General features: G+C 28.0%; 4 protein-coding genes across 5 annotated transcripts in view; 2 read left to right on the forward strand and 2 right to left on the reverse strand.

Annotated features, from left to right (window-relative positions):
• The window catches only part of LOC107438425 (peptidyl-prolyl cis-trans isomerase FKBP2), a 16977-nt gene extending 7874 nt beyond the window's left edge, over positions 1–9103 (forward strand). Inside the window, exon 5 of the mRNA XM_016050723.4 lies at positions 6929–9103. Within this exon, the coding sequence (XP_015906209.1) occupies positions 6929–6990 (62 nt within the window). The 3' untranslated portion in view covers positions 6991–9103. The remainder of the gene's footprint in view (positions 1–6928) is intronic.
• A 6659-nt stretch (positions 9104–15762) lies between these two features.
• Positions 15763–21394, reverse strand: LOC107438427 (uncharacterized). The gene has a single exon (XM_016050726.3). The coding sequence runs from the start codon at positions 21245–21247 to the stop codon at positions 20024–20026; it is 1224 nt and encodes a 407-aa protein (XP_015906212.1). The 5' UTR covers positions 21248–21394; the 3' UTR covers positions 15763–20023.
• A 96-nt stretch (positions 21395–21490) lies between these two features.
• On the forward strand, positions 21491–57375 carry LOC107438426 (double-strand-break repair protein rad21 homolog). Of its 2 annotated transcripts, XM_016050724.4 has the most exons (13): positions 21491–21800; positions 23712–23871; positions 26267–26490; positions 29069–29163; positions 31869–31970; positions 36303–36362; positions 38568–38729; positions 41110–41342; positions 43977–44055; positions 47235–47311; positions 49246–49380; positions 52142–52294; positions 56213–57375. In XM_016050724.4, the coding sequence occupies exons 2-13, from the start codon at positions 23722–23724 to the stop codon at positions 56351–56353; spliced, it is 1611 nt and encodes a 536-aa protein (XP_015906210.1). In that variant the 5' UTR covers positions 21491–21800; positions 23712–23721; the 3' UTR covers positions 56354–57375. The 2 variants fall into 2 exon arrangements, with proteins under 2 accessions (XP_015906210.1, XP_071040441.1); XM_071184340.1 differs by lacking the exon at positions 31869–31970.
• A 4153-nt stretch (positions 57376–61528) lies between these two features.
• The window catches only part of LOC107438430 (protein dhs-3), a 17915-nt gene continuing 7354 nt past the window's right edge, over positions 61529–72089 (reverse strand). Inside the window, exons 2-6 of the mRNA XM_016050728.3 lie at positions 69218–69457; positions 68550–68656; positions 64940–65080; positions 63585–63710; positions 61529–61661 (exon numbers count right to left, since the gene is read on the reverse strand). Coding sequence (XP_015906214.1) covers positions 61589–61661; positions 63585–63710; positions 64940–65080; positions 68550–68656; positions 69218–69457 — 687 coding nt within the window. The 3' untranslated portion in view covers positions 61529–61588. The remainder of the gene's footprint in view (positions 61662–63584; positions 63711–64939; positions 65081–68549; positions 68657–69217; positions 69458–72089) is intronic.

Raw genomic sequence — 72089 nt, forward strand, 5'->3', positions numbered from 1 at the left:
GCATTTAAGTTTCATGTAAATTTTACAAATGCTTAATAAGATTTGAAGAAGAGATATTGTGACTTAAAATTGATGGTTCTCTGCTACCTGCGATAGTCATTGTATCTTTGTATGTATTTTTAGAATCCTTGGCTAAAAGTAACACGAAGTAACACGATGAGTGGCAAATTAGCAGTGATAAAGAATGTAAAAATATGGATGGAAAAAAAAACATTAAATCCAGTTTGATCACTGGATAAAGGGTTTCTAATACTTGTTTCTCTGAATTTGAAACAGTTTTTAATGTCTTGTTCACTTAATTACCTAAGCAAAGATTTTTTAAGTCTAGAGAGCATTTAAAAAAATTTTCCTGGTTCAAATTTTAAATTATGCCCCCTTAATGTGTTTTTAACTTTATTCTTGACAAGGGATTTAAGAAGAAAAACTGAGACTACTGAGCACTCTGCATAGACTTAATCAGTGTTCTCCCTAAGCGTTTTTTAAAGGGCGGCCTGTTCTGCTTGCCCTTTGATCCTGATAAATGTGCCCATTTTGTAAAAATAAGCCGCCGACCCTTGAAAACACTGCCTTTTTATAAGTTTTTTTTTTCAGAGGAGTGTTATTAATAAATTTTTTAAGTGATTTTAAAACTATTTGTTAAATAAGTACTTTTTTTTAAAAAAAAAAAAATTGCTCCTTTAAATATTTATTTTCTTATAATTTTCAATTCCAATTATATTTAATAACTGTTGTTGAACAAGCAACCCAATTTTGAGTTAACAACTACTAATGTTCAATTACGTAATCTTGAACCCAATCCAGAAGACAGGGGAATTCCTGAATCAAGTATTGGGAGAAATATGTCTTCGTGGAGGACTGCTTGATGGAACTAACCCGCATTTGTGCTACATGAAGAGCAAGACAGCAAGAGGACTCTAACCCATGATTCTTCGACCACAGAGAATATGTTACGTCAGCACTGTGGGTGGTTGCAAGCCTGATGTGGAATTCGTATTGACTTGCAATCGCTGGGAATCTAATCCAGTCCACCTCATTGGAAGGCGAACGCTCTATCCCCTGAGCAAATGCAGCTCAGTTCAAATTATAGAAAAAAGCTTTCAAGCAGTTTTTCAATTAATCATTTTTTGTTAGTTTACTTCTTCTGAAAAGAAATATGCACGGAGATTGCCTTTTAGCGTATACCTTTAATTATTTTTATAAACAACACATTTTTCTCATATTTTGATAATGAGATACCTGCTCCTGAGTCACCTGCCCTTTTTTTTATTCCTATGGAGTTAAGCTTTAGTTTAAATGAAGCTATCAAATTGAATACTGCTATGTGGCTTTAATTAGAACTAATCTATTTTGGGCCCCTTAAAATTTTAAAAAAAAAAAAAAACAGATCCTAATCCTGAATTAACAATTTTTTGAGGAAGCTTGAAATTTTTAACAGCTACCAACATTAAAAAAAATAAATGTTAATTTTTCTATGCATTCGTCACCACATAAAATCACTTGAATATATTTTATGTCAAAAATTTGGGGGGGAGGGGGTTATAGCCCATTCTTTAACAATTTTGTATCATAAATTTGAATAACAATCCATTTTTGCACAGCTTTTTTTTTCATCTGTCATATTATATAGAAATTTTTAATGGTTTCTGTGTTTTCAAATTAGGAAATATATGCAGAAATTTTTTTAAATGTTTGTTTTTGTGTAAATTGAATGTAATAGTGCTTATGATATTATGAATGTGGTCATTTCTCCAAGTGCACCAACTTTTTTAGAGGCGCTTAAGGAAATGTATGAAATATCTTGTTAAATATAATTATTAGAGCCCGGATTTTGATGACCTAAAAAATCTCTACTAATGCCCTTAAGAAGTGCAAAAAATGCCCTTAAAAAGGGCAAAAAATGCCCTTAAGAATCCAAAAATTGAGCAAAAAATGCCTTAAAGAAAGTAAAAATATTGAATTAAAAAAATGTTTTGCTCTTTAAAATTATTATGAGTCCAATACTTGTTCTACGTTCATTAAAGTTTGAAAAATTCGTTTTATATCCTAAAATAGCAAAAAAAGGAAAATATATTGATACCAAAATATTTTTATTTTGTATAGAAACTTTAATGGATATAAAAACTTCCATCTCATAATATTACTAAATATCAGAATTACATTGGATTATTAAATCTTTCTTGATAATTTGAAATGTAAACGAGTGTCTCTTGTCTGAAAGTAAATTTTCATTCCTGCAGAAGCTTCTTTCAACGTCTACTGATGTTATAGGTGCGTACTTGAAAAAGACGGTCTCACTTACTGACAATTCTTCTTCAATTTGAAAAGATTTTGCTTCACCTGTTAATATTCTATAGATTTTCTTCATTGTTTGGAAGCCAGTGTAATAATGAAAATTGATAAAAAATAATAAAAATTAGAAAAAATTAATCAAAAAACTTTAAAAAATGCATTAAAATGCAAAATACGCCCCAAAATTTAAAGAAAATTGCCCTATAAATCTTAAAAAAATGCTCTAAAAGACAAAAAATGTCCAAAAATGCAAATGTCATCAAAATCTGGGCCTTAATAATTATGAAGGTCAGTTATATATCGATATAACGCTATATGGCATCAATGCTAGAAGTATTGATGAAGATAAATATTTTAAATGATAGCATTGTTATTGACTGCTCCAAAACAACCAATGATTTGCTTAAACAGCATTAAAAGAGTGAAATATTCAGTAAATATCTCTGATTTAAATGTTAATAAAAATAATTTAAAAATTTAATTGTTAGTGTGCCAATTTTGTAGATTTTTTGTCTCTGTAATAGTGAGGTATAGTTAAATTTACATGAAATCTATTTTAAAGTTTCTGTATTTATGAAAGTAATATATATGAACTATCTAAGAACAATAAAATTAGCTTTCATTATTATACTTTTTATTAAGTATCAAAACGAAGCTATATTTTAAGAAATATATGCACATAGCAACTCTAAGCTTGATTTTCTTTTAAATAAGTTAATATATAGTCATTTCTTTCATAACCTTCTCCTTATTTATTATGGGCTTTTATTTGTTGCTGTTATATCAGAATTTGTCTCCGTGTATTTAAGATGAAATTGATCTTCATTTTCTTTTAAAGTATAATTGTTATTAAATACTTGGTGTTTATAATTCTGAAATAGTAAACTTCTTCAATGAAATTTTTCTAAGTAAAGAATGAGGTGTCTGAATGTATATGAATGAATTTGAATGTATATTAGAATTTTAGTTTGTTGTTTGCTTTTTTTAAAAAAAGAAATTTGTTGTGTCTATACCAGGGTTGGAGTTTTTGCCGGCAAAAAGGGTTTTTTGCCAGGACAGTGGCAAAAACCTGGTAAAAACCGGCAAAAACTGGTAAAAACCGGCAAAAACCAAATTATCTAAATTGCTGATTAAATAATTACAAAATACTTGAAACAAATTTAAATCAATCATAAGGAATAATAATTTTGATACATTACATGAAAAAATTATTTTTAACATATTAATAATTAATATAAGGGTAATAATTTTTAAAAGATTGAAAGTTTTTGATCTCTTTTCATTTTAGAATCCTAAAATAAATGTTTTTTTTACAAATAAATAAATATTATTATTTTTATAATATTATTATTTATTATAAAAAATTTTATTTATTATTTGTACAATAATTAACTACACATGTTGATAGATATTTTATGCTTTAAATTATAGTTATATTAATTTAAAATAAGTTCATTTCACTTGAAAAAAGGGAATAATCACAAATTTTCCAATCAATAATGTTTTAAACTACTAAAATGATATATTATTACATTATCATTCAATTATGGAATAATAATTTTGTTAATTTTTTTGTAATTATTTATATTCATAGTATATATATCAATTTTGTATCAAAAATGTGTTTTTGTCCTCTCATCATGGAAAATATAGGTTTTTGCCAATTTGCTTGGCAAAAACCTGTTTTTGCCAGGACGGTTTTTACCGGTATTTACCATGGTTTTTTCCACCTGCGGCAAAATCTTGCCAACCCTGGTCTATACATTTCCAAAGCTCTCCTGATTTTTATTTTTAAAAAAAATTTACCCACAAGTTTTCTTTGGTTCACTATGAGGAGGGCTGCGGTATTTCAACCAAACCAAAAGAATGTTTTTTTTTTTTAAACTTTGCATAAACTTATACCATTTATTACTAAAAAAAGTCAGATTTTATTAGAACTAATATTCAAAAGTAATGGAAAAGACGTATAAAATTGTTAATTAAGTACTACATTGACATGATAGTATGTTTGAAGCAACGACTTTAACCTTACAATAATTAAAAAAATATTTTTCACTACTTGAAAATCAGCTTATTTTAATGCAGCATAAGTAGATAAAGAATATAAATAGAAAACAATTGTTTAATTGTAATTGTTAACAATTGTTTAACTTTTTAAACAAAAATATTAATTGTTTTGAACAAATCGTCTTCAGTCTTGCAGAAAATGCTAATTTTATGAAAAATTAACTCAATTTTAAAAAGTTATTAATTTGTATCAAATTAAAGAGCAATTAGAATGAATTAGAACAGGATTGAAATGGATTTGGAACAGTTTCAGACAAAAATGTCCAACTTTGAAGCAAATATCGAGTGACAATTACAACATTAAAGTCAAATAATATTTTATTAATTTTTAGAAAAAGTTCTCTTAAGAGGAAATAAAATTAATGAAATAACATATTTTTCTTATATTATTTTACTTAATAGTCATCAATAAAAATCTATTTTAATACATATATGTTAATTTTGAGTTATAAAATATTATAAACTCCAGGTTTTCATAAATAAAAGCTGTTTTTTTTTTTTTTTTTAACAGAAACCAGGTATAATAAGTTCTATCAGAATTTGTCTTTTGTATTTTAATTTTTTTGTTTTGGATTTTTTTAAAAAAATAAGCATCCTTAAGCTTCTTGTTTTATTTATTTTTATGAATGAATTAAAATGTAGTGCATTCATGTAATATACAAATGTGTTAAATTTTGTTTACAATGTGTACTTATATAAATTCATTATTTAGATGCTAATTATTGAAATACAGAAAAGGAAGTTCAGTTGGAAGGCATTGTGCATTAAAAGTTATATTTTGTACTACAAATTGTTTTTACTGTATAAATATGAGATGACGTTTTTCTCTTCTTATTATTTCACAACTAAATTGAAATAAAATTACATGCAGAAAAAAGAGACACGTTTAATATTATTATTACATTTTATATTTTTTTAAAAAATCTTTCTGCAAGCACTAATCAAAGTTTTAAAATAGTTATTTTTCTGTTTTACGTTTGATTAAAATCAGGGTTTAAGCTGGGTTTAACAGTTCTTTAGCAAAAGAAGAAGAAAAAAAAAAACTAATATCAGAAAATATTTGTAGAAAAAAGATAAAATGTCCTTATGCTTAAAAAATGAGACTTTGTGCACCATTTTAATTTTAGATGCTTTTTCATTTGTAAACTTAAAATTTAATTTCAAAAGCATCAGGAAAGTTGAAAAGCGTTCAGTGAGCAAAAATGTAGCCAATAAAATGAAAGTAAAAAAAGGAATGAATTATCTTTGATTATCTTTTAGTAATAAAGGAAAAGAACATTGGGAACAAGAGGAACAATGCACAAATTAAATGCATATATTGGGGTGATAATCTAATATATATAATACTCTTACGTGGCTCCCAAATTTTGGCTGTATTTCTTTTCCTTCGGTGGCAATGTTTGCTTTGTTTTGTTTACGTTTTGAAAACACCAAAGCATTCTGCCTATTAATGATGTGTTTCTGGTCTAATATATATAATTCTCTTACGTGGCTCCCAAATTTTGGCTGAAGTACTTTGTACAACTAAATAAGATTCTTTTCACAACACTTAAATATTTACTTTATTTTCTTCATTTATAGAGAAAACAGTCAGCAAAGAATTCTGTTAGGTTAAAAAGCATTTCGCTGAAAAAACAACGAATTCTAAAAGAAATAAAAATAAACAACTTAAAAAATAAAAATGCTGTTGCCAGCCATAGAATTTTTTGACAGTTAACTTAGCAACATAAATCAAAATGACATAGAAGTGCAACTAGATCAAAATTATGATACCTGAGCGCTTGACGTAACAGATCCTTCAATTCTATAAGTGATGTATCGCCAAATGCCCAAATTAACAATTGTGTTTTTAAAGAAATTCTATAAAGTTTTAAATAAACAACCTACTTCTACAACTGCTTCTTGAAGAACTTGGCTCCATTGATTAAAAATATTGTTTTAATTTTACAGTACTAACTTTACTTCTACTTTCATTATTGCTATGACCCTCTTTCATTACATTTTACAACTTCATGCTAAATTTGAGGACTTGTTTTGTGGTTGAATACTGACATTTAGAAATGTGTACATAAAAAATAATAATATTTAGAGGTTAAGATTTGCCTCAGAAAAATTTGAATTGTTGACATTGAATTTAACAATGGAAACAATCGTTTTTGTGAAAAATTGTTGACATCAAAACTAAAAATATTGTGTTTCAACCTAACAATACTACCTTAATTTATACTTTAGAATTGCCTCGCAGTTGGCGAGCGCCAGCGAGCAGGTGGCGAAGCCTCCTAGTTATATATATATAGTTGTGGAAATAAAATATTTGTACTAGACAGGGAAATTATTTGAAAGGGTGTTGGTTTTGTCTTCCTTTCTATTTTTCTGAATCTTCATTCTGAAAATAATTTTACTTTAAAGAAAATTTATATTTGCTTGATGCAAATTAAAGCTGAATTACATCTATTCATATATAAATGCATTTGTGTAGCATATTTCTATTTGTAAATGTTATTATTAAATTGTTATACAATATACTTTGCACCTATTTAAATGTTTATTTATTGATTTGTTTGTTTTTCAGGAGATGCTATATTAGTTTTTGAAGTGGAATTAGTGAGAATCGAACGAAAATCAGAACTATGATTTTTATATTGTGATTAATTATTCCTATTTTTTTACTGTGATTACTGAAATCTTAATTTTGAATACGTAGATATACTTATTTTGATAATGCCAGGCACTTACGCAAACTGAAACAATATTTAGTATTTGCCATAATGTTTCTGTAACTAGCTATAGCTCAAAATTCACTTTCAACTACTTGCAAGTTGGTGAAATTAAACCAATTTTCATTAAAGTTACAACAGATTAAAGTTGTAACTTATTGTAATACATTTAGTAGTTATGAAGTCATTTGAATCAAATTTAAATTTCATTTTACTTGGTAGTAAAATAAGTAATATTTAAAGAAAGCTAAGCTTTAACATTAAATGGTCTGTAATTATTGTGTTCACAAGGGTATTTATTCTCTAAGTGAAAATTGTATATCAAAAGCAGTATCAAAAATCACTGTATCAGGGGTGATTGTGAGCCCAAGTCTAAATTCCGGAAAATTTCTTGAGTAAAAAAAAAAAAAAAAAGTTGAAATCGAAAAATTAGAAAAAAATTTAAACAAGGTTTTTTTCCTTTTTCTCAATATTTCTTAGTTTACTTAAAATATATTTAAAATTTTACAGATACCTATGATGACTTGGAGAAGTAATTCAAATTTACAAATATGTCTTTCTTTCTTGAGTTTATGATTATAATAACTATTTACTGATAAAAAATGAATATTAATCTTGAATAAAAGCTTATAACGTAGCTCTCCTTACAAACAAATAAAATAAACTGCGTTTTTAAGTTCCACCTTCGAAAATTTGATTTCCGAAAACTTTTGTGATCAATGATTTTTTGAAACATCTGAACCTTCGCTCTCCGGAAACTTCCGGATCACGGTTAGCGAAATATCCGGAAATCCGGATTTTTTCCGGAGCACAATCAGCCCTGCTGTATGGAGTTATTTTGAAGAGGTGAAATCATTGTTACCCAAAGCCCTTCAAATATCCATCTTTTGTAAAATGAAACTAATTCTGTTTTTTTTTTTAAATTTCAGTGTAATTACTACTTCCCCAGTAATTGAAACATTAAAAGCTATTTAAGAGTGGCATAAAAGTTGAATTAAAACAATTATTAATAGCAGAAAAGATTGTGTGAAAAATACATGATAGTATCTTATTTTATGCATTACAAAGCGATGTGTGCAGTAAAAAGAAAACAACATTAGTATTAAAATAATATTTACAGCATGCAGTCCTAAAATTGGCTCACTTTCGCAGTCGGTAAACATAATAACTTATAAGATAAAACAATAAACTGAAATGCAGAATTTCATACTTTAAACGTATTCTGTTTATTCATAGTATATTTTTTACTATTTTCGTGCAATTACTCTATTTCTGATATAAATGTTTACCAGCAAGTAATATTTCCTCCATTCTTCAATATTTTAGCTTAATAGAAGATCATGTGATGTGAATCATTCCAAAACTTATTAATTTTTCAATTTAATTTTATTTTTCCATTTTATTGTTTAATGAATTTATCTGTCAAATTGTAGTCCTCACACTTTATTGTTGTTTCCACTTTGAAATGCATATCTAAAAAAGTGTCTCCCATTTCATTCCAATCTGTAAAAATTATCTTTTACTATCAAATTACTTAATATGCATTTTCCAACTTCTTGTATTGTTGTATAGCTTTTCAAATAATTATGAACTATTGTTTGTCAATTTCTTTTATTTTATAAAGCTAATTCAATTTAATCCGAAATTTATTGAATGAGAACAATATTTAATATTAGCCTCAAATTACATTTCTTTTTTATTATTTATTTGTGATCATATTTAATTGCATGCAACTTGAATAACATTAATATATTTATTTCTTTAGATTTGTCTTTCCTTTTTTTGTTACTTATTTAGAAATATTTTTATTCAATAAGTAAATTAATTACTACATAAATTTCATTTATGTTTGCATCGTTAAACGACGAAAGATACGTAAAAATATCATTTTAAGCACTGAATTTTGTAAAACTTAAATACAGCCATTTGCTCTTTAGAAATGTAAGATCAAAATGTTATTTATTGAAATCTACTTATTATTTCTTTTAATGGAAGTCAATAAAACATTTTATATGTGTGTTGTCACACTATTTCTGAATTTCTTTTTTAGTGTTGATGCGTCATATCCATTTATATAATGTCATCTTATTTTTAGTAATATTTTGAATACAGCTTATAAATTTTAATTTTGTTAGACTTAATAATTATGTTTCATTTTTTAAAACATAAAAGAATTAAATAAGATTAAGGCAAAATGTGCAGAGAAGCTAGTTGAGATCATGAAGCAATCTTAACTTATTTAAATTTATTACTATCTGTACTTTTTCGTATTGTAATACGAAAAAGTTCATATGTTAATAAAGCAAAAAATGGCACATTCTCTGTTGCAAGGGTGACATTAAGAAATAAAAATATATTTCTTTTAGTTGTTTGTGATGTTTTAAAAACCTTTTCTGAGCTTTTCTTTTTATCAAATAACCTCTCGGATTTTTTTTTTTGCGGCCGGCCCTGATTGCATTACTAACTGGTTGTAATATTTTCTGAATTTGTTGAAATTGTATCAACTGTTAACTACATTAATTGTTCAGCATAAAAAGTATTTAGCTAATTCAAACTTATGTAAAACAAACTCCATGATGTCATGCTTGAGAATTTGTATTTGCCCATGTAAATGGAGGGAAAAACAACGGAAAAAGCAACAAGTAAAAAAACACTGGAATGAAAAGAAAAGAAAAAAGTATGGGGGAAAAAAGTCATTTTCGCTACACAAAACTGAGCCCAAAAATTTAAACATTCAGTAAAATATTATTTTAAAAATTAATTCATATGTAAAAATTAGTTTTAAAGTTTATGGAAAAGAACTTAAATTAAATAATTAGAAATCTTAAGGAGTTCAAAAATGCTCAAAATTCCAATAATATCAACTTTTATTATAATTGTGTGTGAATAAAATTTTAAAAATTGTCTCAGTGAAACGCTTTATCAGCTTTATTAATAACTTAAACTTCAAACACTCTGAGAAACTGCAATAAATTGTTATGATAATACCATCAAAGATGTTACAAAAGGAAAAAAATATACATAAACTTTCAAACCAGTTGTGAAATTCAAACAATTATTAAAACAAACACATTAATACTTTGCAGGTCAGTTCTACAAAACAAAATCTTAGAGACTTTTATTCGGACTATATTTTCCCAGCATTTTTTTTTCCTTTATGATTCTTTTTTATGATAATTTTATCTTCTGAAATTTAGGCTATGCAAAATATTACTCTCAGTTAATAGTGAAGTAAATAAGGGATTTGCATTGTGTTCATATGTTAGAATGTAAAATTTAAAAAAAAATTGAGTGATTAAATAAAATTTTGTATTGATATTTGTGTTTGCTGGATTATGGATGTCCCCATATGCTTTGGGATGTGAACCCCAGTTTACCATTACAATTTTTAAATACAGAAAATTAAATAATTGTTATAATTTAAAAACGGACTAAAGCTAAAATTTAAAAAAATCCTACCCAACTATATAATCTATATTTGATATTATAATAATTTCTTGTCTCCACTTTCACCATTAAGACTTGCCAGACGAAAATTACATAATTATAAGTCTTAGGATAAGAGATTCTAATGATAATGGGCAAAACCTTTTCAATTAGATTATGAAGCTCGAGAGATATAGTATCATAAAATGCGCAAAAGAGTGAGATAAATTTTAAAGTATTCTATCTTTTGCCTGCTACTCTTCTACTTTAACTATTTGGATTAGAGCAAAACGAATCATCTAGTGATTCGAATCAATAGAGTCAGTTTACTTTGATGATTCGAATCTCTTGTTTTTATCGAAATAGATTAAAAATTATAATGAATAATTATTTCTTAAATTACAGTTAGTTTTGTTTCATAGTGATTCTATGTCATATAATGTTAAAAATTTCTTGTAAAACCTAAGAGATTCTTATGCATTCATTATTAAGAACTTAAAATTTTCCAATTAAGGAATTCGATGAATTCAGATAAAAAATGAATCTAAAAAATTTTTTCTTTTGTAGTTTCTTAATTTTTGCCACAGTTAAAAATCTTTATAGCAATTAGCAACATATACAATAGAATTATACGAAAGATTTAATAAGTATATTTAGTTACACTCGTGGACAAAAAATTAGCGCACCAAGAAGGAGTCGTCAAAATGAAGCGAAATTTTACATACGTAATGACTATACTTTGATATAAGTAAATGATTAGAAAATCAAAGATAATCGATTTTCTAATCATTTACTTGTATCAAAGTAGTCATTACGTATGTAAAATTTCGTTCATTTCGACGACTCCTTGGTGCTCTTAATAAGAAAGAATAATATTTTTCTTTTCTATCGACATTGGTTAAAAGAAAAAAAGTGATAGGTAGGTAAACATTTTTCGAATATTTTTCAATTTCGAATTTTGTTGAAACATTTGATTTGAATCATGTAATTCGCAATTAAGTCATTACTCGAATCAGTGATTCAAATTACTAGATCTGAATCACTTGATTTGAATCATTGTTCAGAATCACATGATTCATGTATTGATCCGAATCAGTGATGTGAATCACTTCATAAGTATCAGTTATTCGAATCATTTGATTTGAATCACTTAATTCGAATCATAGATCAAAATAGCATGATTCAAATTACTGATCTGATTCGAATCACTTAATTTGTATCATTGATCCAAATTACATTATTTGAATCACCCGATTTAAATTATTGATCTGAATCACTTGATTTGATATCATTGATATGAATCACTTCTTTCGTATAATAATCAATATCACATTATTCGAATCACTTTGTGAGTCACTTGATTTGAATATTGATCCAAATCATTGATGTGAATCGTATGAATTGAATATTGATCCAAATTACGTAATTCAAATTAGCAATCCACGTCACGGTAATCTGAATCACATGATTTGAATCACTGATCTGAATAACTTGATTCGAATATTGATCCAAATCATATAATTCTAATAGTGATTTGAATCATGGTTTGGATCAAGGATTCCAATCAATTGATTCAGATAACTGATTCAAATCAAGTAATTTGGATCTCTTTTCGAATCAAGTAATTAAGATCAAGTGTTTCGAATCATGCCATTTGGATCAATGATTCAAATAACTGTTTTTTATGAAGTGATTTAGATCATTGCTTTGAATCATTTTCTTCGGATCACTATTTGAATAAAGTGCTTCTGATTTATGATTCAGGTAATGCCATTTGGGTCAATGATTCGAATTAAGTAACTCAAATCAAATGATTCAAATAACCGATTCTTATGAAATAATTTAGAAATACAATGACGGATGGTAAATGGAAACACACTTAACGAGTCTCTGGTAAACACTATGAATATTCATTGTAGTCAGCCACCAGGGGCGGATCCAGAAAATTTTCCTGCTCCCCCAGAAAAAATTTCTGGATCCGCCCCTGGCGGTCATAGGCTCAGATTCCCCCTTAAATAATTTTTAAAATATTTTATTTCTTTTGTAAATTATTAAAAAAATTATTTTTTTTTCTTTCAATTTTGACAGGTCATGCCCCNCCCCCCCCCCCCCCCCCGCTGGATCAGCCACACATCTCCATGATAAACCAGCTTCGTTTATGCGTTCAATAGCCTATTTACAGTAGTGAATGTTAGTAATGCGTTCCTGCATTGTTGTAGGTGTTAAGAGTGTAAAAACTTGTGAAGGAGAAATTTATGTATTCCCCATGCTTGAAGGAAAATTTTTGAGTATTCCCCAATAGAGTTGGGCAAAACGAATCATCAAAGAGATTCGGATCATTAGAATCAGTCCAATTTGATGATTTGAATCAGTGATCACTTATTCGAATAATATGACTTAAACGACTTATTTATTATTTGCAAATCAAATGCTTCTAAAAAAATTCGAAAAAGTTTTCGAAAGTTAAGTTAGTTAAAAAAAAGTTGTAATAGGTAATATCACAACTTTTCTTTTAACTAATGTAGATAGAAAAAAATGTATTATTCTTTCGCATTATAATGAAATTCTTTCAAATAAATAAATATACTCATTGTATAATAAGTATAATTATATGAAACATATATATATCTTATCTTTCGTATACGTTGTTAATATGTTTTACGAGAAATTTTTAATTGTATATGAAAAAGCATCACTGTGAAACAAAACTAACTGCAATTTAAGAAACAATTATAATTTAAATCTATTTCGATAAAAACAGCTGATTCGAATCAGTTGCAAGTTGGTGATTCAAATCTCCGAATCATTTTAGCGGATTCGAATAATCGAATCAGTAACTCAACTCTAATTTGGATATTTTTGAATTGCGGTAATTCAAAAATACTTTTGAAAATAAGAATCAAAATCTATTAGAAAATTGTATGTTTATTTAGAGATAGCACATTTTTGTTTCTGATTTTTTAACTTAAATTATCGCTTGCACAAACTAAGAAGCATTTAGGCTCTCGAACCATTGAATCGTAGTATGAGAAAAAATTATCATTAGGTTCAAAAGTTATTAAGATTGTTCACTTTTTTGCTCTCTGTAAACATCAGAAATTTTTCGAAATTAATTCAATAATTTAATTCAAACTATACAATTTTTTGACACCCGCTATCTGGGAAAAATGACCAGGATAATTTGGTCAGGAGAACCCTTTAATGCTAATTTTACTTTCTGAGCATTTCGTCGTGTCTCGAGCAGGGTTCGTGATTTTTTAAAAATAAATCAGATTTTTTTGATTTTTACTCAAATACATTGCAAGAACTTTATTATTTATGATTAAAAAAACTTTATAAATGTTTAATCAAAATTAAATTAATATTAAAACTATATTATAACAATATTTTAGAAGCTCTCTAACTTACTAAAATAATTTTTTATTATAATACGCTTGAATGCATAGCAACCATACATAACTTTGAATACATAGCAACCATTTTGAAACAAATGCATGATTGAAATTTAAAGACTAGGATCAGGAAAAAAATATCTGAATTCATCAGCCTTTTTCTTTTTTTCGTTCCATTTTTGGCATATTGGGGTAATTTCTTTTTAATATAACCTCAAGATTTAGAGATATACATTTTCCACCAATAAAATTTAATATAGATTTTAATTCCATGCTTTTTCAATCAAAAAGTAGAATTTTAACTAACATTTTATTTACATTTTTTTTTGCAATTTCAAAGTTGTTGGAATTTTACACACACCAAGAAAGAAATTTCGTTAACTAAAATTAATTAATACTGCACTTTATTTAAAATAAATTTTGAAAATAAGAAAAGAAAATAATAAAAGTATGAATAATTTAAAACACTGTTTTTAACTTTTAAAATCAATATATATACAAAAAAAAAATCAGTTGAATTAAATCAATGACTTTTTAAAAAAAATCATTTGATTTAAATCAACAAACCCTGGTCTCGAGCACATTTTAAGTGAATTTGAAAAAATTTTGGTCACAATTATACAGTGCTATAAATCTGAATCCACCATAAAAAAGGTATGTTTATTCAGAGCAAGTACATTTTTGTGTTAATTTTGTAACTTAAAATATCATTTGCCCTAATTAATAAGCATATTTTAACTCATCCCCTTGAAACATTGAGATTGAGTTTTGGAACGTGCAGATCCCATCATTAGATCAAAAGTTATTCAGAGTGGTCCTTTTTTTTTGCGCAAAGTATATCACAAAAACTTCAAAAGTTTGTCTTTATAAGAACTTGGGGAGTGATAAATTAGAAGTTTTATATTAATTCTTGTTATTTTATTCACAAACCAGAGTTCATTGTAGTTTAAAATATCTGAAAACACAAATTATGAAGACACTATATCATGAGAAAAACGCTTCATGGTAAAGTCTGTTTGACCTACAGTATTATCATTTAAAGCATAGAAAGTGTGAGTTAAAGAAAACCCAGAGTAAACCATAAAACTAAAAATGCTTTTTCCCCCTTCAAAATAATGCAAACAAATTATGGCAGGATTACACAGTAGAGAAATAATCCTGGCATAGTTTGTTTGCAAGTGAATTCCAGCATTTAAAACTTCATGGTTTACTCTTTCTCAACTCAGTGCGAACAAGTTATTGCAGGATTACAAAGTAGAGAAACAATCCTGCCATAATTTGTTTGCATTTGGATATTTTAAAAAGTGAATGCCAGCATTTAAAACTTCATAGTTGACTCTTCCTCAACTCAATGCAAATAAATTATGGCAGGATTACATAGTAGATAAATATTCCCGACATAATTTGTTTGCATTTGATATTTTGAAAAGAGAATTTTAGCATTTAAAACTTCATAGTTCAGTGAATTTCAGCATTTAAAACTGAATTTTAGCATTTAAAACTTCAACTCAATGGAAAAAAATTAAGGTAGGATAACAAAGTAGGGAAATAATCCTGCTATAATTTTTTTTGTATAACGATATTTTGAAAAGTGAATTCCAGCATTTAAAAATTCATATTTCATTCTTCCTCAACTTATCAACAATGCAAACAAATTATGGCAGGATCAATCCTGGCATAATTTGTATGCATTTCGATATTTTGAAAAGTAAATTCCAGCATTGAAAAAATCATGATTCACTCTAGGGTTTCCTCAATTCATTTTTTTTTTTCTTCGATACTTTAAATTACCAATAGAGGGGAAACAGAATTGATCATGAAAAATTTCTTTCATAATATGGCATACTCTTTTGATATCAATTAGAATATGAGACATGTAAAATGTTTCTTTTATTGGTACAAGGAATGAAGGTAAGTCACAAAATATCACACAAAAAATAATTAAATAAATAAAGTATTTTAATGAAAATTTGAAGTGTAACTCAACTTAATTCAATTTGAACTGAAAATAATGAAGCAAAATATGATAATTCAAAATAGATTGCATTTCATTTGGATTTTTGAGATCTTATATTATTGCAAGCTAAAACAGTAATTGTAAACGAAAAACAACTATAATAATAATCATTAAAAATAACTTTACAATAACATCTATTAAAATTTATGGTAAGATAATTAACATTTTGAGTCAGTGTTCTACAATTAACCACAATTCATTAAATATTAATATATGCCCAACAGAAATATTAGTTTCTTTCAAAACATAACATCTTTTACTGAAGAAAATACAAAATTGGCTAAATATGATATATACAGGGATAAGATTGGCCAAAAGGCAAAAAAGATGAGTAAACGTGAGTAAATGTTACGTGAGTAAATGTTACATGATTTATAGCAAAAATATCAGTAACATTATATTCATTCAGTTTTGCTAATGTTGTAATGCCTACATATAGCAATAATCGTTGATAGAAAAACTGCCACGTTATTGTAACTAATTCAAGAAAAAAACTTTTCACAAGAATTGCGATAAAGGATTTTAAAATCGCGTGCATACAAATAGCGATTTTGGATTTTAAAATCGAGTGAATATAAATCACGATATTAAGATCACATGACTGAAACTCTATATTGGATTTCAAAAATGTGAAAATACAAATCATGATGTATAATTTTCAGATCGCATAAACGCGAATTACAATGCATAATTTCTAATTGGCGTGAATACGAATCCAAAGCCTAATTTTTAAATCAAGCGTAAATACGAAAGTAAATGTTGGATATTACAACTGCAAAAACAAATCACCATATTGGATAAACTCACGTTAATACGAATCATTACACAGAATTTTAAAAACGCCTCAATACAAATCGCGATATTGGATTTTTAAATCTCGTAAATAAGAATTGCAATGGACAATATTGAAATCGTGTGAATGAGAATTGCAATGTGCAACTTTTAAATCAGGCAAATACGAAAATCGATGTTTAATATTAAAATGCAGCGGCGTCTGGATTATGAAAATACAAGCTATCTAGTAGACGGGTAAAAATGAGGGAAAATCTCATTTTCTGCACAATTAGTAAAAGCTAAAATAAGTAGAAATGTTGAAGAGTTGGCTGCTACGTAGTTTGAATTCTCTATATATCTTTAGATATATTATATCTATATAACAAATCGGAAATAAATATAATTATTTTATTTCAACGGCTGAATTTTCAGAAAAAGCGGAGTATTTAAAATAAAAACTGAAACTTTTAGAGATGTTGTTGTTAATTTGCGTCACACTAAAGCTGCACAATGGGCTATTGGCGGCGGTGTGGGAAAAATCCCGGAGGATGATCCGAAGACGAAAAACTTTTAGAGAATCGGAGTATTTGATAAAAAGGCTGGAATTCAAGAGACAAAAGCGAAAAAGGCGGAAATCTAGAAAAATCTTATCCCTGTATATGCAAATAAGCAAAAGAAATTTTTGCATAGTAACAATTTAAAATTTATTCTTTTCATACAACTTTCAATCAAATATATAATGATATCGTCCAATTTTTAATGATTAGCAGATTTATAATAATAAAGAAGCTTAAAAGAAGACATAAATAAAATTTACAGTTAAATAAAGTCACATAATAAATTACATAATCCATTTTATCATAAAGAACATATCTCAAGGAATGATTTAACACTTAGCCTTGCAGTCATTCCATGTAATTTGCCAAGCGGCTTAATTTCTCAACAGAGCTGATCTGAATTTTTTACAACACTTGTACAAGGAAAGAGAAATTTTCTTTTCTGCTAGTTGGTATAAATGGATGATTTTCTGTTGTTTAACCAAAATGAATGACAATGGACAGAAATGATTTCATTGTTTTATGTTAAAGAATAAATTCATTCAACAATTAAATACTGCATAGCTTGTCTTAACTTGTGCAATGAAACTTTTTCCTAGGAAGCTGAATCATCTTGCTGCGTAATTTCTTTAATGAAAAAGAGCTCATTTTTTTAATGATAGAATTAGATCATACAAAAATACTGTTGGAAAATTTAAATTAAAGGATAGTCTTATAAAAGCAAAGTTTTGAAAATTAATTTTGGTTAAATTATGATTTATTTTATAAAATACAAAGATAAAACATATATACTAATAAAAACTATGCAAAATACTTAGAAAGAAAAAAAAATTTTTTTTTTTTAAAGATACGTTTAGTATGATGAACATCAATATAAGGCTCCAGAAATTCTCATCAGTTTTGCTATAACTATTTTCATTTATTTTATTTTCAAATAAAATAAAACTATGTTCAGGCACAACACTATTCTAATAATCAGAAACAGCTAAGTCATTGACAATTTAAAACTCTTAATAACAACTACAGTCACTGAAATCAAGAGAGAGAACAAACATCCTTATAATGCAATCTGAATTAGAGAGTTGAAAAAGGTTGGAAGTTCTACTTGAAACAGTTAGAATTGCTATCAGTGTAAGAAATATTGTCAGAAATATAGGTTATATCACTCATAAAATGCTTCCAGCCAGACGTCGTTAAGCTCTGAATAGAACATGCAAAATGCTGCAAAACATGCTTGCACATTACGCAGAAATATGGACACCTAATGCCATTGGTAAACTTAGATGTGAATAAACAATTAAACATCACAGAAATGCCAAAATAAAACCATGAATGAAAAAAAAAATGCATCACTACAGAAATCGCTGGTTGTACAAATTTTGCTACTTATACGTGGGCGTGAAATAGAGGGATATACAGAGAGTATGAAAGTATTGGAGTTTCTTTTTAGTCATTACACAAATTAATTATTAGCTAAAGAGCCATTTCACCACTTATGAATGTAAAATTTTCAAACTTTAAAAGCACATAACACAATTAAAAAAAAAAAATCAAGCAGATCTAATAATTTTTGCTAAAATTACTCTTGAAGTCATTTATATTTACCAATATTTTTATTAGTTTAAAAGATTTTTGAAACTTAAAAACTAGGCACTATATACATACAACAGTGTAAAATATCTGTAATAAAGCCAATTTTTAATTTATATAAAAAATAATTTAAATTTCTAAAAGTCAATAACAATTCTAATAAGTATAAATGATACCAAGAGTTACTAGCAAAATTTTTTTAAAACTGCAATTCAAGTCTGCAAGTATCATCATAACTGTAAATGATAAATTGTCTTTAGAAATAATAACTTGGTAATTAAAATTTACGAGATAAATTATAATCAAATAATTAAATGAACACAAAATAATTTATTTTTAAGAATATTTATGAAGAAAAAAAAATTTACACTTTTTGTGCTTAATCTCAATTTGAAACTTTTTTCTAACAAGCTTAAATTATTCTGGACCACTTTTTTCTTGAGATAGACATAATCTTATCATTGAATCTATAATTTATTTTATACAGAAAGAATAATACAACATGTAGAAGATTGAATAGAATAATACAATGGAAATGAATGGAAAGTATAATACAATGTTATATTGCACAAAGTCTAATTTGCAATGAGATTTTTCTTTAGGAAACTTAAAACTATTACACAGTTTTTTTATTATTTAATAATAAGATATTTTATTATATAATAATAAGATATTTTATTATGTAATAATAAGACAAAATATAATAATAATAAGTTGGCTTAAATACATAAATTTTTTTTGTTGAAATAAGTATTGCATTGCAATTAAATCAATATAAAATAATTTAGAACGAAGAATAATTCAAAATCCATAGCCGACATTAACTTTTGATAAAACTTTTATTCAGGAAGAACTTAAAATAAGCAAAATATCCTTGTAATAATTTTAACTGCATATCTTTTCTTTGCACAAAATGTCTTAGATAAAAAAATTAAAAAATATAGAGAGATCAAAATAATCAACATAATTTAATCTCTTATCATAATCAGCATTATTAATTCACTTTTTATTGAGAAGAAAAAACATAACATTTTAACTGGTTCCTTAATAAAATCCAGGTAGGATTTTTGTAATTTTATAAAGCAAAAAAAGTAACTTTTTTTGTTAGCAAGATAACTCATTTCCATGAACTTTTGCAGTTTAATATTGCTAATTTAATAATTCGACATCATAAAATAAATAATCATCTTTTCATCAAGAATACTCCAACATTTTATCTCTTACGGCCCATCTTAGTTTCTGATGAGACTTTTCTCCGGGAGGTTTAAAATTATCCCAGAATTTTTTGTAATAATTGTACATAGCAACTGGATCACTTTTCTTTTTACGTGGTGGCTTAAGTGCATGCGTTTTTGATGTATTTGACAATGTAGAACGGGGAGTGGATTCAGGACTAACAGCGACTATACTGCCTGAAGAACTATTTGATTTAAATGACAAATCACTGTATGAATTTGTGGTGCTCAAGGAACTAGGATAACAGCTGCTAAAAATACTGGGAATGTCAACAAGCTCTTCTGTAACAACTGGTTTTCCATCTTTGTATCTAAGGATTTTTCGTTTCAATTTACCATCAACAACAGTAGAATTTAGAGATGTCTCGTTCTTGGATAAAGCATCATGATCAGAATCACTTTCTGCAGTTTTGATAATTTTTTGTCTCAATCGATTTCCTAATTTGTAATTGATCAATCGTTTTCTATAGTCACCTAAAATAGATTCCATCTTTGGCGAATCATCAATCTGTAAACTATCCATCTCACTCGATATTTCTAAAGATTTTTGAACTTCGGGAAGCCTTTCATTCTTAGGTTTAGAAATAGGTGACCTTGTATGCAAACTTTTATTAGTTTGAGAAATGCCACCTAATTGAGGCAGGGACTTACAGCTGATTTCCTCTCCACTTGGCAAAAACTTATAGCCCATTCTAACTCTATCTTCCTCACTAGAAAACTGCTCCCTACTCTTATTTTCAGAGACTGTATGATAAGTCTCATAATTTTCGTATATATTAGGCAAATTACGAGTCCTTAATGGTAAGTCATTAGTAGATATACTAACATCGGTAGAACTACTATATATCTTTGAAGATTTTAAAGTATGCCTAATATTTTTATTAGCAATTGCTTTGCTCTGCAAATCTGCAACATAACTACTATTTGAAAATGAATTCTCATTTGGTGAAGGATCGTGAAATAAACTTCGTTTCAACGAGTTTAAAGATATACTGTCTGTTTCGGGAGTTGTATAATTTTTTATTTCCTCGTGTGAGCCAGATATTTCGCTAGACACCACCATATCTATCAGGTCTTGTTTCATCTTTTCAAATGTCTCTTTTGAGACATCATGGATGCCAAGTTCATGGAGTTCTTTATATATCTCTTCATCGGTAAAAAGCGTTGAATCGTTGTCAGACATTGCAATTGAATTGCTGTTTCAATAAAAATAACTATTTCAACACATGGACGGTTTTCCAAGAATTCATTCCGTTGTATTGAAAATTTTCTAACAAAGATTGTTTGTTACTCATTTGTTATTATTTATTTGAATCCGTTAATTTAGTACGTTTCCGTGCGTTTATTTCTGTCCATTTTCAGAACTATTTTTAAACTTTCTCTTTAATTACGAACGTTGAACTCAGTGACGGGTTTAAACATTTGGAAAAGCACGTCTTTTTTTATTTTGTTTATTTTGATGACCCTGGTTTTGATCCGCGAAAATTTAAAATTAAAATCTAGTTTGTGAGAGAAACAAATGAATTGTTTTTAAAAAATTATACTGTATTTAAAATACTGTATTTTCTCTGTACATAGTTTAATATTTCAAATCTTTTGTTCGTTTTCACTTATATCTGATTCAACATATTGGATAGTTTCAAACGATTTTAAATTATCTCTTAATTGCAAAAGATTAAAAATGCATATATCAAACGATATTTGTAGAATATATCTTGTTCTTAGAGCTAATATTGGTAAAAGTTTAATTTTTCTATTATGTGTTAAATTTTATTACTTAATATAATTCACTTCATAATTTTACCATATCACTTTTGCTTAATGAATAAGTGGAGTTCATATGCTTAGGATTTAATTTACAGTTGATTGACTTCTTTTAATTTCCTACCTTTTTTAATAGAATTTATTTATGTCTTGTACTTATAGATTTATTATTTTGTTGATTTTTATGTGTGCATTATGACAGTTTAGTGTAAACAATCAGTGAAGTTTGTTGCAAAAAATTAATAATTTATCAATGAATAAGTTATATAAAGTTTTTATACGTTAATGACTAAATTTAAAAATTTTAGAATAAAATAGCGATCTATTATGTTTCATGATCTCTTGCTTCACTGAATGGTTACTTTGGGTTTAATTGCTTTAAATTAATTTGAACTCATTGATTAATATTTAATATTCGTAAAAATCAATTAATTTTACTGTTATATCCTAATTTCTTTTTAATTTGAGAGTCTAAATAAGGCAAATAATAACATTTTATTTAAAAAGCTTTTTCTCAATTTAAAAGAAAGAGAAGTCTTTAAAATGCTTTTAGCTGCACATTTAATTCCTTTGTTGAGTTATGGTTTAAAAGATTTGCTTGATTAAATAATTAATTGGTTCATTTTCAATTTATTCTTATCTAAACAATTTGAGGGATATATTTGAAGGTAAAGTGAAAATTTTAATGTTATCATTTATTTATTTAAATTTATTTTTTTGTTTTGGAAGTATAAGCAGCTAAATGATTCAGAAATTAGAAATCCTTCTATATTTGTAAATTTCAAGATTTTTAAATTTCACCTCAAGCTTCTACTCCAAATTTAACAAATCGGAGTTTAAAGAAAATATTGCTTAATAAAGTACATTTACAGGAACATTTTTAAAATAGATATGTAGATGTCCCTTCAAATTTTGATTAACAGTGATTCTGCTAGACTTTGAAAAATACCAGTCTTAAGTTTAATATTATCAAAACTAAGTATTTGAGTCTATTTTTATTTTTTAAACAAAAGCAGGCCCATATTAAAAATAAATTATGCTCTAAATTCAAAGACAAACATAACATAAAATACAAATTAAGCATATGTCTCAATTTCGAAGAATATTTTGTGCTTTTGTTGGGAGGGAATGGTGATACTGTATCAATTAATAATTCATAAAATTTATTATTTTCTTGCTTTTTTTTTTCCCTAATGCGAAATTTTGCTATTTTCATTCGTTTGTGTAATATTAGTTTTTAGAGAATATATCATTTTATTTTTCTAAGGCAAAAAAAAAGTATTTTTATGCAATACATTTTTGAAGCAGTATCATGAAAAAGAATTATTATAATGAAAATACATACATATTAAGATTAAAATTAAAAGAAAATTCTTTAAAAATTAGCAGTATTTATAGAGTTTGTATGGATAGTAGCAGTAAAAATGTATGAAGGTTCTCTCCTATTGTATTCTATGGAAAAAGGATTTATGTTATGTTTCTTGATAAAGAACTTACTTTATTGGTGATGAAAACTAACATAGAATAAAATATCTAGTTTATAATTAATTTAATTATTTTTCTAAATTTCGTTGACATAAAAATTTAAATAATTTTCTTTTTATTAGTTAACATATATCTGTTTATGTAGTGCTCATTTTTAATATTTTTTATTTATTTAACACTAGACTAATTAGGCATTATTCCATAAGATACTCATTAGAGAAAATATGAATAGTTTGGACATTTTATACTTTGCTCAAAAACCTCATGAATTGTATGCATTTCTTGGGTTAGACTTATAATAAATTGTTTTTATCTTTTACTGTGTTCTGCTGTATATAAAAACTTTTTTTGTATTGGTTTTATATTTTAACTTTTTTTTACTTAATTTTTTTTCTCAGAGCATTGGAAATGGTGTTTTTTCTTACTAAAAAGCTTCTGGATGAAAAGAATCTGCTGTCAAAAATATGGTTAGCTGCTCACTGGGATAAAAAACTTAATAAATACCAGATATACAGCATAAACATTGAAAATACAGTGAAACAGATAATGTCAGAGGAGGTACTTATATCTTCATTTTTTCTACCTGAAAGAAACTACTAAATGATGAATTTTGTCAAGTTCAGCTCTCTGATTTTTTTAAAAATATTAAATTATGGGGTTGGATTTGAACTAAACTTTCCTTGAGTACTGTGGACAGAGGTATGTTTGAAAGACAAGAATATATAGTTAGCTGTTAAAGATAAGATGTAACTTTACTTTTTCACATAATTAAAAAACGTGTTCGAACATATTTAATACTGTTTTATTAATTTTGAAAAGTCATTCAAGAAACAAATTAGGGTTACCGAAGAACTGTTGAACGGCTTGTGTTTAGCATTAATTCCGATGACATTTTTCTTCAGAACCAGAAATGATAAGGCACTGGATGTAACATCTGGACTGTATGGTCAAGGTGCCCCCACCCAACAGTTCCAAAAGGGTTTTGGGCTGCTTTCACCAAGTGAGCTCTCGAATTGCCACCTAACAGTAAAATGCCATGTTTGAAAAGGCCAGGCCACTTTTACCAAGTATTTACCAAAAAAAAAAAAAACATTTACTCATTGTTATTCTTTTCTTTTTAAAAATAATTTCAGATCTAGAATATTTATTTCAATTGTCACTATCATGTTAATATATGGTACTTATTTTTTGCACAAGCTCATTAAGAACTGAATTTGTAGATAATTTCCCATTTTGATTTAGAAAACGCAATAATTTTCTTTTATGTTTGTTTATTTTATTTATTATTTTTAAAAAAAAATGAAGTTATCAAAAATTTACAAAAATGAATTTTAAAATATTAAAAAATTTAAATTTATATATTTTTTAAGTAGATATATTTCAATCATCTGTATTATTAATTATTGTTGTTTAAATGAAGAAAAAAATTACTGAATTCTTAACTTTTAATTTCGAAAAATATATCTGAATATTCACACTTTTATGGGTCAAAGGTCTCAAAAACTGGATTATATCGTCTCTGGTGGACCCAATTTTTGTGATTTTTGCAAAATAACATACTATTGACATTTTATAAATTATTTAAATTTTCATATTTTAATGCATTTCTTTCATTATCATTGCGAACTTGTAAAAACAAAGGAAAGTTTTTTCTGGCATTATGTTTATTCTTTTGTTGTATATACTATATATGCTTTACATGAAATACATGTTGGGTCCCATAAGTCAAATATCAATTATTGTTGCATTTTACATGTTTAACATGAAATTTTCAAGCTGATTATAACTTAACATGAAAGGAAACTGGACACAGCACGGATAATGCAATCCCACTCATCCATTTTGAGGAATGCTATTTCTATTTTCTTTTGTTATAGGTAACAAATGAGAAAATAAACAAAATAGTAGTAAAAATAAAGTAGTTAAAGCTTTTAAGCTTATTTTAATTTGTTTGTTTCATGATATTGTTTGCATACATTAATGTAGTACATATTGTCGTAGGCCATTGAGGCAAAGGGGTGCAATTGTTCTTGTTTTCCAGTGGTGCCTTCTATGGCCAAGAATTCGACTTCTGCTGCACCCAAACGTCGCACCCATATTTGTATTGTGTGTAATAATTGAATTCCGAATAGTTTCATTATTTAAGTTTTGTTTTTCTTTGACTACTAAGTTGGATGAATGTTTTAATGTTTTTACTTCATTTCTTTTCATGTTTTTTAATAAAAGCGTAATTTAATACTAGAGTAAATTTCTTCCGTTTTGAAACTGTTATTCCAAAAAACTTTATTTTTAATCGAAGAAATGATAAAAGTTCCTCTAGAAGTTCCCCTCTTCTTACTTGATATTTTTTAAAATAAACAAGTTCACTAAAAATAAGTTACTGATTGGAATGACTTCCAAAAACTTTTTCAATTATTCTAAATGTGAATTAAATTTTGTAATGTCATAAATGTTCTATTACATTGATTACATGTTCAAGGGCAAACTATGAAGTTATGTGTTTATGCATCAAAGATTAATTTTAAACCTACGATTAATGTGAATAAAATGTATATTTTTTAACTTTTAACTGAAATAAAGAATAAAAAACTTAATTTTTTTTTCTTTTTAAATTGTGTTTTTAATTTCCCTTTGCTTTCATTATGTAAAGGAAAGTTTATTTCTTTTTACAATAACACACAAATCTCTACAATCCTAATGAACATAAAAACTCCCTGATATCTTATTTATAGGTCCAGTTTATGCAATTTACTGTGAAATAATGATTTTAAACCTTTCGATAATTACATTTTGTTTCATCTGAATTGAATTTTAGGTAATTTTTTTTAAAAGTATAACTGAAACTGTGATTTTGGACATTTAAAGCATGCTGAAAGAGTTATAACTTATGCTCTAAATGTTATGTCTATCAATAATAAGTATTTTCTAAACATAATTTTGTTCATCATTTTAGATTGTTCTTGATTTAAGAATCTCTGGACACTTGCTTTTTGGAATTGTGAGAATCTTTTCTCGAAAAACAATGTATTTGTTAAATGAGTGTAGCAGCATCTTTTCCAGAGTAAAGATTTACCAAACTGGCCTTATTGACCTTCCAGAACCAAAGAGAAAATTACCTCTTCTCTCAGCCACTCTTCCTGATAAATTTGAACATTTCAATGATTTTAATGGGGAAAGGTAAATTGGCTCAAAAAAATTACTGAAAAAATAAGAGTTTTTTTAACTATAATTTATAATTGTAATGTTAGCTTCAGAAATGTTTATAGGTATAAGTATAAACTACATTTTTTCCCCTTGATTTGCTGATACTATCAAAAGCTATTTACTTATAACTGAAAATGTGTGGCTTGAAAAACCATAAAACAAAAAGTAATGCTTATTTCTGCATGCTTAGGTGTAGAGTTAACAAAAATGTAGAATATCCTCGGGAAACACCCCTGGTTTTAAATGTTAATTTACCTATAACTTTCAGGAATTTGTAATATCATGAAAAGCTATTGTGTAGTTTTTTTTTCTTTATTCTCAATCTTAATTGATATTTAATTTACTTGATTATTTTGCTTTTAAAGTGTTGAATAATTAGAAGTAGAAATGTACTGGGTACCTGGCCTAACCCGGACCTGGTAAAAGAGTTATGATGCGGAGGCACACAAACACGGTTTTTTAGTCACGCGGCCCGACCAATTTTGCTGGGTATCTGGTGACGGGTAACAAGCATTTACATGCGACACAACCATATTTAGATTTATAGTAGCCTTAAAACTATTCATAAAAATAATTTTAGCTTTGGATGGGTATTCATATCTTCCATCTTCTTAATAATTTAGCTGAAATACTGATAAAGGCATTACATATTTTACTCTTGTGCAGAATTTTAATTCTATAAAGTGGACATACTTGGGTCAGAAAAATATGATTAGTAAAGAGACGTGTCTGCTTAGGTGAATGACATGCAAATTCAAAAATCAAACGCCGCAAACTATTCTGATTAAATTTATATGATACCTAGTTGATAAATACAAAGTTCAAATTAGGGAATTACATTGATATTTACTTTAAGTTATAAAATAATAATGAATAAATTTAAAAAATAACTTTGGAAAATATGATATATATATATATTACTCTCATATTAAATCTGCTTGCATCGAGTGAGTAAATGCAATAATATGTTTTTATTATTTGGGTTTGCAGGCTTTGTATTTTATAGAAGTATAATGGACCCCAGTTGCAAACAAAACACAAATATTTTCATATAATGATGCATTAATTATTCTAATTCAATTACTAATTTAATTCTTTAACAAAAATTGTCAACAAAATCAACAAAAAACTCAGTTTAAAACATTTTATTACATTTTCAGTAATAAAATGATTAATGTTTATTTTGGAAAGAAGCATATCTGAATAAAATTAGCCACTGGTAACTTTAATCTATAAGAAAATGTATTTCTTACTCATGAGTTGAATAAATGCAATTTCCAACCAGACTTTTTAAAGTTCCCTTCCCTTTTGACTAACCACAGATGTCCAACAATGGAAGTGTTTTCAAGATTTTTTTGTGTAACACAAACATCAAAGTTAATTCGTCCCTAGATCTAAGATTTACTGTATTTTTTTAGAGTTCAACATTAGTAGGATATGCGATAGAATCACAACTTAAAATAAAGCAAAATCGCTATATGAATCTTTTGTTCAACAATGGTAGAGTTGGTTGTTATCCTGATATTCTCGAATTTTGTGTGTGTTCAAAACATCTCATTTTCTGAAAATACAAATGTGAATTTTTTGTTGTTGTTATCGTTGGCCATTAAATCAGAGGGGTGCGACTGTTCTTGTTTTCCAGTGACGCCATCTATGGGCAAGAATTCAACTTCTGCCACACCCATACGTCACACCCGTTTATAGTGCTGACCTATTCATACAAACATTTATTCATCCACAGATCGCAATTTTGACCCAATCTCCAATTCAGTACCCTTGAGGCATAATTTGTTATGGGAACCTGACGGACTTTGTGATCCTACAGATTTAACATGCACCAGTCACCATTCACTACAAGGGGAGTCTTCGGCCGGCTGGATTCGAACTCCCGTTCTCATGAACTCCCTGTCTCCCAGGATGTGGATTTTTTTTTAAAACTAGATTTAACGAGTCAAAAATTTATCTTTTTTAATCTAACATTTTCTTTTTAAATTTTAATTAATAATTCTGATAGAAATCACAACATTTAATATTTTTAATTTAGAAATTGTCTACTAAATATATATATGGCTGAGGGATATATTTTTAGCCATAGGACTTTTTGTTTGAATCATTTTGGGAATATGAAATATGAATTGATAATTCTATGGAAAGGAAACTCGACTAATAATTTAAAATTAAATTTTACATCATCACATTTTTATGATGATGAATTCAGAGGTCATATATGCTTTTTTACTGATTACTCTGGAATAGTCAACTATTTAAGCTATGCTCAAAAACTTTACATTTTTATCAAAAACTTTATATTTATATGTTATAAAAAATTATTTTGAATGTTTTGTCTCTACTCATCATTAATAAAGAAATATTAAAGCTCTATTTTGTAAAAAAAAAAAAATTAAATTTATTTATTATTTTTATTTATTTATTTATTTTGGATAATTCTGTAGTTAAATTAATGTTTAAAATTCATTTTGTGTTTTAATTAATTTCTTATTTTTACATTCTACTCTTATGGTTTTAATTTTAATTTTTTCTTGGTTTTTAGATTGGATGAATTGCTTTCTAGTCATCAAAGCCGCACAGAGGATATCACCTTGAAAGAAACATATCACAATATTCATCTCATTGATGAGGAATTTGGTATTTTTTTTCGATGAAATTACTATCTCTGATATGATTAAATTATTTGTAAATATACAATCAGGAGTGATTTAGGAGTTGGTCAAATTTTTCTCCTGACATAAATATCAATCTGTTTATAGAAATAAGTACAGACAAGATGTTATTTAAGTTAAATAAATATAAATAATATGCTTAAAATGACAATTCATATTTTATATTATTTTAAATACAAGTAAAGTCAATGAAACTTTTCTGTATAAGGTGGTCATTGATAATAATAAAGCATAACATAATTACATATCATGATTTTTCAAAATTTTAATATCTTTGTCTTTCAGGGTTTTTCTTTTCTGACTCACATTTTCTGTAGAGATACATTAAATCTGCTTTTTCTAACTACATTTTGACTTGGAAATTATTATTGTGCAGTAATGTGTTTCGTAAAAAATATTCTAGTTCATTGAATAAAGATAATTTAAAATTGAGAAAATAACTTTTTTTTAAAAGCAAATCGATGTAATAAAAGTATCTGTGTTATAAAATCAATCTGCTGAATGGATGACACAAGTAATTGCCTGCATTTCCCTTTAAAAAAAATCAAATCTCTAAAGTTATTTTAGAAACGTATGTTTTTTTAAAATTAAATTTAAATTTTTGAGAATCTTAAAATTAAAATTTTTAATATTTTTGGAAACAAAATATTTTATTTAACTCTTTATTTATTTTTGCAATGTTTGTTTCAATTTTCAAGAAGGTTTGCGTATAGGATGGTAAAGAAAAAAAATTCAAGTACAAAATATTTTCTTAAAGAATATTTAAAGTAACAGTACTATATAGGCTAATTTAAGAGTAGCTGTAGTAAAAAGTGGCATATTTATGTTACCACCGGATATGTGCCAAACTAGAATATTATTTTTCATGATCCTGGTAGAACTCTATCTTGAAATTTGTCACAAACATTGCAGAAAGGCATTGCATTAAGTAAAAACAGTTTTTCTTTTTCAAAATTGTCAACAAAAAAATTAAAGATTGATAATTTTTGAATAATAGTTAAGTAAATTTTAATCTAATGTTTCAAAAAAATATTTGTTTAGAAAAATAATAGTTATTAAAAATTAAACAAAATGAAATAAATTTTAGCTTTTTAGATACAATAATTCTCAAGTTTCAGCTTTTTTTAAATTCTTTTTTTAAAAAAAATAAATCTAAGAAAAATTTTTGTTTTCAAAATTTTTAAATTTATAATTTGGTTATGAATTGTGAAAAGAATTTGAAACTTGATATGTTTGATGTAAAAAGCAGGTTAAACAGACATGCCAAAAAAAACAACAAAAAAAACGTTGAAATCTAAATTGTTGGTATTAATTTTTTTCTTTTTGATTTCTTCAATGTTGACTTACCCGATAGTAATATCTTCTTTTAACATGTATTAGGAAAGGAGACACTTATACTTTTAAATTTGGGAATTGCCATTATATATTTTGTTTTACTAATAAATGCATCTGTGTTTGCTAATATGTAATGATGAATAACATATAGTTTTTTTTTCTAAGTCCTTTAAAAAATTAAGGAATTTTTAAAATATTTTCGTTTAAAAGTTAAATATGAATCTTTAATGGTATTTGATTATAATAGTTTAAATTTACTTTTCTTTTACACTTTTTTAATGTAAATAGTATTTTCTTACAAAGTATGATTTCTGAAAAATAAAGAATTAAAGCATTTTAGAAATTTTTTTGCTATCATTTAGCAAGGTTGCCACAGATGACTAAAAAAAGCGAATATCTGCAACTATATTCACCCTGAGTCAACTATGGCAACCTCTTTTGCCTGAAAAGGTCAATTAAGCAACTATTTTCAGGAAAAAGAGACTATTGGGAGACTTTTTTGTGCTCCTAGTGATGCTTTTTTAGCATAAATTGGGTTGATAACCCTAATGAGTTTTTTCTTCAAAAAGTAAAAAAAAAAATTGAAAATTTTAAACAGCAAATTTGAGTTATCACTTTTTAATGCTCTCAATTTGCACAAATTCCAGTGTACGTCTATTTTGTATCTCGATCGCCTTTTCAACGGTTATTGCTACCAAATTCTGCAGGATTTTAAAAAACCCAATTTTTAATACGATAGTAGGATGTGTGATTTTCTAATTTGAATAATCACTTTTCATATATGTATGTATATTTGCTAAATCAATTATTGATAAAATTGAAAATTATTTAGAAAAAGTATGTTCTTTTAATAAAGTATTTTTTGATGGAATTCTAGTAATTAAAATATTTAATTTTCCTTAAATATACTAATTTTTTTATATAAAAATTTATTGCTAGAACACGTTTATAGAAGAATTATCATATCTAGAACCAACTTGACTAAATGGATTATGTTACATGACAACTAAGTCATTGATTAAAATTTTAATTATATTATTGAAAAAATTTTGTTCTTATTTTTATCTTACTCTCTTTGTTATGCTTTAGGCTACTAAAAGCAACTATTTTGTTCATTTTCTTCTGTGGCAACCCTAATTTTGCAAACAGAATTTTTTTTAGTTCATATATATTAAATGAATAATTTTAACTTGCATAGAAAAAAACTGTTTTATGCCAAGAAATAACAATTATTGCATAACCTTCATCTGGGTTAGTAGCCAACAGGAGGACTTACCCCCTAATGTATAATTATTTTCTGTCACTAAATTTGCTTTTTAACTTTAATTTGTATAGATGAGAGATTCTTCATTGAAATGAACCAAGGAACATTTGACGACAATGAAGAAGATGCAAATCTGTTAAAATTACTCCAAAATGATGAAGCAGAAAGAAATGGTTTATATTTATTGATATTCCTTGCAACTGATTTTAAGATACTTATGATTGAAATGTCACATTTACTGACATCAAGTGATTAAATATATAATAAATAAAGGATGAAGCTTTCTTTAATAATACTTTACAAAATTTGCTTTATATGACTAAAACAATTATAGTCATGTATACTTGAGTGAATAACACTAAAAGAATTATCAGAAATCTATTGCAAAATTTGTTTATTTAAAGTAATTATGATCCTTCTATGCAGGAGCCCCAAAAATTTTCAAATCATGGTTTCAACAGGAGATAAACTGTTTCACATCACTTCAATTATATCCTATACAGTAGCGTGTGAAAATTTTTGAACACCCTTTGTGAATTTTCAATGAAAAGCAAAATATGCATAGACAATAAAAAAAATGTATTGATAACATGTTTAGAAACAATATTTTAGTTTCATTAGTAAGAAGAGAAACAAATTAACACTGCATATATGTTATATGTAAAATTATAAGCTGCATATAATTTTTCTCTAAATTTTACTGTACACAATATGATATACATTTTAATAAAATGTGACCCCTTAAACCAGATCACAGCCTTACTAAGATTTGGCAATTAAGAAATCAATTGTTCACAGCTTAAATTTCTCCAGACATATAGAGAATCTTGTTACATTGGTCGGGGTCATTATGCATACTCTTCTGTCCAATTCATCCAATAGTTTTTTTATAGGATTTAGATTGGATTTTTGTGGAGGCCCTGTTATGATTTTGAGAGCTTTAAATATTTGACACAATACAGTATTGAGTTCAGAACAAAAATTAAAGATAAAAATAAATCAAAACAGTGATTTCAAAGTAACAGTAGGCCTACTAAAATGAATTTACAAGAAGCGTTAAAACCTAACAAATTAAAATGCACAGCAACCGCAAAATAACATAAGTCTCGCTGAAAATAATCTTCAATAATTATAGGATCCCAGGAGAGAGGGAAAGGGTGCATTAATAAATATGCATTTTGTTCTACATTTCAATGCTGATCCTCGCATGAAACCGTGACTTCTGATTCAATTCCCTCTTAGCCATTCAACATTACGAAACGAATACCATTTTCCCTAGCAAGTCGAAATCAATATCTTCGCAGCTAGATGAAATCGAAATTGTCAGCACAAGCAAAATCCTTGCTATGTTAAAAGGCGAACGTCTTCTTATATCGGCTGCTTAAACCAGATTTCAGATTCTCGCAGGAAACAAAAGCCGATTTATCGTGCAGTCCTAGATGTAATAGCATACTATGATAAACTATTTTATGAACTAATTTACCAACTTTTCCCCCTCACCCAAATTATCATGTCACCTCATGTCATTGTTAAGTTATTCAGGGAAATTCAATTCAAATTATCATGTCATTGTTTACGTTATTCAGGGAAACATGGTAATGTTTCCCTGAATAACTTAAACAATTATCATTTACACACTCATCATCAGACATTTTGACTTCTCTTAGTTTCAAACTATTTGAATTTTGACTCATCAGTGCAATACACTTTCCCCCATTGTTCCAATGGGAACAATATATGTATTTTTGTAAACTGAAGATGTTTATTTACACGCTACAGCAAACTTTTTTGGCAAGCTATGTGTCCATTTAAACCAACATTATGTACTTGCCTCTTGATAGTATTATCCCCAGAGCCATCACAACTCTCTTGATAGTATTAAATGATATTGGATTTGTTTTTATTTTATTCAACTTTTCTTCATGATGACTGAGGCATGATGATGCAGAGGATAGAGTGCTCGCTTCCCAATGAGGTGACCCGGGTTTAAATCCCAGCGATGGCTTGACTATACGAATTATGCACCTGGCCTGCACCGATCACAGTTGTAAAATATCCTCAGTGGTAGACAGATCATGGGTTATGAGTCCCCTTGCCATTAGGCTAACAGTGGTAGGTTTTCCTCTTCAAATGCGGGTTAGTTCTGTCAAAAAGTCCTACACGAAGGAAAATTTCTCCCAATATTTGAATCCAAAATTCACTTGTCTTCTGGATTGCGTTCAAAATTACAAGGCTACGAGTTGAACATTGGTAATTGTAAACTCAGAATTGGGCCAGCTGATCAACGACGATAATGAAATAAAAACTAGTAATAATATAAATTTACTCAAAAATAATTTAAATATAATTTAAATAAAATAAAATTTAAATAAAGTTGTGTGTTTACAGAGCAGCACTTCATCAGGGGACACACTGACTGTAAACACACAGGAGACTTTCTGTTGTTAGTGGCAAAGCCAAAACTGTTAGTTTTGTGTGTTTACAGACAGTTGTTACAGGCACTGTTAGTTTTGGCTTTGCCACTAACAACAGAAAGTCTCCTGTGTGTTTACAGACAGTGTGTCCCCTGATGAAGTGCTGCTCTGTAAACACACAACTTTATTTAAATTATATTTAAATTATTTTTGAGTAAATTTATATTATTACTAGTTTATATGATTTGAATTTGGTTTTAGCTGCCTTGTGAGCTGTTCCAATTTGAATTTGAATTAATGTAGTTATGGTTATTTTTATTTTTCTACCTCCTGTTTAATTAATTACACTTAAGGATTTGAATTTACGTTTGAATGAAATAAAAAATCATAATGGCTTGAAGATGTCTATTACATTTGCTTGAAATTATGATATGTTTATTTTCCTTGATAGTTGCGCATTTTGTTTCTCCTGTGTATTTTTTGTTTTTTGTAGAGTTTGTTCCCCTTTTTCTTAATGGTGTTGACATACATGTTACATTCGATTTTGTAATTTGCAATTTTCTGGCTATTTTATCATCAATACAACCTTCTACAGATAAAATCTCAGTTCTTGCATGCAGCTCAGTTAAATATTCTTTTCTTTTTTCCATATTTTGGGTAATGTAAGAATAAATTATACAAAAACAAATCTCAATATTAAATAATAAACAAATAAAATTATAAGGATTCAGTAGTTAAACATGCAATAACTATATTTTAATTGAACTTTATCATTATAAGCAAAGAAATTCATCCAATACTTACTTTGATGTATGAAAACTACTAAACATAAAAAACATTATTCATTTAATACCTGACCCATATGAATATTGTGTTTTATGTAAAGTAACTTTCAAAATGTTGACTATATTTTCTTGTTAATAAACATACTAAACAACTTTAAAAATAGAAGTATACATTATTTTACTGCATTTGGAATCAACAATCTGTAATATTGAGTTTTCCCAAGAACATTTGCTCATTAGTGTAATGGTATAATATTTATTCTGTACTCATAATGTCCCTTTGTCCTTTAGATTATTTCATATGATCGAGAAAAATTTAACAAAGTAAGAGATATTTAGGAAATTTGCACTCACATTGGTGATCAAATATTTAAGGCTAGCAAATAAATTTCAAAATTTTTTTTAAAAAAAGAAAAGAGTTTTGAACTAAATTGTGTCCGCTTCGCTGATTGTGCCTCATTGAATGCATTTTAATATCAAGTAACAACATTTCTCTTCAATTTGAACAGAAAATGCTTAGTTGTTCCCTTTTCACTTATAAAAACATTACTTTTTGAAACACTAAAACCTTAAGATACACTTTTTTTATTCAATATAATTATTATTGCAATAGGTATGTTTTCATTTTGAAGTTTCTATACATTTTTATGCTTTTTGTCGCCATAAAGTTTTTCTTACTTCATCTTTTAACATTTTCAAAAAATTTTCAAATTTATCATGAAAGCAAAATAGTGGTGAGCAAAAAAATTTACTCTCTTATATTTAGAACTGAAATTTCATGCCCTGATCTAAGGTATAGGAAAATTTTTCATCCATATTTTAAAAAATGGGGTATTTGTTAGATATTTATTGTATCCATTAAAAAAAATTAATACCTTCATAGATGTTATTCATTTAAAAAACAAATGAAATCTGAAAATTAGAAAAATCAATCTACAAGCACATCATTTACAGAATCAATTTGCATAAAACAAAATATTGCTTTTTAGACTCTATAAAAATTTAAGATATTATTGGATAAGATGATCTCGTTATGCATTTTTAAATCTTATCACATTGCATACGAATATTATCTTCTCCTGTTTTAACCTTTTAGGAATGATTTTTCAAAAAGATTTTAAAAAATTCAGGCCAATACATAGTTGTGTTCATACATACATTAAGAAATTGCACACTGCGTTAAAAAATTTTTTAATCAGCACTCATAAATTTATTTTGTGTATCTGAACTGATTTTGAATAGTTTATTGAAAGTTGAATTAATAAGCATTTTGGTAAATGTCTACTTTTTGTTTCATGTGTTATAGGTATTAACTGTAATGGTGTAAATACTAAAGATGCAAGTTCTGATGAAATGGAAACAGAAGGTAATAATTGATTCAATTATAATAACTTATGCAATGCTTAACTATTTTTCAATGAACGATGAATTTTCATTCTGTAAATTATTCAAAATGGCAAATATTATTGAGAAAAAAAGCATGCATCAAATGTTTTGCTATTAAATGTTTGTTACAAAAGCATATAAAATGTTGCAAAAAGCTTCTAAGATGACTGTTTGTGTAAAACATCAGTTTTCGATTGGTATAAAAAATTTAAGAATGGTAAATATCCCATCAAAGATGATTGCAATCTGATAGATCAGACTTTTCTTTTGGTGATCAACATATCGCTAAAGTCTAAGAACTAATGTTTGGTGATCAATGTTTGCGACATACTACACATAAATTAAGAACTTGCAAAAAAACAGATTTTTTTTTAGGTTTTAACCAAAACGTTTTAGTTGGTGTAGGACAAAAGACTAAGACATAACATAAAATCATAGTTGCACACTTTCTATTATTAACTCATACAGTAAAGCATTTCGCTGCAGAGAAAGCACAATAACTAAGTGTCGTTTTCTGCAGAGGAAGCACAACAACTACTATCAACAAGCACTAGAAAAATATTTTATCCTTGCAGAAGTACAATGTGCCAAAAAATAAATAAAAAACGGACCACCCAGAAGAACTTTTGATCTAATGATCTGAATTTGACATTTTAGAACTCAATCTTAATGGCTCGAGGGGTTGACCTCAAATATGCCAATTAATAAATGCAGACGTTATTTTAAATTACAAAATTTTGTGTTTGATTTCATTACATAATAAATCGTCTGCACTTATTAATTAGCATATTTGAGATCACACCTTAAAGCCATTAAGATTGAGTTCTACAAAGTGAAGATCCAATCATTAGATCGAAAGTTAGGGGGCATATTGTGGTTTGTTAAAAGGTGGCCTGTTTTGTTCTTTTTTTGTGCACTGTGCAGCTGTTCAACCTTGCAGTAATTCTCAAATTCCCAGTTTAACATCAGAACTCCATTCCCAGACACAATCCAGCATATTGTCTGGATTGCTAGGCATTAATCATTCAATGCTTTTGAATTCGCTGATCGGCGGAACATTATGTGTCCGGCAATAAGCCTAATTATAGAACAGTTTCCCATGTCATTTGGTTTCTGTCTAACAATTTAAAAATAATCTTTAAGGTTGCAAAGTGTCACATCTTTAGTTGTTCCAAGAACTTTGGCTTTGTTCCCATTAATACTGGTTCAAGTCGTTCGAAAAATGCTTTTAATTCTTATTGAAACACAATATTTTCCATGATGAAATTTGGATTTATCAGGGTCGCCATCATTTGATCCTGATTTAAATCACATGATTTTTTTATTTTAAAAATCATGCATTTTAATTATTTTTTTTCTATTGAAAATACTCTAAATCTGGATTTTATTGATATTGAAGGTTTTATCCTTAAAAATAATGAGATAGTAATTTATGTAAGTCATTAATGTTCAAAATTGAGGGAAAAATAAAAATACTTATTGTATTAAAAGTGATATAAAACTTTTAAATAATAACTTTCCGGTACTTTATGTAAACTAATTTGCTATTTAATATACATAATGTAGCTATACCAATTTAATTTTGACTATTTAAATAAAATACTTTAGGATGTTTTAAACACTTGGTTTGAATTTATAATTCTCGGTCTACCAAGAGTAATTTAGAATAAATGATTTTTTTTATGCATACTGATCTAAACTTATTTATTCTTCATTTGATATCTAATTGATAAATTTGATCTTAAATTTTGCAAATTCATGAAGGTATTGATCTTAAATTAAAAAAGAGGATTTATTTTTTTCAATGATCAGTTTGTAATAATTATGCATCTTTTTTATAAACCATTTAGTTTGATTTTACCAATTAGTAGTAATATTCTTTTTTAAAAGTATTATTCATTATTGTTTTAACAGAGCTTTGATTGGTATTCATAAAAGAATAAAAAAATCTTATCTAAATAAGAACAAATCCGGGTTTTTTTTCTTTTGTATCTTTTGAAAAAAATCCGGATTTTCACCAATCCTGGGATCTATGTTTTTGTTTTGTTTTGTTAGGTTTTTTTTTGTTTTTTTGTTTAGGCTGTTCTTGATTATTATGTGATTTTTTTTAAATTTGATTTTATGTGATTTTATTTCATTCATTCTGTGAAATATATGTCAATCTTTAAGTTTTTGTATGTTACAGGAGTAAATGGAATAGAACCATATCATGAAATATCTGACGAACATATTGATGGAAGAATTGCTACTCATATTTCTGAAAGTGGTGATCTTATTTTGATACATGAAGCTACTCATCATGCAAAGAAGAGCAAAATGACTGAACTGCTTTTAGAACCTTTGCCAAGTATGTAATTCAAATTGTCTCTTTAAATAATGCATAATTCTAATTGTTGCAATTGATGTTTCAATGAATTGTGTTTTGCTGTTAAGCAAAAATATTGTTTTAAGTATCACTCATACCAATTCTATCATGCTTCTTCTAATGTTGAAGTTTGAATATATTTTTCATTTTTAATATTTTCATTGAGAAATTAAAAAAAAAAAGATGTGACACATAAATTATTTCCAGCCTTTTATTTGTATAAATCTAATCGGAATTTAATGTTACAAATCTGATGCATAATATAACTTAAAACCTCATATAAATGTAAAAGAAATTATGAAAAATATGCATCGAAAAAAAAGTGTAAAAGACATGCAAAACTTGTAAGGAATTAAAAAATAATTTATGTTAAAGACTTAGAGTCCCGCAGTGGACTCATCGTTAAGACACGGTTCTCATCAGATCACCGAAGTCAAGCATCACTGGCTGCGGTCAGTGTGCGGGTGGGTGACCCACTTGGATCAGTCTGCGTAGGGACCGAGGGTGTGCGGTATTGGTCCTCGTTAAACTGTGCTACCGTAAAGTGCTCGACTTCGCGCGCAGGTCGTCGGGCTACCGAAGCGGGGGTGCCATCCCCTTCGCAGAGGATCAAAATTGTGATGGCATGTCTTCGGATCATCCTCCGGGATGTTTCCCAGACCGTCGCCAATAGCCCATTGTGCAGCTCTAGTGCGATGTAAATTAACAACAAACAAACAAACAAACAAAGACTTAGAGAATTTTTGCCCATAAAACTCTAAAAACTTCATTGTCTCATCTCTTATCACACTTTTGAAACAATAGCATTGCAACTAAATTTAGAAACTAAAAAGAAAACTATAAATTTTTATTGAAGCTTTGAAAACAACAGCCCCTAAAAAGTGTTCCATGAAACTTTAGGGTTTCATGTCAGGAGCGTAGGTGTTTTGAGAGTTACGACTCTTTTTAGCCATCAATAATTACCGTATATTTCTAAATATAAGCCGAGAATTTTTAGAAAGTTTTCAAAAGCTAAAGTTCGGGGGTCTGCTTATAATCGGATCCACTAACTATGAAAAATTCCTGGAGGACATTGCCAAACAAAATACTTTTCCTTTTGTCAAGTATTGACGATAATCAGTAAATATTGCAAAATGTATCTACTTACGAAACATTAAAATACGTAAAATAATAGTTAAAAACGGAATGCCTAAAATAAAAATTGAAAAAGAAACACATAAAACTACAATTTGAAAGGAATAATATTTTTTAATCTTCTAATTATGAATTCGAAAGGTCCATGCTTCTTTTACCCACTATGCAATTGTTACTACTATATTTTTCATTTCCAAGCATAGCATGCCTTATTTTTTTACGTAAGCTTATATATGAGTTTTAAGTTTTTGATGAATTTCCAAGGTTGACGGCTTACTCTTCAGCTTTAAACGGATAAGCTTATATTCAGAAATAGATGTTTTATTAATATCCTATCCATAATTTATTTAATGGACTGGTTATTTAAATGATATTATTTAAGTAAAATGCTAATGAAAAAGAGAAATAGCTAATTACGAAGAAAAGTTATTTTTTGATAGTATTACATTGTTATAAAATTATAAAATTACATTAGTTTCCATTTAACCTTTTAGTTCAAGATAAAAAAAAATAACAAATTCAATATACCTGATCTTTCATTACCCTTTAAGAAATTTGCAAAAAAAAAAAAAAAAAAAAAAAATCCAGTTTAAAAAAAAATTCACAAATGCAGTTAATATTGCAGCATTTTCAAATTTTTTGTGGGCATGAGTGATCTTATTTTCTATACATGATTTTAAATTATGCAATTTGGTATCACAGGGTGCGTAGTATTTTTAAAAAGTGCTTAAAGGTGCTTTTTTTTCGTTTTTTAAAATCCCTTAAAGGTGCTTTTTTCATTGGGTGTTTTTAAAAAGTGCTTACTTTTCCCATTTTGAAAATGAGATTTTTCCTTTACTATGTTGTTTTTCGCTTCGAATTATGCAAAAAAGACACAGTACACATTGTTCTATTCAACATTTTCATAATTAATTCAACCCCAACCTATTTCGACTTATTGTCAGTCCGAAGGGTATGAAAACGCCATTCGTTTTACATGATTCAAAATATCATGATTTTTGACAACTGTAAAAAACAATGCCAAATTTTTTTTTTGAAATGACGATTAAAACAAGATAAAACCATCAATTGTCAAAAACTTTCCAACCCTGCCTAGTTAAATTTTTTTTAAATGCTTAAAAATATTTTTGAGTGCTTGAAAAGTCCTTAAAAGGTGCTTATTTTTTGTTGAATAATTTGGCTACACACCCTGTATCATAAATTACAATGCTTTTATTTATTTCCATAGTTTCTTTCAAGTCCGCTGATCGTTTGAAGAGAAAAAGGAAATTAATTATTGATGAGGTAAAAATGTTAGATGAAGAAAAACTCCAGAATCAGTTAAGGGATACTGAGGATATCACTGTTCCTTTGGACCTTGCCCCTCCTTCAAAACGATTAATGACCTTGAAAAGAATTGGTGGCACTCGCAGCTTGCTGCACTTGCCTGGGCTAAATTTAAATTCAACACAACTTCTAAGGGTAAGTCTAAGTTGGGTTGGTATAAAAATTTTTTTTAAAAACTCAATCTTTTCTGTAAAGAAGGTAAAGAAAAAGAAAACCAAGGGCCAATCCAGCATGTTGAAGACTCTGCACTTATAAATCACTTAAAAAAAATTATTATTAAATTTTGCTTGATTTGTTTAAAAGTTATTAATTCCAAACAATTAATTGATATGTTATGGATGTTCTTAATAAAAAAAAATACTGGCATTTTAAAATAAAAATCTTAAAAAATAATATACTTAAAATTTGTAGTCTCTACAGCCTTAGATCCATTAGGTTTTAAACTAAAATTTTTAGAATCATTAAATTATTGCTTTCTACTGTTACTCCATCTCTGAATGAATGTGTTTAATTTTTTGGGAACCTTTAAACTGATTTTGTTCAGATTTCGGATGGTGACATTTATAATAAATAGTTTAAAATTTCATAATTATTCGTACATGTTCCTTACAATTTAAAAAGAAAGTTTTAATCGTTGTAAATGACTATAATTTTTTGTTTATGTAGAAATTTCTTTAGGTAAACTTTTCTTACTCTGTGCAAAAATGATTGTATTCACTTAAATGATTTAAAAGGTATAGCAAAATAGACAGAAAGAAAAATTAACACTTAAGAAATTAAACTTTTGACCATTCATTTCATTAAATAACTATCAAGACCATGCTTTCCTGATTTTGTCTCCCCTTCTTCATTTGATAGTGAAAAATCTTGATTTATGAACAAAAAAAAACTTCCTTAATTATTGTCTGTCCTAATTAAGTTTACATTCTAGTATGAGAAAATCCAATTATTAGATCAAAAATTATTCAGGCTTATTTAATTTTTGAGACCTAATAAACCTTCCTTGGTCAAAAGTTGAAATCAAAAGTTGTTTTAAAAGAGTTATTAATTGTTAGAACAAAAGACATAATGTGTGTGATTTATTAAAGTCAAAAGTTTCCATGGTTTCCCATGGTCAAAAGGGAAAATTTCTTTTTAATGTAATGTAAGGAAAAAAAAGCATATTATCTTTAGATAATATATTTCTGGAAAAAATTGATGAAGGTAGAAAAACTAAAGAATACCCAAAATGATACCCACTTGTTTCTAATCTATGGTGTATTATAATTTTAAGAATATAAATATTTTAAATGTAACTGAGTTAAAAATTTTAATTCTTAATTTTAAATACGAAATTTTATCCCAAAATATCTTTTTCATTTAAACAAATTTTTTTAATATTAAGACTTCTTTTTTTTTTTTTAAAGTTTTGAGACTTTGCTTATAATTATATTTTTGATCCCTATTTTCAAATGGAAAAGTAATATATTGGTAACATTTTCTGTTTTATTTTAGCTGAGCTATTTTTCAAATTGAAATCAAAGCGTTATACTTTCAATATAAGTGAAACATGTAAACATTTATTATTACCAAACGAAGGCTATCTTATTTACTTTTTTGAACATTTATTTTTGCACAACTGTATTTTGGCAAGTTTTATATGCTATTGCTTCTATCTCTGCTTCACTCTGATTCTTGTTTTTTAAACTTTCTTATTGCCAAGGAAGCGTTCTCATTTTCATTGTGCAGTTTATACAGAAATTTATAGAGTGGTAGTACAGCAAATAGTAATTTGTTTGAAGTAGTTGAATACCTTTGTGAACATGGAAATCAACCTGCTCCTTACCATATTTATGCCATAATGGCTAGGTATCCACCGGGTGATTACACTTTTGTTCTGGCACTGGAGCATTTCATGTGAAAAAGGGTTTCGTATTGAGCTCATTGCTTGGATTACAGCCCGAGGATCTGAGGAAAAAAACTTTTTCAAACTCATAGTGAATCGACAACAGTTGTTTCAATATATCATGTAAGGCATGAACCTTTCCAACAAAGGTGTCCCCCATCATAAAACGAAAGCAAATCTAAAGCTACTCGAGAACCTGCTGTTATATGTAATTCAGAATAGGAGTGACCTGTATAAACATATAGCCAATAGTCCTCTGAATATCCTGTATGGATGGTTTCTAATATAAGGGATTTCAAAATTTCTGGAAATGTTTGACTCTTCATATGCCATTTTTTAAAATTTAATTTTGTTTCAATCCAACCTTTCTTGATAGGGATTTGTGTTTTTAAATCTTTCTGTTCTACATCTCAAAATTCACCATTTTTTTCTCAAATATTTTGAACAAATTCAAGTTGTGTTATATAAATAAAACTAATAGCGTACATTAAAATTGTCAATAAAGTAAAAAAATATTAAATTTATTGTTTGAAACTAATCTATAGAAGTGGTAAGTCACATCTATGAACAGTCACTTGTACTGTTTTCCAGCTTCATATCTAATAAAAAAACATTACATAAATAAATAAATGGCCTCAATAAATGACATTTTTTTATTGAAAATTAGAATAATAATTGTATAGTAATTTTAAGTATAGTAATTCTATCTCTTTACTAATCCCATTTTTGTTCTGAAAAATAAAATAATGAGTGAAATTTTAAATAAATGATAGTTTTGTCTGTAGAATTATTAGTTAAATAGTTTTTTCACTATTACAACTTTGTTTGAACAACTCTTTATATTAATTTTTTTACCATGCTCAAAAATGTTTATTTTGTGTTAGGTGTACCAAAGACACTTAAGACCTCCCAAAAAGGAGGAAAATGAGCATGAATCTAGTGGAGAAGAAAGTGCTTATGGGTGTAAGTAATTTCCTTTTTTTGCATTCGTACTCCAAATGGTTGAAGTAAATGTGAATAAATTTAATGATGATTAAATTTACATGCCCTTTTGAGGCAAGAATCGATGGGTGTTTGTAAAGTTCATATATTTTATAAAATGAAAATCAGTCTTTAATTGTTCAAAAAACTGAAAAGATTTGAGCAAGTTAGATTTCTAGCATTTATCGAACAAAATGTGAAATAAATAATGAAATACTCGAGTGAATGGATCTTTAAGTATAATTTTTGTCTTTGGAGTTAAAAAATTAAACTTTTATTTATATTTTTTTTAAATAAGAATTTATTGAAAGTAAATGAAAAAGAGTTTTCGCCCCATTTATTTCAACATTAAATAATATTCCATTATTATGGTGGAGGTGACAGCCTGTTTACTTTACTAATGCATACAAATTGTATATCATTTTTTTCAAGGTAAAAAATTTGCCTTGAATATAAAATTGGATATATAATTGCATTGCATCATAATGATTAGAGACAAAAGAATCTAAGTGCTACAATTCTATAAATACACTAAAGGGCTAATCAACCGGTTCGCAGCCTCTCACCTATCTAAGTGATTACTTTGCAATAATTGTTTTCTTTTGTTGGCATGAAACAGTTTTTTCTATAAAAGTTGAAATTATTCACTTAAAATATAAGTACTAAAAAAATTCTATTTGCTTATGCTTGTACCCTCACTTCGCACGTTTAAACATTTCCTTTATGATTTGATTAAAATCTATAAGTGAATATAAATTATTTTTTGTAATCATTTTTTGAATAGTTAAAATTAAAGACAAATTTGGTGAAACCATAATTTATTATTTTCACTTACCAAACTAGCTGATAAATCAAACACAATTAGTGCATGCATCACATTGGGGATGAATCTGGTCTTTAAAACTACTTTATAACTTCTATATAGACTACTTTAGTAACATTCATAATGTCAAATTTTTAAATTAAATACCGGCAAGTTACCTGATATCTTCAGAGAAGAGTCTTTAATCATCTTTGCATCTATTTTCTTTTAATTTAGAACTATTCAAACTGTTTCATTTATACATCAAAACATGCTGTACAAATACATTTATATTTATTTACAATGAAATCTAAGAACTTTGAAAAAGAACAACTGGTTTTTAGACAGTAATGTTTTCCTTTAATGCATGTATGAAATATAACTATAGAAAGAAACTGAAAATGAATGGGGCTTAGATAGACATGAAATAACTTATGCGATTTCACACTGCATGTTTTCGTTTGCATAATTATAATTATTAGTAACAAAATAAATAAGAATAATGTTTGAAAATGTAGGTATTAATAATGCTCATTTAAAATATATCAAATCTATATTTTCCACCAATGTTGCTCAATTAGTGATTCTCGTTAAGTTATTTTTGTGTGTTAACAAAGAGTAGTCTTCCAGTCGCAGCTGCAAACTATGATGAAAATGTTAAAAACTTATTTTTATCAAAGCATGCAATCTAATTGTTATTCTGTCAGTTCGATCTATATACTAAAAGCTTAAATGTGTAATAATAATTATGAATGCAGAATACCTTGATTAAAGGACTTCAATACGAAACATAACTTAAAAAGTTAAGTAAAATATGAAAGCAATATAAAAAAATAAAAAAACGTTATTAATTATGAGTAAGATTAATTTTTTTAAATCAGAATCTAAAACAATGCCAAATATTTGACTTATATTTCTAAAAAAAGAATTTTTAAGAATCATATATTATATTACTGTTAACCAAAACAAGATTTTTGCGAAAAATGAATTTACAATTCTCTCTTTGCAAAACAATAGAAATAAATTAACTGAGAAATTAAAAATATTTTGTGTTTGTTTTAGAAGATTTTGGGTTTAAATAATTCATGGATTAAAATTAAATTTGATGTTTTGTAGATTCTTAATAGTGAAAAAAACAATTTATGAAACTTTGAAAAATCTTTAGTTTTGCCAGTGTAATAGCTTTCCTTAAATGATGCATATATATTTTCTTTAAATTAGAAAATTTTTGATTAATAATGAATTATTTGAGTAATTTTGTCTTACAAAGTGTTATTAATTTCTTTTCTGGCATAAAAAAAGATAGAAAAAGGAAGTTTACTCTTTTGCAGTTTATTTTGTTATGAATAAATTAGTTTTAATAGGGGAGAGTCGGGTAGCCCCGCTCACTTAAGGAGTATTGCTTATATTTCTGTGTAATATTGAGTAATAATTAATATTTTTGTATGTTTCTATTGTTTTATCATCTAATTAAATAATGCAAAGAGAATAAACCAAAAAAGAATAGTTTAACTTAAAAAAATAGAAATTTAAAAAAACATGTTTTTCAGCTCTTTTTAAAATGTGTCGGGTAGCCCCGCCCAGTTACAAAAATTATGTTTTTTGACTGTTTTTCCACGTGTAAATGAAAATGACCAATGTATTGACAATAGTTAAACCTCTTTTATCATTTTTATCACAAAATTATTTTATTTATTACATATTTATATACTTTTAGTGAATTCTATCATTTGATAACAATCATTTAATAACAACAATATTTGTTGTTAAAAATGCATATAACATTCAAATTTGAAGCAATAAAATAATAATTTTTGCAACCGTACATTTATCGACGATATAAAATTGGTCGTTGATACCTGACATTCATGTGAGCGGGGCTACCCGAAATCCAATTGTTTTGTAAATTTGTAATTACTCGAACAATTTTTCACATATAGACTTCTTTCTTTGTGCAAATCAAACTTAAGACTACATACTTTAATGCTGTATGTATAGAAAAAATTATTTTTTTAGTATTAAAATGAAGTTTAATCGAAACATTCAACCAATTTTTCTTAATTTCATGACTACTGTACTCAACATATTTTCAAAACTATTGTTTACCATGTTAACAGCTTCATAAATACTTGAAACTTTTAAAATAATCTTTTTTTAATATAACAATTAATGTCCGATGGCCAATTGTCTTGAAAATTTTTTCTATACATATGAAATTGACAGTGGGTGGGGTACCCAACTTTCCTCTAAGTTTTGTTTTCTTTCATTCTGCTATCAAATGACACCACCTTAGACTGCTTTACAGTATTTTTACATCAAACATAAAATAAATTTATAATTATGTTATTGACATTCATAGCGATTGGAAAACATCCACATAACTCTGATGATTTGTTCCCCGAAGAGTCGATAGAAAATGAAAGAAGCAATAATTTAGTAAGTTAAAAAGTAACAACAAAAAAATTCTTGCTATTTTATTAAAAAGTTTAAAATGTTTAATATTTTGTTTATTGACGCAAAAAAAAGAAACAATATAATTTTCTTTTCGAAAATTTTCCTTAAAGAAAGTTCCATATGGTCAATTTAATTTAAATTAGAACAATAATAAGAGCTAAAACATTAAGTGCTTTAGCGTTTATTATTTAAGTTTATTAAATAAATTAAAACTAAGGAGTGCTTTTGTTTCTATCTGAATTTGATTAAACAATAGAAAGATTTGGAAAGCCTGATCATAATCATTTAATAGATATTTCCTTCAATTGAATTTATATTAAATGCCAATTTTTTATCATGCACAAGTAAAACATTTAATTATTTTCTAATATTCCTTCTTTTTTATCATTTCTTTTACTTTTTCTTAATGCAAATAAAGCTTTGTTTAATAAATGTTTTTAGTGATATTCTATTATTCTCTCTCATTTCTACTTCTCCAATAATCTTTGGAAAGTTTTAATTTTTAAACACTTCTCGAATAGACTAGGGCTTTGTTCTGGTACTGTATAACCAAATTTTATTCTTAAGGGGGGAAAATAAGAACTTTTAAAACTTTGTGGTTGAGGACAGTGCCTTGGGTGTGTTGCAAATCAGATCATTGATATCTTTTTGCAGTGGCAAGTTTGAAGCTTATTTAGAAGATGAAAAATCAGTGAGTTGTAATCAAAGTTATGTTTAGAATATCAGGAGGATGTCTACCTATATGCAATGAGTGGTAAAGTTTTTTTAAACGCAAAATTTTAAAGCTACATTTTTCATTTTCATTGGCAAATCAGAAAATTTTATTCTAATGCAAACCTCATTTAAAAGCTTTTTATATTACGTTCCCAGTATAAAAATGGTTAAATTTTTAAAACAGAATGTAATATTGTGATTTAATCGTATTTTGTTAAGAATAAAAAAATTTGATCACTTACATTTTTTTCTTCTTTTTTGCATCTTTCTTCATGTTTAAAATATCAGGTTTAACAATATTACATTGAAATAAGTAAAAACATTAAAAAATTCTTGTGAGTTGTAAAAATATACTTGTAAAATATATTTTTTACTATCGTTCTTACTTTCCATGGTTGATTCATGAAATGTTAAGATTGTAATGATGAATCTTCATTATCTGAAAGTTTAAACTATCTCAGTTAATTTGAATAAACAATATTCTATTATTTGTGTAAAACTTTAAGGTGAATTTTAACTTGTTTTTTACGAAAAAAGGATACTTAGTTTCCTTTTTTTTAGCAATTTAAGGTAACAGAGAAGCCTTAAGATTTCAACATTTTCAAAAATAGACAAGTTTGTTTCCTCAGTACATGCACAACGTGAATAATGTACTTTATGATAAAAAAAAAATCTAGGTTAAAATACCTTTTTCTAAGTGCAGATTAGCTATAAGAAAAAGAAAATATTTTAAGAGTTCAACTGTGCAAATTAGTTCAAATATTCAGCAAACATACAATACTGAATATTCGTACTTATTTGTGAGGTCGAAAAATAAAGGTAAGTGCTTGAATGGTGAAGTCTGTCAAGGCATTGCTCGTAACTCTGGTGGAGAGGCTATGAGTTCGATCCTGGCAGCCAACTAAACAACCAGCTTAGTGCATGTTAAATCTGTCATGGCTGAAAGTCCTCTCATAAGTTGCTGTGTGGGAATTTATAAAGAGGGATATTAGTGAAAGTGCTGTCTAGTCTTACAGACCAGGGTCAAAATTACTATTGTGTGTCTTAAAGGGTAGAGTCCTTAAAAAAAGGGATTTGTTTGAGTGATGTGTGTGAATAAATATCTTGCTTAGTAGAGTTAAATTAAAATATCGATATTTTGCAAAAAGTGATACACTTTTTGTATAATGATAAACTAATACTATACTAAACTTTTATTGTAGGGTATTCATGAGTTTTCTTTGAATGAAGGTGAAGCAAACATGAACAGTGACCCTGAATCATCTGTTGATGCAGGTGTTGACTGTGATTTTCACGAACCATTGTCTCAGCCAATAAATTTTTCTGATGAAATCCAGGTTAATATTTTTAGTAAATTTTTATTGTGATATTAATTACATTCTTATTATAATTTAAGAGATACCTATTTCAAATATTTTAATTAAAATTATTTTAAATAACCAGAGTAATAAGTTTAAATTACCAGAGTTCATAGTCAGAAATCAAAACATATACTGTCTTTTCAAAGAGAAAACCAATTTTATTATATGTTCATTTTGTAAGGATTTATAATGATTGATCATTATATATCATTAATAATATTTGTAAATTTTAATAAAATGTTTAAAAAAAGTGCTAAAAATACCAATATTTAATTTTTAGTTTTGAGTACTTAACTCAAAACTGAAAAAATATTCAACTATTGTAAAAAAAATATTTTAAATATATTTTTCTGTTTCAAATCAATATAAATTATAGTATTCTGACACAATTTAGGCAAACAGTAAGCATGAGTTTGTAAAGAATTAAAATTTTAATGTATCACCAGAATTTTAAAAATCTCTAATTTTAATTTTTTATCTAATTTATGATAATACTCTACTATTACTTACTGTATTATGAATTGCCATAATAGAGTAAGTATGCAGTAAGTGGTCATTTTTCTTTTTAAACAAGGTTTGAGCTTGTCTTATTTGTTTGAATTAAAAAAATACATTTAAATATAACTCAACCTAAATATTGCAGTGCCTTTCATTATTAAAATCAGCATTAAAATTCATCGTTACTACTGTTTTTCTGAAATACAAATGAAGAGATATGTTTTTGTTTTCTTGTCTAATGAGGAGAGTAAACATCGGTGAAATCTATATTGAAAGAAAATTAAGCTTAATGGTTGAAAACCTTGGATAGGCTTAAAATTTGCTGTTGCTACTGTGACTTAAAAATGTCTCCTTAAAGTTTTAATTCACTTACTTATAATAAAATCTTTTAGCTCCTGTGAATTTGTGGCATGCAATCCGCCTTCTAACTGAGGGGGTTCAAATCCCAGCTGAAATATTTTATGTATGTTTCTAGATTATTGATCTAAAAATATTGAAAACTATTTAGTATGTTTTATTGAATATACAAATTATTTTAGTTGGACATTTTAAGTTGATTAAAAACAAAAAAAAATTTATTATTTTGAATTAAAATATATGAATCATTTTAAATATTTCAGTAATTTATTTTCATTCCTTCGTAATTTAGTAATTTAATTTTTTTAAGTGTCTTTAACTGAATTTATTTTATAATGATTACTTTACGTTATAATTAAATTTGATAATAAAAATAAAAATGCATTATAATTTTTGTTAAAAGAAGAGAAAAAAAAGGGATAACTTCAAAGGAACTATTTATTACTGAAACATTAGACTTTTAATACTTCAGTAATTGATTTTCTTTAGTTCCTTTGGTTCATTAGTGTCTTTAACTATTGTTGTTGTTTTCATGTCCATGGATCTTCAGATCACATCAAAGGTCTGGACTATTGGTGCCGCCAGCTTCGGCATCTCTAGTGTCTTTAACTGAATTTTTATCATAAAAAATATTTTAGGTTTTAATTAAATTTGATTATGAAAATATAAATACAAAATATTTTTACTTAAAAATGATAGAAAAGGGAATAACTTAAAAAGAACTATTTATTACCGAAAAAGGTTGTCATTTAAAATACAAATACATAATACATAATTTTTTCGCAGTAATTATATTGTAAGTCTGTTTACATTTTCATAATTAAATTTAATATAAAATAAAATTTATTACATTACAAAATGAAAAAATTAATTAAAGTAAAAAATTTTAAAATATAGTATTTTGAATTAGTTTGTGTATCTAAATTCAGAAATAAAAATAATTAAACATTGATCAATTTGTTTTTGCTTTCTAAAGTTTAAATAAATTTTGTAAAAATACCAAATTAGAATAGAAAATAATAATTTATATATTGAATAAAATATACTAAATAGTATTAGAATACTAATACTAATAGTAACAGAAGTCTAGAAATCTAAATACAAAATTGTCTCACCTGGGATTTGAACCCAATATCTCTGAGTTAGAAGGCAGATAGATTAACCATTGTGCCAAAATGTTTTTTTTTTTTTTTTTTTTTTTAAATAAATTAACAAAACTTTTATGCAGAAGCAGCAGTTACCCTATCCTGGGTTTTTAACCAAAATCTTAAATTTCTGATAGGAAGTTAAAACAATAGGAGATGTATCATAGTAGGCTATCTATTTAATTCTCACTACATAAAAGTTGAAGTTAAGAGGGTGATAAATCATATGATAGAAATATTTCTATTCAGTTAGTTATTTTTTTTACACGTAGCATCAGATTTTGCAATTACTTATCTAGAAGCAGAATTGAGTTTTACTCCTCAAAAATTTTACCCTGCAAAAAATTTTATTTTCTAGGGAGAAATAAATCTGCATAAATCTTTTTAAAATTATAAAAACTTTTTATGCAGTTGAAGAATCTGTAGAATTTGTTATTCATCATGAATGAAGATGTGTAAATATATCAGTGAAAGAACACCCTTTTTGTGTATCCTGAATTTAGGAAACACTACCAATAACTACAACTGATTGTTAAAGGGGCTCAAAATGGAATAAAATCTAACTTTACTTGGCGTCAGGGCATAAAATTTCAGTTTTTTACTAGCCAAACTAAATCGTTCCTCCTTATTATTATTTAAGTGCTGTTCAAAAGGAAAATTACTTTTTCAATTTGCCGACTTTTGTTGTTTCTAAATTTAGGTTTTTAATACATATGGTTGATAAATTATGTTTTCAGCTTGAAATGTCTCTCTCTCACAATAAAGATGGTGAAATATATAATTTACATAACAAAATTGTCATATTTCTAAAATATATTGGAGGGATACTGAAAAGTGATGATTCTTCGATAAAGTTTTCTCTATTAGTACAGAGTGATAAGAAAATAAAGGTAAACATTTTTATTTCTTCATATCAGAGTATACTCATTAGCTTAAATCATTTATTCAAAATTCTTATTTTATAATAGTTATTTTTTATATATTATTATAGTATGAAATACAACAATAGATTTTTATTCATTTCTGATTTTTTAAAAAAAATAGTAATGTATATATTTCTATTCAAACTCAATTGTATTTTTCAGTATATTTATAATCTTGTCTTACATGAATTAATAACAAAATATTTATTTATTTTTTCATTTTGTTTAATTAAAGCAAACAAGTTCTTAAGTTAACTAAATGTAGAAAGACCCAGTGAATTTGGTTTATATATTGTGTGATCTTTAATATCTGTTATTGTACCTGGTTTGAGAAAACACATTTTTTTCCTATAGCAATTATAAAGTAATGCAGTTGAGATAAATAACTTTCTAAAAATGTAGAAAATATCTTTAATGACAACTTAAATTTTTTATTATTATTCTGAAATGTTAAAAAAAAAGGTTCTATTACATGGAAATACTTGTTAGCTTATTCTATACTTATTATTACAAAATTCTTTTTTTCCTCTTTTATATTACTAAAATAAAGTTATTGCAATTTTTTAAGCATTTTCTAGTAAAATTTACTTTTGTTTTGCTCAATTTCTGGAATAATTGTTCAAATCAAAATATCTTAAGGACTTTTAAGTGACCCATTTATCCAAGGAAAATTTTTTTGTGAAAAATTATTTATTATTAATTTATTTATTAATTTTTTATTTAATATTTTAATTTAGAAACTGTTTTATTGATTTTGTTTGTAAAAAATAAAACACAATGGCCCATTTATTAATTACTATAAATGTCATTCTTGACCTTACAATTTCTCAAAAAAATTGGGGGGAAAAATTAGAATGGCCCATAATAAAATTCAGTAATACGAAATAATACATTATTAAAAAGCATCTGTTTTGTCATTAAATTATCTTTCTAAAAGTGAGTTTCATAACTGGTGTTAAAATGCTTTTATTCAAACTATTAGTTAAGTAGATATTGAGAAATAAAAACAATGGTAGAATTTGGGGTCTCAAAGCTTTGCTCATGCTTCAGGATCTTGGGGAAACTCTTTGAGAAAGAAGATAAATATTAGAATCCTTAGAAGAACTCAAAGAAGAATTCTTCTACGTATTATTCAGGGATATAGAACTGTTAGTTATGATGCGGTCTTTGTTATCGCTGGTCTTCCGCCTATTGATTTAATTATCTTAAATAATCTTGAATTAAAGGAGAAGATAAAAGACAACGATTGTCTAACCCTGGACGGGAAGCTTCCTATTTCATGTTTGCCCCACCCAGCATGCAGGAAACCTGTTATAATTATTCCTTATGTAAATAATGTTTTTCAGGAATATAAAACTATCTGCTTTACGGATGGTAGTAAGCTTGATGGAAGGGTTGGTCTTGCTTTTGTAATTTATGAAACTGGAACAGAGAAGGTTACTGCCAAGCACCGACTGCATAATGAATGTACTGTTTTCCAGGCTGAACTTTTGTGTATAAACCTGGTTGTTAAGTGGATACAAAATTCTTTTAGTGAAAACCAAATTTTCAAATATCTCATTTGTACAGATTCTTTTTCTTCACTTTTTCTTTTGAGTGACGCGACTTCTACTGAGAAGCTTGTGGTGGAAATTCACTCGATTTTGAACGCTCTTGAAAACGTAACTATTCATTTTTCTTACGTTCGTGGCCATAGCGGTATTTTGGGCAATGAAAGAGCAGACCAATTGGCTAGGGAAGCTACGTGTGGTGAAATAGACTTAAGGGTGTCTGTTCCAGCTTCTCACTGGAAGCGCATCGCTAGAGATAAAATCATTGCGGACTGGAATGCTGAATTTCTTGCTTCGCCTCGGTCGCTTTGGACGAAAAGGTTCTTTCCATCCATTTTTCACCGTTTGCAATGTAAATTCTTTGCAACTGATTTTAAATTGACCCAAATTTTAACAAACCATGGAAATTTTAAGAGATATTTATTTCGTTTCCATCTGCAGACCAGTGGAATTTGTGCTTGCGGTGATGCTGATGAAGATGCTGAACATATTCTTCTTCACTGTAGTCTCTATGCGAGTGCCCGAATGAATTTAAAGACTGATTTGAGACGTCTTTCAATTTGTTGGCCACCTGTCTTATCAGAACTGGTCAAAAGTATTGAAAGTCTTGCGGCCTTGCGGAATTTTGTTTTTAATGTAAATTTGTAAATTTTTCTCCTTTTGTTTTTTACTTACAACTGTAAGCCTCATGCTATACTTTGTGGTGCATGAGGAGTTTTAAGTCGTTTAAATTGAAAAAAAAAAAAAAAAAAAAAAAAAAAAAAAAAAAAAAAAAAAAAAAAAAAGCTTTGCTCGCCGGATAAAACTGCTGAGTTTGATTCAGATCCCCTCATGCAATATTGGTGCTTTTCCATTTATAAAATGGAATTTGGGGCCGTTTTTAACAGAATTTTGAATACTGAAAGAAAATACTAACTATGTGAATGTACCCAGGAGTAGAATTTTCTGAGCCAGCCTGCAGTACCATCTCTGTAGTTCAAAATTTGTCTGCAACAGGTGCCAAAATCAATCAAACGGAGACTAATACAGTGAAACCTCCATTTAGGACAACCTCTATTTATGACCATTTTTGGGAGAAACAGAATTTTTCCATAGACCTTGTATTGAAGAAAATCTTAAGGAAAGACCATTAAAACCTCTCCCAGCGACCGGTTAAACATCTGCACCAAATACGGAAAAATATCAAAAAGGAAAATTTACCAAAACAAATAAGTAGATTAAGCATTCGAAGTATTTGTATGAGGATCTAATTTAGAGAGCTCTTTTTAAAGATACAACCTCAAGTTGCAGCCAGAATGCACTAAAGACGATGCTATCAACGATTTACTTTTGGAGTTTAAATTTAAATTAGAAAGAAAAAAAACAAAGCTCTTCTCATCTTTAAGAGCTAACAAATTTTTATGATACGAAACTAAATGCAAATTTAAGCAAAAAACGTTATAGTTTATTTATTCAAAATAGCTTTATCATTTATAATTAGTAAATTTGTTTTTACTCATAATTATATCATTTGGGATTTTTTTATAGACGCCAAATTTTGTTCATAGCTCCGTCTTTTCACAATACCAACAGAAATTTCATTTTGCACCCAAAAAAGACACTGATTAAAATTAAAATCGTTTGCAAAAAATCATGTACCTCTGATGAAAATTTTGAAGTCAATGGAGGTAACCTCTAAGAACCACCAACCTCCATGAGCCACCATTTTAGTGTGCAACAGAGAGTGGGTCGCTCACGAGAGGTTTCAGTGTATAGTAAAAATTAGTCTTACCAATCTTAAAACAAAATTTCATTCTACTCACTGTGTATAAAAAGTAAGTACAAGAAATGTATTTAAATTTAGTTTAGACTCATACAATAATGATTAAAGGAAAGATTATTACTTAGATGATTTAACTGTGATTTATTCCAACAAGAAAAAATTGATATTAAATTAGAGACTTATACAATAAATGTCTTAAGATTTATCACACCATTTAAACCTTTTTCAGTTTATTATTGTAAAAATTTGGCTTTTCTAAGCATATACAGAGAGTAGAATCAGCATTTGCAAACATCGAATAAATGAAAAAAAAACTACACAAATGTTTATAATTTTTTAAATTTAGTTTGAAATTTACGCAAATTCTCTAAGAAATATGAAACTAGCATTTAGGAGGGGTGTTTATGAAATGCTCTGTGTAACATTCATTTTTTATAGCTTTGTTTTGAATGCTGCAGTACCAGAAAAAAAAATTAAATCGGAAAGTTAAATAAATAAATAGTGTAAAATAAATTTTTACATATGATTCCTTAATCATAATTTTTTTTTACATATACATTTTTGCTTATTTAGGTTTCTCGAAAATTTTTGTTCTTGTTGATGTTGAAGAAATTTCAGATTGTTGAGTTGCAACAAGAAAAGCCATATGACGAAATCATTATTTCCAGAGGAGTCAATTTTGTCTCAGCTTTTACAGAACTCTGCCTGAATTAAGCTTTCTAGTCTGTCTTTCACACAAAAGTTTCTTTGAATGTATTCTGCTTTGTGATCAAAATGGTTAATTTCAGTTTGCTTCTGAACATATTTTAGAAAAGACCCTTTATCCATATAGATATTTAAATTAGAAGGATGCTACATTTCATTACCAACTATCTCGTATAAAAATTATTAATCATGGATCATATTTTATTCATTTAGCATATTTCATTATTTATGCACTAATAAGTTTATTTGTCTTTGTAAAACTCTGAACTCTTATTTGCTGATAATTTTCTGAACCATTACAACCTGCACTTAAAGTTTAATTTTTTCTCAAGGGTTATAGAAGAAATGTTTTGACTAAATTTTCACTAGTACAATACCTTTATTCAAAATTTACATCATTGCAGTACATTTTAAATTATTGAAGTGAGTAAAATAAATTAAGAAAATAAACTGGGGTCTTAGATCTTTTTTTTTTTTTTTTAAATTTAAGGTATTGGTGTGCACTTAACATTATCTAATAAAAATTGGTGCATTTGAAGAAGAAATCCACTTTTTAATAAGTATTTTAAAAGCATATGGATTTTCAGAAATTATTATACCTTAGAAAATTATCAATGTTCTTCTTGAAGATGGTATGTTTAAGGCACTTGCCTAGATTACTTTTCTAAACTGCTGCTTCGAAGAAAAAAGAAGAAGAAAACGTCGATACATATACTATACTATTCTAAAAACGTATGTAAATTTTTAAATTTGCTGAGATTGATATGTTTCATATGCGATATAGAAAGTAAAATATGAAGCGAGTGGAATTAATTTGTGGCTTCCACTCTATTTATTCATAACTGTTTATCTTATGTGTTTATATTCTATTTGAAATAGTTATGTTTATTTGTAGCAATGTGCAGTCAGCTTTTACTCTTTTTATTGTCAGTTTTTTTTAATGTGTTCGGTTTTTATTTAATTGTGATTTTTTCTATGTTTTAAATTGTAATAAATTTCTCTTTTAAATAAATTTTTAAGTTTGAATTCAATTGTACTGAACTTAAAGAAAAATTACTTATTACATAAATTTTTTATTGTGAGATGTGTTATCATGATAAATTCCGCACTGCTTAAGATTGTGATACTTTATACAAACTACACAATTTGCTGAAGAAGTTTTTTAAATTATCTACAGTGAAACCTCCAGGAAAGACCTCTATTTCTGACCACTTTGGGGAGGCACAGAATTTTTTCCATAGACTTTGTGTTAAAAAAAATCTTTAGAAGAGACCATTTAAACCACCTCCCAATGACCGGGAGAACATCTGCACCAAATACAAGAAAGGTCAAATAAGGAAACACAAAAAAATTATCAAAACAAATAATTAAGAAAACAAATAAGTAGATTACAATGTATTTGAAATATTTGTGTAAGACTCATATTTAGAGAGCTCTTTTTGACGATACAGCCTTATGTTGCAATTAGAGTGCACTAAATACGATGCTATCAATGATTTACTTTTAAAATTGAAAAAAAAAGCTATTTTAGAAAAAAGAAGTATTTCAAACAAACAAACCTCTTCTCATCTTTTAAAGCTAATTAATTTTTATAATATAAAATTAAATGCTAACTTAAACATAATTGTTTATTTATTTAAAGTAGCTTTATAATTGGTAAATTTATTTTTACACATATTACTAGTTGGGATCAATTTTATAGATGCTATTCATCGATCTGTTTATTTATTTATTTATTTTTTTCCAATGGCAGGCACTGAACATTATTCTTTTGCCTATACTATGCCAGAATTGTTGCTCATTTCGCGTTACCCAGTGGGCACCTGTGAACCAAAGTCACGGAGGCGAGCAACATTGCCCACGCCACACTGCCACAACCCGTTTATAGGGTGGGCCACATTTACACATCATACACACACACAACAGAGGACAGCACAGAGAGAGAGAGAGAAACATCCATGCCCAGAGCGGGATTCGAACCCGCAGCCTATGGCTTCGCAGTCAGGCACGCTAACCGCTCGGCCACCTGGCCGGCTCGATCTGTTTATAGAAATGGCATTTCTGCACCCAGAAAATGACACTGACTAATTAAATTAAAAATCGTTTGCAAAAAATCATATACCTTCCATAACAGTTCTGAGGTCAATGGAGGTAACCTCTAAGAACGACCAATTTCAATCAATGACCATTTTAGTGTGGAACGGAGAGTGGTCACTCCAGAGAGGTTTCACTGTATTTCGGTATTGTAAGTTGTTATAAAAAAATTTCAATGAATTGATAGGGGTTTTTTGACTCTCAATCCATTCATCAAAAATCTAAAGAAATGAAGTTAGTAAAAAAAAAAAAAATGTGGTATATTGATGTATAAAAAATCAGCACGTTAAAAGTCATATTTATACTTGCAGACTTCTCCGCACAGCAAAACCGGTTTTTTTTTCTATGTTATTAAATAGGAAAATAGTATATAGAGGAAAAACCTTCTCCCAAATTAACCCATTTGCTAATCCGCCAGTGGGTTAAGTAAGATTTCATTATAGCAACGATTGGAAAAAAGAGTTTATTTAATATCAAATAACTTCTTCTCATGACTTTAAAATACAAAAATACTGATTTTTGTAACCAAGTAGTTTTGTTTCATTGCTTTAATATTTTTCGAAATAAATAAAACAAAAAATGAAATTTTAAAACACAAACATTGTTTCGATACCATTGTCAATTCTAAATTCGTGTTCCGATCTTTTTTCCCCCAGTTCATGCAGTTGATTTTCTCATGTTTTTTAAAATTCCAGTATTATTACGGCACACAAAATTTGAATCGCGCGTTTGATTAATCGCTTGCTGATGGGCTCGATTTGCGTTAATACCATTGTAAATCCATGTGGTGTTTCGATCGTTTTTGATGCGTCCGATTCGCCAAAATTTCGTTGATCAATTTTTTTCTGGTTATTGCTGCAGATTTCACAATATTCGATTTTTTTTTTTTTTACACGACTTACATAGTGCAAAAAAAGGAGAAATATGGAATTTGTTTCAATATATTCTATTATGTGTTGATAACACAAAAACATTTCTTAGATAAATTTTCTTTATCTTTTAAATTTTATAAGTTACTTTTATGCATAAAAATTAATATTTTATTAAATGAGTACTTAAAAAAATACACATTAAGAAAAAAAAGAATTCAGATAATTCCTTCTACCAGCAATCACGTGTCTAATATTTTTGTAAAAAAAAAAAAAAGAATGCGAGGGGAACAATTCTTTCCTGTATCGTTTATGTTCAGGAACTAGTTAATTTTTAAAATGTTTCTTGGTTCCTTAAGTTATTGAAATTTACGATATTGCGTTCTGAAAAATTCATACAGATTCTTTACGCCATAATAACACAGATTTATCTCTCTCTCTCATTCATATATATATATATATATATATATATCGTCAGTGCTAATTCTTCTTTAAATTCCCCTCTTTGAAAGGCTACCAACTGTATTTATAAAATTAAATGTTTAATTTGTGATGTTATATATATTGGACAAACCTCCCAACCCCTTCACAAAAGAATTAATTTACATAGGTCTTTAACAAATAAGTTTAACTGTAATAATAACAATAGCCTTGAAATTAAACATTTTTCTGAACACGGGTTTAAAAATATTTCAATAGAGGTTCTGGATTTCGTAAAAAACCCTAAAAAACGTCTTGAGGCTGAAAATAAATATATGATTATTAATGAATCTATTTTTCCTTACGGTCTAAATACTAACTTCAATTTTAAATCTTTTGATAATAATGAGTGTATTTATAATATTTTCAAACTTTTTAAAAATTACAATAATAATAATAGAGGAAAAAGAGGTAACAGTAAAAATAAAATTAAATATAACTTAAAAGATTTTGTTAATGATTGCATTAATTGTTATGATGAACCCAATGCTATTAAATCTATTAAAACTAAAATTCTAGGGGTTAAACTTAATTTTCACAACAAACTTTTAAATTTTTTAAAGTTAGATCAAGTAAAAATTAATTCAAATCAATATTTTTCTAATTTTTTAAACTTAGTAGAAGATCTAGCTAGATATAGGTTTAAGAATAATTATAAGCACAAGGATTTACCCAAACCAGATTATTTTGTTTTAGATTTTACCAATAAAATTTTTAATAATCTTAACATAAATGCCATTATAGGTAAAAATAAAAACCTTCTTCCTATCCAACTTAATTGCAAACCAACTTTCAGATACACTAAGAGTCTAAAAAATTTAATCTGTAATTATAGGAATATAGCTACAGATAATTTCAACTATGTATGTAATTGTGATGATTTTAAAGATACTCCTTTTTTTGATAACTTCCATAAACACGTTATTACAGGGGATTTAGATATTATTGACAACGATAATATTAAAAAATTTATGTCTTTAGGTTCAAAATTTAGACCATCTTTTCCAACTTCAAAAAACAAAGTTATTTCCATTTTTATTAAAAATCTCGATGATTTTATTTTAAAATTATCTTACAAACATAATTTCCCAATTGAAGGTTTCTTTGAATGGAGAGAGAATATCATTAAAGATTTTAAAATCAATATTAAAAGGGACAAATTAGTTTTTCAAAAGGATTTAATTTTNATATATATATATATTTATATATATATATAGCACAAGGAGAAAAACGAGGAAATTTAATAAGTTTTATTTACTGCGCATAAGCTGCAAGTATATAGAACTCATCAAATAAGTTAAATTTAGCGAAAACATGGAAAATAATGAAGAAAATATAAAGCTTAATGAAAAGAGAAGAAAATTTATTGCAATAAAATATTTAAAAAAAATATATATTTACTAAAAAATTGGCATCCCACTAGAGGTTAGTTAACTGTTGGTCAGTTCTGATTCACTAGTTTTAGATGTTTTCATTCAATTGCTATCTTAAGTTAGTCCGATTGGGAGCAATACTTTTTTTTTAATCCTGTTTTTTTTAAATATGTCCATACACCACCCTCTAAAAATCAGTGTTAACTGTCGGTGCAACCTAACGTATAGTCCTGTTGGATAATGAGATTTTGTTTGTAAAGGATATAAAATGTCTCCTGAAATGTTATTCCCAGCTAAAAATTCGAAGCATTTTAGATGTGAAACGTTACAGAAAAAATAAACAAATTTCTTAAAGATGACTAGGAGTATGAAAAATAAATATTTATTGTCAACAGTTTTGTTTTTAATACAATGAATGAAGTAAAAACTCATTTCACATTTGGGTCGAGAGTGTAGCCGAAGAAACGTTGGAGCAACAAAGGAACTTGCGGGGGAAACAAACTGAAAGAGAGAATATTTTTGTCTTATACAAAATGTAAATTATTTCATTTGCTTGAAAGTTTTCGATTGGAAAATTAACTACTGCAGACACAAAGTTTTGCTGCAATTTTCAGGGTTTGAGGCAATATATCAGGGGGTATTCCGGGTTTTTCGTAATATCCTTCCAAAAATTGGGAGGGCATATGGTTTTTCTGGGAATATCGCAGAATTCCGCAAGACCACTGGCTCTCCAATTTTCGCTAATCAAAAACTTAAAATCCGACGAAATTTTCACGGAATTCCTCAATTTAAAATTCAAATTGAAACTTTTTCTAATTCTCGCTAACAAGACGCTCACATACACGTGATTCTCCCGCCAAATAGGATTCTTTTGGTTTGGCGGATTTTCGTAAGTTAGACTATTTGGAACTGCTCTGGAATCCACAAATAGCTCGATTCGTATTCACGCGGTTTGAATATCAAACATCGATTTTTATATTCACCTAATTTAAAAGTGACACGTCGCGATTCGTATTCACGTGATTAAAAATTCGAGTAATGCGTTTCGTATTTCACACGAGTTCAAAATCCTTTGTAACAATTCGTATTCTCGCGTTTTCAAAGTCCGATAGTGCGATTAGTTTTCACGCGTTTGTAATATCACGAATCGATTTTCGCATTTTTACGTACTTTAAAAGTTGCGCATTGCGATTCTTATTTATGTGTTTTTGAAATCCTATATCCCAATTCATATGCACGCGATATTAAAATTCAATATCGCGATTCATATTCACATGATTTCCATCATCGAGATTCTTGTAACAACTTTTCTTACAAATTATTTACTATAAAAGTGTGATGTTCTCCATTGGTAGGTCATTTAATTATAAATCTAATTTCAAAAAATTATGTTGTATACAAAACATGTATAAATTGATATCTATTTTTTCCTTATAAAATTTTTATTATTTTTCACGTTCTGTTTCAATCGTCTCTGATACATGCACTTGTTTCTTAAAACTCTCAAAACCCCTCTCCCTATAAAAATTTTAAAAGATCAGCAAACGAGTGAATATTACGAGATTAATACAAGGGTTGATGTCTAAAATTTTCCACAGGTAATGCATTATAATTGTTAAAGCTTTTATGTTTATAGTCCGTATAGTCACCTTTAATTTTATCAATCTATATTTTCCCTTCGTTTCTATAAATTCAAAGTATATCTCGTGATCAAAAAAATTTCAGTTTTAATTTTTTTTTTTGTACATCAAAAAGATTTCTAAAGTTGACCTATTTTTAAAACCTCTCGATCAAGTGTTACGGGATTCAGTTTATTTTTTTTTTTTGTACATCAAAAAGATTTCTAAAGTTGACCTATTTTTAAAACCTCTCGATCAAGTGTTACGGGATTCAGTTTTAATTTTTTTTTTTTTGTACATCAAAAAGATTTCTGAAGTTGACCTATTTTTAAAACCTCTCGATCAAGTGTTGGTATTAAAGCGAAATTATTTCAGTCTTAAATACATTATACGAGAAAATTAAAATTATTTTGAAAGATCGCAGGAAAAAGGTTTACATCATAGATAGACTTGCTGAAAATCTTAACCTAGCGTGACATATACGTCAGGCACATTACAAGAATTCTTATCTGAAACAGGACTGTTTTCGCATCAAGCAAATATTTTATCATTCTTTTCAGAAATCAAGCTTTAGCTGACAGAAGAAAATATTCATTTAGTTAAGAAAAAAAAAACACTTTAATGGGAGCTTTTCTTTTGTCACGGCACATAAAGAATTCAGACGTTAATCGGTTAACCTGATTAAATAGTAATTTCGCTCTTTTTTGTTGTTGTTGAAAAGATCACATTAATGGAGAGATATACTTTCGTTTGAAAATTAACGTTAATTATTCGTTTAAAAATATGATAATTAACATTTACTTACTTTGAAATTTTGTAAATGACGTGAGCGAACGTGGGTATGACTACGAATCTTTTATTCCTCAAAACGGAATTCACGACAACATCAGAAACTTTATCCGGCTCTAGGATGGGCAACACAGATGGGAACCTGAAATTTAGAATGAAAGAAACAATTCTTATAACTTCTGAATGAATGATAGAATTCTAAGACATATTAATGATACATATGACATGATAAATATTTAGGAAAGTTGACACAAAAGCGCGATTTCTTCAAATAAAACTACTATTATTTTGAAATCTGAATCTAAACCACCAAAATTTTAAGTAGATCAGTCAAAAAATGTGACTCTCTACATGTTTTTATATTTTACGTTCATCATTTTTTTTGGTAATTGAGGAAATCAAAACTGGAAAAAAATGGGGGCTCGTTCTTAACAAATCAAAAGGGCGCTCGTTCAACAAATGCCTCGTTTTAACAACCCATCAGGATCGAAATACCACACATTACGTCACTTACAGGTATCCCATTGTGCCTCCGATATGAATCAAACGTTTAACGAATAGTTGCCACTACAAATTGACGCTAAACCAAAATTATTTGGTTCGTGAATAAGACATCTTGGTCAACCCTGTGATAAATATGTTTTGATAACTTAAGTATATTAATACGTTACCACAAATGACCTCTAAAGCCGTCCGATTTTTGGAGACATGTAGACAAATGGCGGAATAGCCTTATTGCGCATTTTAATTAATGAAAAAAAGTATTGTTAGAAGGAAGTGTATTAATGTATTTATTTGTTAATTATTCAGTGATACATCGGGGAGGAAAAAAAGAGATGTAACATTCCAGATGACAAATTTTTTTCGCATCTAAACAAAAACGACTGCTATAACAGTCATACATAACAAACACTTCATGAACTTTAATTTAGTTGTAAAGTCATAAACAATTGGGAAAAAAATGTGTTTCTGAGCACGATCGTCAAATTAAAAGTGCGTGGCAACTTGTTAAAAAAAAAAAAGATCTTTTTCTTAGAAAATTCATAACAAAGTTTTTTCTTAACAGTTAGCTGACAGATCGGCGTTGGCTATAGTTGTAGCTGTTAAAAAATGAGTGGTTGCTAGCTTATAAGCCGATCGTTCAGTCGACAAAGTGTCAATAGTAGTTGTAGTACTACATTATTTACGTAGTAGTACTACATTATTTGCGTAGTAGTACTACTATTATTGACACTTTGGCGATAGTAGCACTACATTTACGTAGTACTAGAGTTGTACAATGGGCTATTAGCGCTAGTCTGGAAAACGTTCTCGATTATCCGAAGTCATGCCATCACGATTTTGATCCCATACAAAATATAGTAGTAGTACCTGGTTTTTGGTTTCTGTACAAGACCAGTATTGATAGTAGTGGGACAGATGACAGTCATTTCTATCTGGTCCTCTCTTCCCATCTCGTACAGTTCTTCCTTTAGAGCTGACATCAGTCCTACGACCGCATACTTGGAAGCACTACAACAACAATTAACTCAAATTATTAAACCAGAAAACAATTAAAATAATACTTAAAATATGTAAAATAATAATTAAACCTACAATTATTATAATAATTAAAAAATGGAATGAAATAAAATAACGTTTCGAAGATGCTCAACAGCTCGTAAGAATGCTTTTATAAGAAACTCCGGTGAACTAGTGTGAATAAGGTTTTTTTTTAAAAACTTCCTTCAATATAAATTATTCACTAGCCTATTGAATTAACGCTACTTACTGTACTTTTTAAAACTTTTAATTTTGAAGAACTTGATTGACATTTAACTGTTTATATCTAAAGCAGATTTCTTTAATGATGAATATCAACTTCACTAAATGACCGCATTGTTTCATTCAAAGAATAATAAAAAAAATTAACAAAAGTAATTGCAGAAAAGAAAATAGATGGTAAGGAAGTCAGAACATTAAAATAAAAGAGTGAAGGTAATTAAAAATAAGAAGACAAAAATTAAAAAATCCGATGGCCGCAATGTTACCCATTGGCAAAATGGTTGTTGTCTAATTTTTTTTTGTTGGAAAAGCAGCTTTATTGTATTTTTATCTTAGACATCTTCTGTTCATCTTGAACTGCTCGGTACATAATTTCGCATACATATTTGAATGCAGCTTAGACACATTCTGTGTGAATTCTTTTGATGACTGAACAGTCATTGAACAGCCAATCGAGATCAATATTAACATTTTCGGATGGGTACAAATGGTGTTTGTAAGCTGCATCATACACCCGTTTCGGATTCACAAGTTCATACATGAAATGGGATTTGAAAGCTAAATTTTTTTTAAAAATTTTGAATGAATCATTTATATTGCTTGGAAGGCAGTCTACGGTATTTGTGCAAGCCATTGGGTATGTTGACAATGAATCCTTTAAACCCTAACTGGTGATCGCCACCCAATTCTCGTATTTGTATGAAAGGGGTTCGGAGAGCCACCATTCGCTCTTCGATAGGGTTCAATTCTGTCAACCACTTTGGTACTTTTGTGAGGAACGGGTTTCATGCTTTCGTTTGCAAACGTAATCCTTTCGTTTTTATGTTTGTGTATGACTCTCAAGGTATTCCCATCTACGTTCTTTTTCAGCCTCAGTAAGTATAGGCTGTAGCGTAACTAACATTACGATTATTAAACATCAATTCACTAGCATATAACACATGCTAACTTGATTTAATCTCGAGATACTTTTTGATAGATGAAGGTTGTCTAATGGTCTTTCCCCATAAGGCCTTAGCATCGTTTTTTTTTCTTGCTTCAACTCTAACCTTTGGGACACTCTTTATTTATGATATTCACCTGAATTAGTATTGAAAACGAATCAGTTTGAACTGTAGGTTAGAATTTTTGATTCTTAATTAAAAAAATATGTATATAGTGTTCAAATGATGAAATTCTCTTTTATTCACAACTCAAGAAGTATTTATGGGGTCTCTCTGATCCCATCTCAAAAATAAACTCTCCAGTTTAATGAACAAAGTGAAAAGAAAAGAAATCTAAAAAAAAAAAAACTATCAAACAGCTGCGTCGCCATATTAAAGCATGCAATGGCAACACATGCGCACGCCATCAAGCCCAAAACAAGACCCATTTTGTCAATGGGTAACAAGATATAAATAAACAAAAAGCGCGAATAAATCAATAGAAATTGGCATACTACAATATAATTTTGGTTTTACAAGCCACTTTGCCGAGTCTGTCTTGCTACTTTTCTATTGTCATTTTGTGTTAACACACTGGAGAAGGTTCTTGTTAATAGAACCGAAATTATAGTATATCTATTTCTATACAGTATTCACATTGTTTTACTTTATTCATGAGTAGTACAAAGTATCCATCTTCATTTGGATACGTGACATCTTCTAAATTATTAAGGAGAACAAAACTTGTTAAAAGTCGAATAATTCTTATAAGTCATTCTACAAAGTATATCCCATTCTCAATTGAAAACATGACTTCTAAATTACGAAGAACAAGAGCTGTTAACAGTTGAATAATCTTATAAATCATTCTAAAATTGAATAATTGTTAAGAATTGTTTGAATAATTGTTGAACAGTTGAATAATTCTTATAAGTCATTCTAAAATGATAAAGCGAAAATTCTAAGTGTTTATTTGAGTTAATAGTAGCTTAAAAATTTATGCATTTGTCCTTTTTGTATGGAGAAAGAAAAGTTAGGCTTTGCCTGTATTTCTTTAGCTTCCAATTGTGTTAACATACTGGAGAAGGTTCAATAAATAATATCTATAAATCCCCAACACTCATTTGACGTTTTAATATGCCGTCAAATGAGAGTTGTTTTTTCTTTAAAGGTTTTTTGTTGCCAAACACACCATCTCCTATTCCCCCGAAGCAATCGAAATTCGACAGTTATCGCTTTCATTCTCTTAGATCGTCAAAATTTAATGAATAAGCGAAATAAGTCTATGTCGTACAGTAACAAGAAATCGTGATATAAGAAAAATGAACTTTCTTTCGATACTCTCTTCAATATTATTAGATTTATCCAGTAAAATTCGAAGTGGATTTGTTGATGTATCTGTAAAATTTTGTTTACTCTAGGCCTTCCGAATCCCGGAGAGAATTGTGACTTTTACTTGTCATTAACTTCGGGTAAACAAGATTCGTTAATGGCATTCTTTGATTCACGCTATCAGCGGGAAAATAATAAAAATAACTTAATGCAGAGACTCCTGTCAAAGACCGCACATTTATTTAAAGAAAGTACGTTTGTGAGTTACATTTCTGTGTACTGTGATAATGAAAAAGTTTGCGCTCGAAGTCGAGCACTTTACGGTAGAATAGTTTAAGAAGGACTGATTATTTATTAATGTGGTCACCCACCTCCTCACTGACCGCTGCCAGATAGGCTTGACTTCGGTGATCTACTAGGAACCTTGTCTTATATCAATCCACTGAGGGACTCGTTAGTTTGAATTAAAGCGTACATACGGTGTTGCAATGCTTCATTATAATCCAAGTGTGATAAATATTCAAATAGAGTACGAAAATAAGTGAAGGATAGACAACATCGCACTCACATAATTAACTCAGCACGAAAAAGACTTCTTGCGGCCAGAAATGTTTATGGAAATTAGAATTATTTTTATTAACCTTTTTTATGAGGACTTTAGTAATAAAATTTGACGACACCCTGTGTGGATTGTATATAAATAGATTTTATTATTACCCGTCCTGTTTACAATTTAAAGTGAGAAGTTGATGAGCACTGTTATTTGTCTTTTGAAAGTAGGAAAAAATACTTCAAACTGGGGAACATATGGAACAATAGGATTATAATAGCTTCTTAAAATATTTATTAATATTTTCAAAAATTTATTTCACTGTTTATAAGAATCAATAAATAGCTTACTTTATGCTAAAAATATTTTTTTTTATCTGATATCAATTGAAAATAGTTAACTTAATACTTACCAATAGTCAACAAGATAAGCACTACCCAACATACCAGCTACGGAAGCAATTGCCACCAGATGTCCTTCCCCTCGCTCAAGCATTCGAGGCAAAAACTGACGAATAGTCTGAAAAGTTAAGAATTTGCAGTTAATGTAGTAGAATAGACTCATTTTTGGTGGGAAGAGTAGAGATTGAAGCAGTGTAGCTAGTCGGAAAGTGGTTGAAATTTCGATTGAAAGATTTCCACACGCTGTTTTCATTTTTTTTTATAGATTTTGATTTAATTTTTGTAATGTAAATTCATTTCGATTTAATGAACAGTATGTTATTTTTATATTTAAGTTTACAAAAGCACATTAATAGATTTGAAAAAAAAGTTGTCACTATATTCGGGTTACTAAGCTACGCAGTGGAGGAAAAATAGGAAAGATGACATTGGTTTGGATTACTAAACGATCCCATTTCTTGTTTATGGTAACCCGTGCTGAGGTCTTCTCTCTTCTACGCGGTATTGGACCAACCTCCACTTTTTAAGGGAAAAAATTCACATCTGACTGATTCAGAGAAAGTATGTTTTTGTGCCTCACTTTGTAACTTAAAATATCTAATTAATTAGATCAAAAGTTATGAATGTGTTCGCTTTTATTTGTAGAATAGTGTAAATGTGAAGTAAAAGTCTTTCTTACCCAGAAATGAGCTAAAGTGTTGATTTCCAGTGTTTTCTTTATCTGACTACTGGAGAGTTCCAGGAGGGGTTTACCGGGCAACACCCCCGCATTGTTGATGAGAATGTCCACATCACCCACATCTCGACGAACTTTATCCGCCAACTCCTCCACCTGATTTTCATTGCTCACGTCGCAAGTGTACGCATAAGCTTTACATTGCATTTGTTTGATGTTATGAAGTGTTTCATTGTTGTGGACCTGAAGAAAAACAAACAAATTTTAATTGGGTAAATACAAACACTGTACAACATGAAAAATGTTCTTTAGTTGAAAATACCTGCATATTTTTGGCTGAAAATAATGAATCTTTAATTATTTTTTGCTTTTCATGCAATCTTTGCCGAAAATCCATATTTTAGCTTGGCGAATAAATATTTTTAAAGCACACAATAACAACTTATAGTCAAAGATAAGGCACGATGACTAATAAGTAAGAAATGGGTGATCATTTTGGTAACCATGACAATTTTCACAACAGAAGCTTTCTTTACCCAGTTAAAGTTTCGAAGCTCAGTGCGCTTTCCTCCCATTCGAAATTGGACTTAAATATACATTTTGGGATTAAACAGTGCATTTTCTATTATTCTTTGCTAGATGGTAGGTAATTAGGTGTTTTATTTACGTCGCTCTTGTGCTGCTCAATGGGCTATTGGCGACGGTGTGGGAAACATCCCCGAGGATGATCTGAAGACATGTTATCGTAGTTTTGATCCTCTGCAAAGAGGATGGCTCCCCTGCTTTGGTATCTCGATGAGCTGCGCGTGAAGTCTAGCACTTTACGGTTGAACAGTTTAACGAGGATCGATACCACGCATCCTCGATCCCAACGTAAGCTGATCAAAGGGGTCACCCACCCGCTTACTGACAGGAGCCAGTGATGCTTGACTTCGGTGTTCTACTGGGAACCGTGTCTTTACGATCAGTCCATTGCGGGACGGTAACTATACTTAGAGTTGAATTCAGATAGAATGTCAAATCTGGCCCTAGACAAATATGGTTATTTTCTTTGATCATAATCGTATGGTTATGGTTATTTGATCATATACTTATTTTATTTGGTAATAGTTGTTGGGAACTTTGTTTGTCAGGGCTGGTTTAGGAAAAAAACTTTTAAGTTTTTTTTCATAAGGCAAAGTACTAAATTTAGGACTAAACTGCCTTTCGGCCACAAAACTTATTTCACATTTTTTTTCTTACTATTGTAAGTAAATTAAGCACTCATTTTTTGACACTTTAAAATTTCTTCAATGGCATTACTCCTTGTGAAAATTGTTCAATAAGACTTGATGTTTTTTATTTCTAAAGATAAATATGTCTGGCATGATTCAAAAACAAAATAAAAAAATAAACATGTCTGATTTAGAAAAGAAAAAGTGAAACCGTACAAATTTTTACAGATTAATAGCTTTTGGCAGGTTTCATCTGGCTTCGTAATCAGCTTTTTATATTTTTACACACACGAAGAGAAAAACGCGTCAAAATATTTAGTCACCGGAATTAAAGTACTTATATTGGAGGAAGTGGCATTTTTCAAAGGCATTTTTGTGGGAAAATTTTTCTAAGGCATTTTTGTAATGCATTAATTGGCATTTTTCAAAAACAGTGAAATGTATGAGAGTCTCAATTATCTTAAGTCAAATTTAAGTACACAGCATTGATTTATTTCGGGAAATCTTTGACCCTTTTGCGGATCAACAGGTTAAGGTCCAACCATTCGAGATAATCGGAATCAATTTTTTTTAAAAAAAAAATATAATATTTTGGAAGCATTTAGACATGAATTAACAACAGCATTGAATCTCAGAGATTTCAGTGGATGAAGGTATAAAGTAATAACCTTTCTTTTTAGAGTAGACAGAGGTTCGAAGCGCATATAATTACGAAATGTTTACAAATAACTTACGAAATCAATTTTAGGGGGTAGGAGCAATTTAAATGGCTAAGACTGTGAACGATACAATGTTAAAAGTTTAAATGAACGTCAGGGATTTATTAATGTAATTAGCTGAAAGTTTACCGACGAAAACTAAAAGCTAGGCATTGTTTCATTTTGCGTAGTCAACATACACACTTCAACGCTAGTTTACACAAATACAGTGAAATCTCCAGGAAAACCACCTCTATGTAGCGACTACCTCTATTTTTTCCATAGACTTCTTGTTGAAGAAAACCTTTAGGAGAGATCCTTAAAACCTCTCTTAGCGACCGGAACATTTGCAATACCTGAACCAAATGCAGTAATAAGGAGGGGAAAAGGAGGAGGGGAAAAAAATTTCAAAATAAAATTTTTTTACTAAACAAATAAGTAGATTAAAATGTATTCAAAATATTTGTGTGAGGGTCTTATTTAGGGAGCTCTTATTTGACGATACAGCCTCATAATGCTGTCTGAGTGCACTAACGACGATGCTGTCAATGATTTCACACATAATTATGTTAGTTGGGATCCGTCTTTTCATGAAGCAGCACCCAGAAAATGACACTGACTATAATTAAAATCTTTTGCAAAAAATAATCTACCTTCGATAATAATTTTAAAGTCAATGGAGGTTACCTTTAAGAACGTCCCACCTTCATCAACAACCATTTTACTGAGAAGTGGCCACTCGCGAGAGGATTTATCTAGCTTAGATCTCTGATTGAAGCAAGCAGGCATTCTCGCAACAGTTGTCCAGGAATTCGTATTGCTTAAGGCTTCACAACTGGCTGATAGAAGTATTTTTGTGTCGAACCAATTTTTTGAAAGAGGTGAGAAAAAATGAAATTAAATGTTGGCTCTCTATTATAGAATGAATGTTATAATGGTTGTTAAAATAACATTAAAACTATG

Source organism: Parasteatoda tepidariorum, chromosome 8, assembly GCF_043381705.1.
Source record: "Parasteatoda tepidariorum isolate YZ-2023 chromosome 8, CAS_Ptep_4.0, whole genome shotgun sequence".
Classification (NCBI taxonomy): domain Eukaryota; kingdom Metazoa; phylum Arthropoda; class Arachnida; order Araneae; family Theridiidae; genus Parasteatoda; species Parasteatoda tepidariorum.

Excerpts from the sequence above, each read along its gene's own strand:
- LOC107438427 (XM_016050726.3), bottom strand. The coding sequence starts at position 21,247 with ATGTCTGACAACGATTCAACGCTTTTTACCGATGAAGAGATATATAAA.
- LOC107438426 (XM_016050724.4), top strand. The coding sequence starts at position 23,722 with ATGGTGTTTTTTCTTACTAAAAAGCTTCTGGATGAAAAGAATCTGCTG. Across the intron at positions 36,363-38,567 it reads TGATGAAATGGAAACAGAAG|GAGTAAATGGAATAGAACCA; the intron begins GTAATAATTGAT and ends TGTATGTTACAG. Across the intron at positions 49,381-52,141 it reads ATTTTTCTGATGAAATCCAG|CTTGAAATGTCTCTCTCTCA; the intron begins GTTAATATTTTT and ends TTATGTTTTCAG.